Source organism: Gigantopelta aegis, unplaced genomic scaffold (genome assembly GCF_016097555.1).
Source record: "Gigantopelta aegis isolate Gae_Host unplaced genomic scaffold, Gae_host_genome ctg4160_pilon_pilon:::debris, whole genome shotgun sequence".
NCBI lineage: Eukaryota > Metazoa > Mollusca > Gastropoda > Neomphalida > Peltospiridae > Gigantopelta > Gigantopelta aegis.
The window spans coordinates 6162-78250 of NW_024533711.1; the positions used below are offsets into that span (position 1 = coordinate 6162).

Sequence of the window (72089 nt, forward strand, 5' to 3'; positions counted from 1 at the left end):
ACAATTCCATTTTTATCCAGATTCAAACATCGGGAATGACTGAGTGACTTATTAGAATGATGCTCTTATAGAACAAGTACACACAAGATTAGCCTACTTAAAGCACTTTGTGTATAATACACCTCTTGGAGGATTCTACTAAAGAACATGTGACATGGACTTTTTACAAAATCGACATAGACCTCTACCACACCAGGCCAACCTTCCATAGTTAGCAAACTCTACGAATAGTCGAGAGTTCCTTCTCCAGTTAATATGACTCGACACGTCAAGTTACTAGCCATTTACCCAACTGAGAGAACCTTACTGATGATGTGCAAAATTCAGACATTGCCTGAGTTGATCTTCTCTTCAACAGATTTGGCTTTGCTAGTCGGAACATTGTTATTACTTTCGTTGGGGACAGTTCCGGCAGAAAATGACCGTCGTTGGTTTCGGGTTTGACTTTTCTGGGCCCTATTAACACCGAGGCCATTTGACTACAGTAAACATATCTTTCAAATGCCGACTGCCTTGATCTTCTGCTCCTTTAGAATGAGGGTGGCACAAAGATGGGTCTATTCTTTACACGAGTTTACAGAGTATTAAAAAGGTGGCGTAACTCCGTGGGCAAGATACCAATAAGTCATCAGACTTCCCACCTGGCCTACTCAAGATAGGTCTCCAATTGCTTGGAACCTATCAGTGATATCATTTCATATGATTCGAGGTGTAACACCATGACATGTCCTCCTTCATTTCATTGAAAATACTGCTTCTTCAACAAGAACTGTTTACCAACGAAGTTTAACGTAAGTGTTCTTTTGTTGTTTGCATGTGGTCAGTGAGGGTATTGATTGCCATTATAAGGAAAATGTTTGTGCCTCTTCAAAATTTACTTGTGCTGGCATTCGCTACTTCAGAAGTACCTCTGACGTACTTCTAAAATCGTAGAGTCGTTCACATTAAACAAGTGGAGCATTGGGAAGGTCCACGTGTTGTGTGATTGCCTGGGAGGGGCTGGCTACGCGGACTATTGATTGCCCACTTTTCTTCGTCTCTAGCACGGTGCGACATCAGTGAATCCAGAAGTTGATAAACAGCAGTCATGTGAGTGTTTGTTCTGGTAGGGTAGTGGAGTTTCTGTTCCTTAATAAGCGATCTACTTGAAAGACTGGGCTCATAAGGTTTTCCCAATTGGAAGTACCAAACATAAAGATCACACAACATAAAGAAGAACAGGCATTATATAGCGTAAAGAATAGACAAAAAAGGTAGGCTTTAAAACTTAATACTCTAATAATATATTACACCTAAGTTTAATACATATACCGTCATCAACACATACAGATTAATTAATTACATAACTACCTAATTACATAAAAATATGATAGAGTATTGACAACACTATTTCATAGTGATAATGATGCAATTGCCATCCCTACTCCAATCTTACTTCATTCTTTTTATTGGACTAATATTACCATCAATAAATTAACTATTCATTTTTAGAAATTTTTAACTGTTGGTACTTTGTGATCCAAGATTCATAGTTAATAGGAAAGCTTAGCATGCTGAAGGTGCTAAAGGTCCATATTTAACCAAAAAAACAATTATGATATAAATGTAGAATAATAACTAAGGAAATGATCAATAACAAGAAGAAGTTGGAACTTGTATAACAGGTGCTTGCAATGCAATAAAGGAAATCTAGGCATAGTAGTGGGCATAAAGTTACGGGGTTAGCATCATACATAATGATCCTGGATCTTCTTTTTAGCTGAAATTATAGCAGAAGATACTCTAATACTTACTGGCAAAAGGTAGAAGACTGTGAGATACATAAATGGCAATCTCATTTATTTGTCAAATGTGCAATTCCAGACTATAAAGTGCACGGTAAACATTATGTTTCAACAACTAAATAAATCTATACCAGTAGCAAGAGAAGCTAACAGATTAAATATATATTCACTTAAACAAAAAAAAATAATGTTAAAAAGATTGAAGTCTTTTAAACATCTGTTGAATAAAATACAATTTATTTAACGCTCTATTAGAAAAGTCGAATCAAATTTGTGTATCAACAGATTAATAGATTAAATAGTTATAATTCATTATTGTTCAATTTATTATTGCTTGGTCAGTGTCCCCCCCCCCCCCCCTTTCCCCCCCCCCCCCCCCCCCCCCCCCCCCCCCCCCCCCCCCCCCCCCCCCCCCGGATGACACAAACTGCCTTATTAGCCATCACTGTGTTTAAAAAATAATTTTATGTACATGTTTGACTCAATTCAACTGTTATTAATTAGTTTAATGTTTGTAAGCCTACACAGAATGAAATTTTAAGTGATATTAATGAGGTATACAGGAAATGTATGTAATGATTATGGTCAAAAACAGGACTGTGTAGGGCAGGTCACTGGTTTTTAAGCCTGTTAACATGCAATGGTGTATGGTAGTACAGACTGAAACTATAAAGTGAAACATATATGTTCCTTATATCACTCTGTTATCAAAAACAACCTTCAAATTATGAGATCACCCTAGGTTCAACTAAGTAAACAACTCTGTACCATAACAAAATAAGCCTAACAAGTGAAAAGATATATTTACTTTACACCAAAAGCAAACACCTAAAAAACATTAAGCCATTGAAGGCAATAGTACTAATCAAACCATAAATAAAAAATTCTTAGAAAAGCATAGAAATGTTATTATAAAAAAGAGCTAATAGTTAGAATGTAGTTGCCATTTACTATGCTTGTGAAGAAGAAATAACTTCCACATATGCCATGTCTTCATATTATGGAAACATTTTTATGCTTGTTAATTCACTGTAACTATAAAGTGGTGATTACCAATCCAGTATAGTCACTTAAAATGCACAGATTTTAACTTAAAATAATAAAAGTCAACTCTCATCCGTACTCAAACATATACTATTGAACTATACATGTAACTTTTTGAGAATACACGCATGGCTGTGCAGTTTAATATTAATAATAGTTGAATGCAGTTAATTTATCACTTTAAGTATTTATAGACATGAATTGCAAACCAAAGTACAAGTGACAATGTATCAGACTAACAACAATCTACTCGACAACATGTGTTGTTCTAGCAAGGCATATGTCTGCACGTGTTTTAAACTCTGTGACTATTAATTTACAGACGTTATAGATGCAAAATAAAGTAGACAACTAATATACTCTTTAAGTACAATATCATCAAGTAATTAATTTCAACATAGAATTAATAGTTAAGACTGACATGTTCAGCTGATAAAAGCATAAAATAAAGAAGCTAATGTTTGACAGTAACATATTGTTGGTAGTTATTACATATCCATTGTAACTTTTTATTTTGTAAGGGAAGTTATAGAGGGAGGATATGCACAATGGAAAAGTATAAAATTAAACGTTTTTATATTTAGCATTATAATTATAATATTTGTGCAATTATATTTGTATTTGTTAATGCGATTGTGTTCAATCTGTTTATATAATTAATGTTAGTATCACCAAATTTATTTAGAGATTAGCCAAAAAGGGTGGCCTCAGTACGTAGGCAACAGCAAACTACGTACTATTACAAAATAAGATCAATGACACTAAGTGTATATTTAATGTAGAAATTCAGAAAAAAGAATACTACAAGTTCATAGCAAGTAACTAAATATTTGATTATAAAGTGGAACGTTGCCCAATGCTTGGTTCGTAATCTTTGATTTTGGTACCAATAGGTTATTCTCATCCCCGCTTTCCATGATATCAGATTAATTTGACTAATATGGAATATACGAGTTAAAATAAACTACTGATGGCCATGTAGTCGTTAGTAGCATACTGATAGTCATATGATATGAAGACAAAGAGCAGTAAACAATGTAGGGAAACGTAGCAATGGTATGGACACGCTAGTCTTGCAGGCAAGACCCTTGCTTAGAGAGACGGGTCTGTCTAGCAACAACGCAAGTACAGGGTCGAAAAAAGAATTTTATTAACTTGTAAACATCATTAACTGTGGTTTGTACATGTAAAAATTGACGTGTGTAATGTAAACATGGAACCCTTAATCAGTATATTGAAAAGTGACCACTAGGTGCCAAGAAGGTTGCCTAAGTTGGATACAAACAGATTAGTCAAGATCTAGGAAGATAAAGGTTATAGAAGCTGTACTGAGCGTAGTGAATGTATACATGTTATATGTTCAGAGCAAAGAGAAGAATATTTTGATATAGTAATGTATGTAATTTAGCAGGGAGGCAGTTTGTGATAAAAAAATTTTAAGATTATGTTTGGCAATATCAATATAATCTTCTGGCAATGACCTTCCAAGGTCTTTTTTTTATTGAGTAGTTATGAAACTCTTAGTTTCTGATATTGTATGTCAACCTGGAGTAAGAAAGCATTGACTATGATATAGAGATATTAATGTTTATCCACAACTAACAAATACAAACATAAAATTATACATAACTTCGTATAATAAAAAACAAAAAAAAAAAAAAAAAAAAAAACAACCCCCCCCCCCCCCCCCCATAAAAAAAGTAACAAAAAAAAAAAAAACAAAAAAAAAACAAAACAAAAAAAAAACCCCCCCCCCCCACCCCCCCCACCAAAAATACCCCAAAATAAAAAAAAAAAAAAAAAAAACTCCAGGGGTTGAACTATAAGGACAGGAGACGTTGCTAACATATATCATCTTCTCACGTAGAAAGCTTTTTCAACTTTTAATTTAATCCTAATCTTCTGAATCCAGTGGATTTGTTATTACTGGTAATGTGAAGCTAGTACGCCATTGGAAACATTGTCAACAAGAAACTGACGTAACTTCTAAACTGGGGGGGAATTGCTGACTTTTGACAAAAGTAGTGGTTCTGGATAGAATAGTGATATTTCAAGAAATTTTACCTGATTTTGAAAGATAATCTCACTTCATAAAAGTAGAATACAAGTTGATAATCACCTTTAAATATCTCCTACTCCTTTTCTAATACCAGTATGAACCCATGGACTAAATCATCATAGCAGCAAGCAGGAAAAAAATGGTAGGTCTGGGAGACTTATGTCACATAAAAGAGATACAAAGACCTAAACAACAACGAAGAGGACAACAGCCAGTTCCAGAATTCAAGTCCAGAAGAAAACGTGAAACTTTGTTAGTAGAATTAACACCTTACTTTCTCATAAACGCTAGTTGTTTTCAAGTACGTAACCAAAACTATGGGTTCCCCAGGAAGGCTTGGGAAGGAGGCAAAACTGTGGTGAAGATCAGACCTCCTTTCTAAGCAAAAGGTTTGGCCTTGCGAGACTAGGGACACGCTAGAAGAACAGTGGTGTTGACAAAATTAAAGCAAACTAAAGTAATGCAGATAAATTAGATCTTTGGATTTCACAGATTTAAATTAAAATTTGAATATTTGTTAGTACTATTACAAACAATGTTGAAATTAAATAGAGTGCAGACTAACTTACAACGTTACGGGGGGGGGAGAATAGGACCCACAAACCCACAGTTGGTACGCCTGGATTTAGTAGATAGTTTAAGTCTCAAAAATTTAATCAACGAGAATGAGGTAGTAAACTACTAAGTTGTGTTAACACATATAGTCGTAACTTGTATTACGACGCGGTGACGTCTGCGCGTGCGAACTTAGTTAATAAAACATGTAATTTAACAATATAATACAAATTAAACGTCGTTTTTTTGTAACAAAAGGAACAACAATTTTGCCATAAGCAAATGAGATCGAAACAATAAATGTTTAATTATTTTTCTTTTTCTTTTCACATTTACTAGTGAGTTTACTTTTATTGCTTTGCCCTCATTTGTTTGATGGTAGTATGTTCTTTTGTTAGTAAAAAAGAATAAACCATTTTAGTAATAACAAATTCATAAGTAAGCTATTTACTTTGCATAACTGCATTGGCGCCTTGATAAAAGTTGTTGCGATATACAAACCAGGTTATTATTAATAAATCAGTTATTACTTTATTGTTTTAAGAAAATATAAGAATGATTGTAATAAACTATAAATGCCGTACAAAACTTTAATATATCGTCACTAGATATTGATCATGATCAGCTGCATCTAGCCAGTCAGTAAACAGGTTAGGGTAATGAGCAAAAACTATAGAGACTACGGAATCCTCGACGGACATTCCATTACTATTCCCAATTTCAAATTAAACGGGGGTTATACGGAGTTTGAATGTCGTTCTCGCTTCCCTAATAATAGACCTACAATATACAACCAAAATCAGCGACCTAACCAACTGGAAACATCTCGCTGGCTCTCGATTCTAAAAGATGGCTCGTTGTAACCGCTCTCCGCGTTTTATTAGTAACAAGAAAGCCTAGAATACCAACATTGCCAAAAATTGAATAGAATTTAGAAATTGGAATTCATTAACTGGCGTAATTGGGATTTTAATGCGCCAACGTTCGACGGAAGAAATAAGAAATAGGATAGTGGATGTCCGTCGCGGCTTCCGTAAGAGGCAGACAGGTAATTTAGTTGCTTTATGTCGTAACTGAGGATCAGTTATGTAATTAACAGAGACTGTTTGCAGAATGACATGATAATTGGGTACATTTGAAAGTAATAGTGCATGGTGTCAGTAATTATGAACATGATTTTTGTGGGTTAATCATGAAGCATTGCTAATTGCAATCATTACATAAAATAGTAATTATAAACGTATTTTAACATTTTAATAACATTGACACATTTAATAAAAAAAGTAAGAAAAAACTCTGCTTACTGACTCTGATGCTGTTTTGTGTGGGTATAATACTAAAAAGTCAGCGAACATGTAAAATACAAACTATTAAGTGCATTTGTAACATTATAGAACAGATGCTAACCTACACTTTAGGAATGTTTAGTGAGGAAGCTAGGAAACTATTATTATAATATCATTATCTAAAGAAGTACTCATTGTACATGAGTACCAGTATTAAATGTTTACATGTAATAGTAAATTGCTACAAATATTTTCTAAAAATAAGGAAATATAGGGATCACTACATCATCAGATGCAAAAAACAAACAAAATAGTAGGAACTGTATTGCTTTATACCTACATAATATCACAGACACAGACAACACGATATGTGACTGATACATTATTTGTTGAGAGGTGGTAAATATCCTTCCTTAATTGCGCCACTTGTGGTAGACCAATTGTTGGCCAGATGTGCAATCTGTCACTGGTTTTTTTTTTTTTCGGCCAATAATTTTAATTGAATGATAGGAGTAAAATAGGATCACAACAGAGAGAACAGAAAGCATAGACATAGCTTAAAAAAAGGACAAAATGGTAAGCTTGAAAAGCAATATTCTAATTAATACTCATTAACTCCTAACTTAAAATACATATACGCAGTAATCAACAAGACATATGAACTTATTACAGAGCTGCCTAATTACACACATGTAGAGTTTATTAACAACAATTCCACTTAATTTGGCTGGTTGTGGCTCCATTCCTTTTGTTGACTACAGGTGTCTCAAACTCTTCCTCTTCTAGAGGCTTTTCAGTAGATAGCAGTCATTTCATTGTTTAACAATATTGTAGAGGAATTATTCCTTCCGTCTAGTTTCAAGAACATAGCGATAACTGATTTCAATGCCTTTGTTCTTAGGGTTCCAATTTCTTGAACATGTTGATTTGGAGTGATTGTTTCAAACTCTTTGAACATTTCGAAAAACTTCAGACTTATATCTCAAAAACTGTAACCTACCAATCGATTCTGTTGTACTGGACTACAAAAATTTGCTATGTACCAATATAGTTTTCCAGGTTGGAAAATATTTCTCCAGCTTTCAAACATCTTTTCGCAAAATGTCAGGGTTAGCTATTTCACACTAGTTGCATGTTCCTTTCTGAGTGATTTCTTTGAGTTCTACATTCAATCGTCTTAAACCGCTGATAACACAGATTTATGTCATTTTCCCCTTGTTCTAATGGTATTGATACATTGTTCAGTGATGACCGTTTCACACAGTTAAGTTGATGTACCTTGTGTATGTGTGACTCCATAACACAAACTTTCCATTTTTATCTCAGATTCAAAGCATCGTGAATGACTGAGTGACTTTATTAGCTGATGCTCTTACTGAGAACAAGTTACACACAAGCTTAGCTACTTAAAGCACTTTGTGTATAATACACCTCTTGGAGTTACTTAACTAAAGAACATGTTTTTGACATGGACATTTTTTGACAATAATGACATCGACCTTCCTACCATCACCAGGCCCAACAACCTTCCATAGTTTATCAACTCCTCGTAATATGTCGAGAGTTCCTTCTCCAGTGTAATATGACTCGACACTTCAGAGTTTACTAGCCATTTACCCAACTGAGAGAATCCTTACCTGACTGATGTTGCAAACATCAGACATGCCTGAGTCTGACTGCTTCTCTTCAACAGATTTGGCTCTGTGCTAGTCTTGAACATTGTTATTACTTTCGTTTGGGACAGTTTCGGCAAAAATGACCTTCGTTGAGTTTCCTGGTTTGACTTCTTCTGGTGTCCCTATTAACACCGAGGCCATTTGACTACCAGGTAACATATCTTTCAAATGCCGAACTGCCCTTTTATCTTCTGCTCCTTTAGAATGAGAGCTTCCTGCACAAAGATGGTCTATTTTTACACGAGCTTCCAGAGTATTAACAGGTGGAGTACTCCGTGGGCAAGCTACCCAATAAGTCATCAGACTTCCCACCTGGTCCTCCTCTAAGATAGGTCCTCCAATTGCTTGGAACCTATCAGTGATATCATTTCATATGCTTCAGAGGTGTAACACCATTGACATGTCCTCCTTCATTTCCATTTGAAAATACTGCTTCTTCAACAAGAACTTGTTTACCAACGAAGTTGTAACGTAAGTGTTCTTTTGTTTGGGTTTTGCATGTGGTCAGTTGAGGGTATTGATTGCCATTTTTCAATAAGGAAAATGTTTTTGTGACCTCTTTCAAAATTCTACTTGTGCCTGGCATTCGCTACTTCATAAGTACCTCTGACTGTACTTCTACAAATCTGTAGAGTCTATTCACATTAACAAGTGGCGCATTTGGAACGTCCACGTGTTTCGTGTTGGGATTGCCTGGGGAGGGGCTGGCTACGCGAGACTATTGATTGCCCACTTTTCATTCTCTCTAGCAACGGTGCGAATCATGAATCCAGAAGGGTTTGATCAAACAGCGCAGTCATGTGAGTGTTTGCTTCTGGTAGGGGTAGTGGAGTTTCTGTTCCTTAATAATGCCGATCTACTTGAAAGACTGGGCTCATAAGGTTTTCCCAATTGGAAGACACAAACATAAAGATCACAAACATAGAAGAATAACAGGCATTAATATAGCGTAAAGGAAAGACAAAAAAGGTAGGCTTTAAACTTAATACTCTAATTAATACTATTTTAAACACTCTAAGTTTAATTACATATACAGTATCAACACATACAGATTAACTTATTACATAACTACCTAATTAATAAAAATATGTTAGAGTTATTGACAACACCTATTTCATAGTGATAATGATGCAATTGCCATCCCTACTCTCAATCTTACTTTCATTCTTTTTATTGGACTACTATTATCCATCAATAAATAACTATATTTTTAGAAATTTTTAACTGTTTGGTTAATTTTTGTAGATCCAAGTATTTCATAGTTAATAGGAAGAGCTATAGCATGCTAGAAGGTGCTAAAGGTCCATATTTAACCAAAAAAACACATTATGATATAAATGTAGATATTAATAACTAATGAAATGATCAATAACAAGAAGAAGCTTGGAACTTGTATTAACAGTTCTTGCAATGCAATAAAGAAATTCTATGCATAGTAGCTGGGCATAAAGGTTACTGGGTTATCACTCATACAATAATGATCCTGGATCTTCTTTTTAGCTGAATATTATAGCAGAAGATACTCTATACTTACTGCCAAAAGTAGAAGACTGTTGAGATACAATTAAATGGCAATCTTCATTTATTTGTCCAATGTGCAATCCATACTATAAAGTGCAAGACTACATTTATGTTTAAACAACTAAATAAATCTATACCAATTAGCAAGATAAGCTTAACAGATTAAATATATATTCACTTTAAACAAAAAAAATAGTTTAAAAAGATTAAGTCATTGTAAACATCTAGTTTGATACTAAACTACTAATTTATTTAACGCTCTATTTAGAAAAGTCAGAATCAAATTTGTGTATCAACAGATCTAATAGATCTAATAGTTATAATATAATTATTGTTCAATTTATTATTGCTTGGTCAGGATGACACAACTGCCTTATTAGCCCTCACTTTGTTTTAAAAAATAATTTTATTTACATGTTGACTTCACTTTAACTGTTAATAATAATTATTTTAATGATTTGTAAGCATACACAGAATGAAATTTTAAGTGATATTAATGAGTTATACAGGAAATGTTGTAATGATTATGTGGTCAAAAAACAGACTGTGTAGGGCATGTCACTGGTTTTTAAGCCTGTTAACATGTCAATTGTTATGGTAGTACAGAATGAAAAATATAAAGGAAACTATCTATGTTCCTTTATATCACTCTGTTATCAAAAACAACCTTCAAATTATGAGGATTCACACTATGTTTCAATTAAGTAAACCAACTCTGTACCATTAACAAAATAGCCTAACAAGTTAAAAGATATATTTACTTTACACAAAAGCAAACACCTAAAAAACATTAAGCCATTGAAGGCATATAGTACTATATCTAAACCATTAAATTAAAAACATTCATTTAGAAAAGGCATATTCAAATTGTTTATTATAAAAAAAGAGAGCTAAATAGTTAGAATGTATTGTTGCAATTTACTACTGCTTGTGAAGAATGATATAACTTCCACATATGCCTTTCTTCATATTAGGGAAAACGTTTTATTGACTTGTTAAATTCACTGTAACTATAATTGGTTGATCTAACCAATCCATGTATAGTCACTTAAAATGCACATATTTTACTTTAAAATAATAAAAGTCATACTCTCATCCTTACTAACATCTACTTATTGACTATACATGTAGACTTTTTGAGAATACACTGCATGGCTGTGCAGTTTAATATTAATTAATAGTTTACTGCAGTTAATTTATCACTTTAAATGTATTTTATAGACATGAATTGCAACCAAATTACAAGTGACAATGTATCAGACTAACAACCAATCTACTTCGACAACAATGTGATTGTTCTAGCAAGGCATATGGTCCTGCCACTTGTTTTAACCTCCTGTTGACATATTAATTTACAGACGTATAGCATCATAATAAAGTAGACACTACTTATACTCTTTAAGTTACAATATCATCAAGTAATTTAATTTCAACATAGAATTTAATATTTTAAGACTGACATGTTCAGCTGATAAAAGATAAAATAAAGACAGCTAATGTTTGACAGTTAACATATTGTTCATGTAGTTATTACTATATCCATTGTAACTTTTTTATTTTGTTAAGGAAGTTATAGAGGGAGGATAGCAAAATGGAAAAGTGTATAAATTAACTTTTTTTATATTTAGCATTATAATTATAATTATTTGTGCAATTATATTTGTATTTGTTAATGCGATTGTGTTACAATCTGTTTATATAATAATGTTATTGATCACCAAATTTATTTAGAGATTAGCAAAAAGGGTGGCACTCAGTACGTAGGCAACAGCAAACTACGTACTATTACAAAAATAATGACTCAATTGACACTAATCGTGTATATTTTAATGCTAGAAATTCAGAAAAAAAGAATACTTACAAGTTCATAGCAAGTAACTAAATATTTGCATATAAAGTTAACCATGCCCAATGCTTGTTCTTAATCCTTTTTTATTTTGTTACCAATAGGTTATTCTCATCTCCAGATTTCCATCTATATCATTATTACCATTTTACTAATATGGAATATACGAGTTAAAATAAACTACTGATGGCCATGTAGTCTGTGTAGTATGCAACTGATAGTCATATTGATATGAAAAGACAAAATCAGTAAACAATGTAGGGAAACGTAGCAATTGTATGGACACGCTAGTCTTGCAAGGCCAGACCCCTTGCTTAGAGAAGAAGGGTCTGGTCTAGCAACCACGCATAGTACAGGTGTCGAAAAAGACTTTTATTAACTTTGTAACATCATTTAACTGTGGTTTGTACATGTAAAATTACGTGTGTTAATGTAAACATAGTGAACCTCGTTAATCAGTATATTGAAAAGATGACCACTAGGTTGTCCAAGAAGTGTTAGCTAAGTTGGAATACAACAGACTTAGTCCAGATCTAGGAAGATAAAGGTTATATAAGCTTTACTAGCTGTATTGAATGTATACATGTTATATGTTCAGAGCAAAGAGAAGATATTTTTGATTATAGTAATGTATGTAATTTAGCAGTGAGGCGTTTTGTGATAATAAGATTATTTTTGAGCAATATCAATCTACTTATTCTGGCAATGACCTTTCCAAGGTCTTTTTTTTATTTTGAGTAGCTTATGAAACTCTTAGTTTTCTGATATTGTATGTCAACCTGGAGGTAACGAAAGCATTGACTCATGATAATAGAGATATTATTGTTTATCACACACTAACAAACTACAAACATAAAATTATACATAACTCGTATAAACTCCAGGAGGTGAACTATAATGACAGAGACGTTTTGCTAATGGCATAGTATCATCTTTCTCACGTAGAAAGCTTTTTCAACTTTTAGATTTCTAATCCTATCATTCTGATCCATGTGGATTTGTTATTACTGGTAAATGTTGAAGCTAGTACTGCTCATTGGAAACATTGTCAACAAGAAACTGACGTAACTTCTTAAACTGAGGGGAATTGCTGCACTTTTGACAAAAGTAGTGGTTTCTGGATAGAATAGATGATATTTCAAGAAACTTTTTACCTGATTTTCTGAAGATAATCTCACTTCATAAAAGTAGAATACAAGTTGATAATCCACCTTTAAATATCCTCCTACTTCTCTTTTCTAATACCAGTATGAACCCAATGGACTAAATCATCATAGCAGCAAGCAGGAAAAAATGTTACTGTCTGGGAGATTATTTTCACATAAAATAGATACAAAGACCTAAAAACAACGAATAGGACAACAGCAGCTTCCAGAATTCAAGTCCAGAAGAAAACAGGTGAAACTTTGTTAGTAGTAATTAACACATTACTTTCTACATAAACGTATAGTTGTTTGCTCAAGTAACTGTTGACCAAACTATGGTTTCCCCAGGAATGCTTTGGGAAGGAGGCAACTGTGCGTGATAGATCAGACCCTTCCTTTCTAAGCAAAAGGTTTGGCCTTGCGAGACTATGGACACGCTAGATAACAGTGGTGTTACAAAATTTAAAGCAAACTTAAAGTAATGCAGATATAATTATATCTTTGTATTTCAAAGATTTAAAATTAAAATTTAAATATTTGTTATTACTATTACAAATCAATGGTTGAAATTAAATATAGTGCAGACTAACTTACAACTGTTACGGAGAATAGTGCACCCACAACCCACAGTTGGTACGCCTGGATAGTAGATAGTTTCAAGTCTTCAATTTAACAACGAAGAAGTAGGTAGTAAACTACTAAGTTGTGTTAACACATATAGTCGCAACTTTTATTACGACGCCGGTGACGTTCTGCGCGTGCGTAACTTTAGTTAATAAAACATTAATTTAACAATTATTAATACAAATTAACAGTCTGTTTTTTTTTGCTAACAAAAGGATACAACAATTTTGCATAAGCAAAATAGATCGAAACAATAAATGTTTAATTATTTTTCTTTTTTCTTTCACATTTACTTAGTGAGTTTACTTTTTATTTGCTTTGCTCATTTGTTTGATTGTCGTATGTTCTTTTTGTTAGTAAAAAAAAAAACCATTTTATTAATAAACAAATTCATTAAGTAAGCTTATTTACTTGCATAACGGCATTGGCGCCTGATAAAAGTTGTTTCGATATACAAACCAGGTATACTTATTAATAAATCAGTTTTATTACTTTATTTGTTTTTAATAAATATAAGAATGATTGTAATAACTATAATATGCCTTACAAAACTTTAATATATCTTCACTAGATATTGACTCATGATCAGCTGCATCTAGCACAGTCAGTAAACAGGTTAGGGTAATGAGCAAAAACTATAGAGACCTACGGAATCCTCAGACGGACATTCCAATTCCTATTTCCAATTTCAATTAAACGGGGTTATACGGAGTTTGAATGTCCGTTCTCGGCTTCCCTAATAATAGACCTACAATATACAACCAAAATCAGCGACCTAACCCAACTGGAAACATCTCGCTGGCTCTCGATTCTAAAAGATGGCTCGTTGTACTCGCTCTCCGCGTTTTATTAAGTAACAAGAAAAGCCTAGAATACCACACATGCCAAAAATTGAAATAAGAATTAGAAATTGGAATTCATTAACTGGTCGTTAATTGGGATTTTTAAATGCGCCAACGTTCGCGGAAGAAATAAGAAATAGGAATTGGAATGTCCGTCTGCGGCTTCCGTAAGAGGCAGATAATTCTTTATTTTTCTTTTTCATGATTTTTTTCACAAATCCTTGTAAAAAGTGTTGAATTCTCTGTGTTGTTGCAAATATAGATTAAATTAATATACCATGGATTGCAACTAATATTCAATGATAAACTACTGGCTTTCATTAATAAAACCCAGTAACTTCTCCTTGAATGTTCCATAAGAATTTTGCTGCTGTTGAACATTAGTCTAATAATAATGACAATTTATTTATTTTGAGTCCACAAAATTGTATCATAATATTAAAATTTTCATAAATTTAACTAACAAAGATGCAATTAAAATTGTATTTGCTAAGTCACGAAACTTGAGGTTTCTTTAAGTGTAATTGAAGTAACTTTAATTTAAAGGGAAAAATGGTACCTAAACTTGTAATTCATACAGAGGCTTTCCAAATGAATTTTCAAAGTTTAAAAACTGCTGAAAAGCACAAACGTCTTGCATAATAATCAAAGAAAGTTGACAGACAAAGGAAGAACAATAGACTTGATCAGTATTGCATTTAAATTAGATCTGGTCTATTTTATGTATAGGGAGTATCAAGACAGGTATAAAAATGTCGTTTGTTAATAAGGCAATTTTAAGTAATGTAATAAGTATGACTGAATAACTATTTCCTCAGGTCACACTAAATGATATGTATAATAGTAGCCTCATATACCCAAATGTTTTATCACTGAATGCCTAGGTATGAAGATAGTATAGAATGCAGATTGAAAGCAGTAATAATGACTTTATAAGTTTCATCATATATAATAGCATTTACTATAGTGATATATTATTTTAGTGTTAAGAAACTGAAGGAATTTTTTGGAATTCCAGATCAACATGACAACAAAATGCACGTGAATTGGACTCAACTCTGACCTCAAGTATACTGAGTCAGTATATTACAACTATAACCTGTAGTATACTGAGTCAGTATATTACAACAAACGCGAACATGTGCAGTTCGCCATTGAATAATATTTACAGTAGCAATGTCAATATTATATTGACATTGCTTCTGCAAAAATCAAAGAAGATTGAAGGTCTCTCGGTCGACCCTACAAGACTGTTATGTTTCAAGTTCACAGGAGTTAATGGAGTAGACTACATAGTCAGGTTTGTGTGCTAACACTTCAAAAAGACTGTACTATAATTAATGTTGTGTATTCTCTCTGTGTATCACAATCTATACTGAGTTTTGTACAATTGCTTAACCAAAACTTTACTTCTTCTATGCCAGTAGGAACAGACTGGGGTATATATATTTGCACTGGTCTATGGAATATTTGTAAGAGTCTAGTCTGTAAATTAAAAATGACGTACAACGTTCCATCAATATCTCAGGTTATAATCTTCTGTAGACTAGTGATAATAGGTCAATCATCTTTAATCATACTCCTAGGTTTATTTGTTTTTGTTCATGACACTACTCATGAACATTTCCTTCTATTTAATATATCTCACATTAGTATATCTGCTGGTGTAAAATACTACATATACATTGTGGGTTAATTTATACATTATATCTTTATGTATCATTATCAATGTATGCAGGCAGGTAAGAAAGTAAACAGTTTCTTACATAATATTGTTGAATTCTCTTTCTTTATAGAGATAGTCATATATTTCTGTTAAAAATGATCAACAAATAAACTATGCATATGCTAATATTTCAGTATATTTACAGTTATAATTCCTATAAGTGAAATGATGATAGCATGCAAAAGCAATTAAAGTTGTAACAACCAGTTCTCCATACATATAATAATAATTATAATAGCACACAAGGTCTTGAGTCATTTCACAGATATTGCATGTTACCAATTCATGATTACAATGCTATACTATATTTTTACTATGACATTACCAATTTAGAATACTAGGAAAATTATTAAACAGTACTAGTACCAGAGGCTATTGTACATACAGCTTAACAATCTAATTTCATGACCTAACATGTTAGTTTAACGGACTAAGATAAAGAGATATTATAGTTAAATAATTCTATAAAGTTAGTACTACATATATCTGCATTTTTTATACATTATAAGTTTAATAACTGGCTTTGTAGTGTTTCAGCAAATAAGTTATTTCACTTATAATTTCTAAATAATGGTGTTATATAAATACGCTATGATGTAGTTATGTAGGCTACTGTATGAGTGTTGTCATTCTTGGGACCATTAATATCAAATTAGATCATCTGCCCTCTCCTTTTCCCCGTTTTAAAATTAACAGAGTCACTTTTGTGTCTGAGTTTGCAACTGGTACCTGTAACTCTTATATCTAGATAGAATTTGGCAGTCAGAGAAAGTGACAAATCAAATTATCTAACGTTTTTGTCTGCTATCATGTTACAGATTACAAGCTAACTAAAATTATCTGTCTATTTGTTTTGGCAGTATTTATATATCAGATAACAATTTACAATGTGATAGTGAGGATACAGTACAAAGATTATCTGCTATATATTATTTCACAACATCACAACTATTGACTATATTGCAAAATTGGACAAGAGATACTTCAGAAATATTAGTTGATGGACAAATGCTAACAGTGATATCAATTTATTTTCTGTCAAATGATATAACTCCAGTATCTGGTAGTTATAATTTAAATCAAACTTTAAATAATAAAACTAACACAAAAAACAAAGTGATTTTATTCAGTACAATTGGTTCTGCTGGTGGCTTGTCATTGTTTCTTTGTGTTTGTCATATAATAATATCAGTTTGTATTTTTAAGAAATTAAAATGTCCATTAGGAAGTCACCATGAAAGTGTCTTCACTTCTAGAACATAATGTTGATGATATCCTGTCATTATACCAGATATAATATGTCATTATATTATACCACTTAGACTTTCAAATATGGTGTAGTAATAAAAATTTGTCTAATATTCTTTTAGTATTTAGAATTGCCTCACCAAAGTCACAATAACCTCGCTGTGCATGGGCGCATAGCGAGGGTTACTGTAGTCTGTCAGTGTGTGTGCATGTGTGTCTGTTACCCGGGTTTTGAACTACTTTAACTCTGCAAACAAGGCACTGGTAGCCACCAAACTATAGTGGACGGCAGCAAAACTTCTGTACTTTTTAAAAACACTGCCAAAAGGAGAGTGAAACGAACAAAAAGCTTTAAAGTCTGAAAACAGCACAGCTTTCAGTGAAGACTCGAAAATTCAATAAAAACCTCTTGCATACAGCTTAGGACATTTTCTAACTTTTCAAAGTGATTATTTTTGCCAAAATACTTCTTTGGAAAGTTATGACAGTTTTACTAACTTTTGGCAGTTATCTTTGTAGATCCATTGACCACGAACTAAAAATACTGGCACCATAACTGTCATCGCAGAATCACAAACTTTTACTAATAAGTTGGAAAGTATTGGACCTTTTGTCAATTGAAGTGCAAAGTACCAAGTAGACACACTAAAAAGCAAAGTGTTTGTCCCTTTGATTGAAGAGAAATGCTGGTGTCATCAATAATCATCTTGTGCATCACGTAGATTACGTCACTTGAGGAGGTCTCTGGATAAAAGGTTAAGCACTTTAGTGCATTTCATTTAATAGTGTAGTTATCCCAAGAAAATAATGGATGCATTAGATATGAATATGGTCATCCAGGGTAGAACAGTGATATCCTGAGTGGTACTTATGACACAAGAGATACTCAAATACAGTTGGCTCGTGTGTCCATGGTATGGTCATTCCAGGAGAGTGCCAGGATGTCTCAAGAAACTTAGGAGACATGGAAAACTAAGACACAATTGGGCTCATGCATCTACAGTGTGGTTATATAACATAAGAATGCCTAAGATATATTATGTGGTTATCTCATGCTAGTATCAGAATATCCAGAGATTCTTAAGACATCTGGAAATTTCAGACACATTTTATGAGCAAGAGAGGAGACTATTATATCTATCAATATTAAGAATAAAACCATCTTCATATTACATATTCTGTAATTCTACTGGATAATATTGCTACTACTATAGTTTATTAGCACTACTTTGACATTTAATATTAAAGTCCAGCATTATTGTCTTTTGCGAAAACTGCTATTTAGTCATGGAATATGCAGCATTTAAGAATTCTAGAAGCTATAATAAATTGAGAAGTCAATTTTAGTCAACTAACTTTTTTTGGGGGGGAGGGAGGGGGGAGGAGAGAACCTAAAGCATTCCTTGCTTTTGTGCAGATACTTCTTTGCCATAACTATAATAATAATATGGCGTTTCAAGCTGTTCTACATCTGAGGTTCCATTTTTACTATAGAATATATGCACAGTGTATGTAATCATTATATAAGATTAGTTTACCCTGATTTCTTAGGAGGAGGAGCAGGAGGGGTTGGGTTCTTTTGTGAAGGCATTTCGTTGCCATAACCATAATTGTATGCCATTTCAAAATTTTCTACATCTGAGGCTCCATGTTTACTATATGTACAATGAAGTCATCACTGAACATAACTGGTTTACCTTGTTTTCTTAGGAGGGGAACAAAAGGAGTTGGTTTCTTTGTTCAGGTATTCCTTTGCCATAACTAGAATTGTTTGCCATTTCAAAATGTTCTACATCTAAGGCTCCATGGTTACTATAGTATATTTGTAGAGTGATGTCATCTTTGAATATAATTTGTTTACCTCGGAATCTTAGGAGAGGGAACAGGAGGTGTTGGTATATATGTTCTTTTGTGGTTTCTTAAAAATGGAGGAAGAACAGGAGGTGTTGGTATTCCTTTGCCATAACTATAATTGTTTGCCATTTCAAAATGTTCTACATCTGAGGCTCCATGGTTACTATAGTATATATGTAGAGTGATGTCATTTGTTTACTTTTCTTAGGAGGATATTACTTTGCCAAACTTAATGTTTGCCATTTCAAATGTTCTACTCCATGGTTTCTTAGTTTACCTTGGTTTCTTAGGAGGGGAAACAGGAGGTGTTGGTTTCTTTTGTGCTGGCATTACTTTGCCATAACTATAATTGTTTGCCATTTCAAAATGTTCTACATCTGAGGCTCCATGGTTACTATAGTATATATATAGAGTGATGTCATCTTTGAATATAATTTGTTTACCTTGGTTTCTTAGGAGGGGGAACAGGAGGTGTTGGTTTCTTTTGTGTTGGCATTACTTTGCCATAACTATAATTGTTTGCCATTTCAAAATGTTCTACATCTGAGGCTCCATGGTTACTATAGTATATATGTAGAGTGATGTCATCTTTGAATATAATTTGTTTACCTTGGTTTCTTAGGAGGGGGAACAGGAGGTGTTGGTTTCTTTTGTGCTGGCATTACTTTGCCATAACTATAATTGTTTGCCATTTCAAAATGTTCTACATCTGAGGCTCCATGGTTACTATAGTATATTTGTATAATATAATTTGTTTACCTAGAGTGATTTGCCATCTATATCTTTTCTAAGGCTATAATTATATTAGAGTGACCTATAATTTGTTTACCTCTTAGGAGGGGGAACAGGAGGAGTTGGTTTCTTTTGTGCTGGCATTACTTTGACATAACTATAACTATAATTGTCCATGGTTACTGCCATTTGTAGAGTGATGTCAAAATGTTCTACAGGAGGTCTGAGGCTCCATGGTTACTATAGGCTATGGTTATTAGTATATATGTGATGATATATCTTTGAATATAATTTGTTTACCTTGGTTTCTTAGGAGGGGGAACAGGAGGTGTTGGTTTCTTTTGTGCTGGCATTACTTTGCCATAACTATAATTGTTTGCCATTTCAAAATGTTCTACATCTGAGGCTCCATGGTTACTATAGTATATAATGTAGAGTGATGTTCATCTTTGAATATAATTTGTTATAATTTGTTTACCTTGGTTTCTTAGGAGGGGGAACAGGAGGTGTTGGTTTCTTAGGAGGGAGGCCCAACAGGAGGAAGTTGGTTTCTTTTGTGCTGGCATTACTTTGCCATAACTATAATTGTTTGCCATTTCAAAAATGTTCTACATCTGAGGCTCCATGGTTACTATAGTATATTTTGTAGAGTGATGTCATCTTTGTGCTGGCATTATATAATTTGTTTACCATTTCAAAATTTCTTAGGAGGTTACTATAGTATATTTATAGAGGAATAATTTGTTTACCTCGGGAGGAGTTGGTTTCTTTTGTGCTGGCATTACTTTGCCATAACTATAATTGTTTGCCATTTCAAAATGTTCTACATCTGAGGCTCCATGGTTACTATAGTATATTTGTAGAGTGATGTCATCTTTGAATATAATTTGTTTACCTTGGTTTCTTAGGAGGGGAACAGGAGGAGTTGGTTTCTTTTGTGCTGGCATTACTTTGCCATAACTATAATTGTTTGCCATTTCAAAATGTTCTACATCTGAGGCTCCATGGTTACTATAGTATATATTGTAGAGTGATGTCACCTTTGAATATAATTTCTTTACCTTGGTTTCTTAGGAGGGGGAACAGGAGGTGTTGGTTTCTTTTGTTCTGGCATTACTTTGCCATAACTATAATTGTTTACCATTTCAAAATGTTCTACATCTGAGGCTCCATGGTTACTATAGTATATTTGTAGAGTGATGTCATCTTTGAATATAATTTGTTTACCTCGGTTTCTTAGGAGGAAGAACAGGAGGAGTTGGTTTCTTTTGTGCTGGCATTACTTTGCCATATATAATTGTTTGCCATTTCAAAGTGTTCTACGTCTGAGGCTCCATGGTTACTATAGTATATATGTAGAGTGATGTCATCTTTCAATATAATTTGTTTACCTCAGTTTCTTTGGAGGGGGAACAGGAGGAGTTGGTTTCTTTTGTGCTGGCATTACTTTGACATAACTATAATTGTTTGCCATTTCAAATGTTCTACATCTGAGGCTCCATGGTTAATAGTATACAGAGTGATGTCACCTTGAATAGTTTATATTTCTTAGGAGGGGAACAGGAGGTGTTGGTTTCTTGTTTTTTGTAACTAAATATCAATGTTCTATTACCTATTTATATGTAGAGAAATACATCTTTATATTTTGTTTACCTCAGTTTCTTGGAGGGACAGGAGGAGTTGGTTTCTTTTGTGCTGGCATTACTTTGCCATAACTAAATTGTTTGCCATTTCAAAGTGTTCTACGTCAGGCTCCATGGTTACTATAGTTATATGTTGATGTTATATAATTTGTTTACCTCGTTTTCTTTGGAGGGGAACAGGAGGATTGGTTTTTTGGGGATACTTCAAAATACACTACAACATGAGAATTTGCCTTGTTTTTGTACTCTGTACTTATACATTTGCTTTCCTTTACTTTTCCTTTACTTAATTTTATAGGGATCATTAGCCTAACAAATGACAATATGCAATGCAATTGTTAGTAATTTACTCAATATTACTCACATCAAGATTACATATATATCGTACATACTTTTTAATTTGTAATTTCTTTTTGATTTAAACTTTTTTAAAATACAAACTGATATTATTATGCAACAAACACACCAAAAAAATGACAAGCCACCAACAAAACCAATTGCACTGAATAGAACTACTTTGTTTTTTTGTATCATTATTTGATGTTGGAAGTATTGGAGTCATATCATTTGAAAAAAAAATAAACTGAAGTCACTGTTAACACTTACCCATCAACTATTATTTCGGAAGTATCTTTTATCCAATTTTGTAATATAGTCAATAGTTGTGATGTTGTGTAATTAGATATAGCAGATAATCTTGCTTTCATTTGTATTGTATGTTCACTGTCACATTGTAAAGTGTTATCTGATATGTAGTCTGAAGTTATTGAACAATAACAGACTTTATTCAACACTGTAACTATTACTTGAGTAATCTGATTGAATTTACTTTTAGTGTTATTTAGCTATCGTAACAGGAATTGTATTATAAAATTTGTCATTGTTATATGACTTACTATCCACAGATAACAGTTGTCCAATCCATTGATATACATAACAATCTGTTTGCTGTCATACACTTTAAGGCTATGATGTAAAATTTTTAGTTATACTTATAACTAAACTAACCAGGAATTAATATATTTTGAGATTCCAAACCATGTCCTTCTTTAGTTTGTGCTGAGACTGACAAACAATATTTTGAGAGTGGATCCAGATTTCCTACTTTAATTGAAGTATTAAGAGTATGTATTAACAATTTGTTCATGTCAACCACAACACAATGATCTATTGATTTGGTCAGATTAAAGGAATATCCTGTCACAATTCCTCTCCCCTCTTCAAGTGTTAGAGCCTTTATTTTAATGATTATTTCAGTTAAAGAATCTCTCTGTGCTACTTTAATCTTTGGAGCCACTCTGGGGACTACAGAGAAGTACAAACATTGGAAGATATAGATATTCATTTTAAAATACATTTAATAAATATACTTGTGTCTTTAAGATTTACCTGTTTCCTTAGTAAAAAATATTTTAAGCAAAGGTTCTCCTATACCAGCAATAGTAACTGCAGAGACATTAACTTCATATGGAGTATAAGGAGCTATAAATAGTATATGAATTATAAAAAATACAATTAAATATGTAACCAACTCAGGCTGTTTATTATGTATATGTTTTCTTCAAGACTAAGTACAACAGATTGATTTTCTGTCAAACTCCTAAAACTGATGTAGTAGTACAAAATAATTCCATTTGATATCAATGGTCGCTCCCACGAAATGTTGACAGATGAGTTAGATAGCACATTGATAGTCAAGTGATGTATTGTTCCTGGCTCTATAGTTTACCATATGAAAAAGATATCACAATGTTTACAAACCCTTTTTATCTATCTATTCCTTTTGTGTGTATAGTTATCCAATAATCAATCTAACCTGTCTGTTCAGTTGTATTATACACATAGTCTGACTGAGGTCCTTCTCCTCCACTAGTTGCAGCTGATAGACTTACTCCTACTAGTTGATAGGGTGTCAGTCCCTCCAGATGATATAGTATCAACTGACTATCTACAGTTCTAATAGATATCTCACTACCATTAGTATAGTTGATGTACATAGTATAGTGAGTAATGATACCATTAGGTATCAATGGAGGCTCCCATTGAACTTGAAGAGATGAAGAATTAACAACACTAACTGTAACATTAACTGGAGAGTCATTAGGAGCTAAATTGGAAGTTTCCAACCAAATTAATAGATGCTAGTCTGTTACTTACCATCTTGTAATGTAGTAAAATTAATACATTGTGTTTTTCCTTTTCCATTAGTTGTCCATTGAGGTGTGACACAGCAAATGTATGAAGTAAACGGTTTTAGAAATATTACAGAGACATTCAATTTCTGAGTGGTAGTTGATTCTATTACAGAGTTAGTAATTGATATATTACACATCACTATGTAACCATGAAAACTTCCATATTGTATGTACTGAAATGGAGGATTCCATGTTAATATGCAGTGGGTACTGGTAAGTTGTGAAATGGTCATGACTTGAATTCCTCCTATGCAGAAAAAAGGGTGTTTATTACTACAATATATTTAATTACCCGGTATGTACTTTATTGTAGAACATTCTTTACATCCCTTAAATAAATGTGGTCATTACAAAACCTTTTTATGGATATGTAAAAATGTTATTAGAAGACTAATGTGCTTAATACAATCCAAGTTATTGAGAGTAATCTCTATCATAGACACTTTGTTATCTACCTAGGCAATGAATCCATCAGAAGCAAGGATTGTTGATGCATCACAGGAGCAGTAGTATGATCCATTAGTATTAATACAATGAACTGACATGAGTTTAATGAACATTCATTGATATCTATTGTCAATAATACAATAACAGTATATTAATGTTATAGTCTTGTTGATTATCGCAAATTACTAATTCTTCAATAATCATATTATCTCAATATAAACATTACAAATTATGTGTTGCTATTAAACTATATAATGAGTTCCATTGGATATATAACCATACCTGTTAAACAGTCATTTCATATCAACATCAACAATACCTGTTAAGCAGTTACTGCCAGTCCATCCACTGACACATGTACATGTGTCAGGAGCTGTACATTGTTTATTAGTGCCACATGATGAAGTGCAAATTGCTGTGTTGAGAGAAAACAATACTTGCAATGTATCCACACGAAAATGTAACCATACATGTTAAGCAGTCAATCCCTATCCACCCACTGAGACATGTACAAGTGTCAGGAGCTGTACATTGCTTGTTAGTGCCACATGTTGAACTGCAAATTGCTGTGTTGTGAGTGTAATTAATAATTATAATGTATCCACAATAAAATGTAACAATACGTGTTAAGCAGTTACTGCCTTTCCACCCACTGATACACGTGCAAGTGTCAGGAGCTGTACATTGTTTGTTAGTGCCACATGTTGAAGTACAAATTGCTATGTTGAGAGTAATTATATGTCCACAAAAAATATGTAACCATACGTGTTAAGCAGTCACTGCCTTTCCATCCACTGATACACGTGCAAGTGTTAGGAGCTGTACATTGTTTGTTAGTGCCACATGTTGAACTGCAATTTGCTGTGTTGAGTGTAATTAATAATTATATGTATCCACAATAAAATGTAACCATACGTGTTAAGCAGTCACTGCCTTTCCACCCACTGATACACGTGCAAGTGTCAGGAGCTGTACATTGTTTGTTAGTGCCACATGTTGAACTGCAATTTGCTGTGTTGAGTGTAATTAATAATTATAATGTATCCACAATAAAATGTAACCATACGTCTTAAGCAGTCACTGCCTTTCCACCCACTGATACACGTGCAAGTGTCAGGAGCTGTACATTGCTTGTTAGTGCCACATGTTGAACTGCAATTTGCTGTGTTGAGAGTAATTATATGTCCACCAGAAAATGTAACCATACGTGTTAAGCAGTCACTGCCTTTCCACCCACTGATACACGTGCAAGTGTCAGGAGCTGTACATTGTTTGTTAGTGCCACATGTTGAACTGCAATTTGCTGTGTTGAGTGTAATTAATAATTATAATGTATCCACAATAAAATGTAACCATACGTCTTAAGCAGTCACTGCCTTTCCACCCACTGATACACGTGCAAGTGTCAGGAGCTGTACATTGCTTGTTAGTGCCACATGTTGAACTGCAATTTGCTGTGTTGAGAGTAATTATATGTCCACAAGAAAATGTAACCATACGTGTTAAGCAGTCACTGCCTTTCCATCCACTGATACACGTGCAAGTGTTAGGAGCTGTACATTGTTTGTTAGTGCCACATGTTGAACTGCAATTTGCTGTGTTGAGTGTAATTAATAATTATAATGTATCCACAATAAAATGTAACCATACGTGTTAAGCAGTCACTGCCTTTCCACCCACTGATACACGTGCAAGTGTCAGGAGCTGTACATTGTTTGTTAGTGCCACATGTTGAACTGCAATTTGCTGTGTTGAGTGTAATTAATAATTATAATGTATCCACAATAAAATGTAACCATACGTCTTAAGCAGTCACTGCCTTTCCACCCACTGATACACGTGCAAGTGTCAGGAGCTGTACATTGCTTGTTAGTGCCACATGTTGAACTGCAATTTGCTGTGTTGAGAGTAATTATATGTCCACAAGAAAATGTAACCATAGGTGTTAAGCAGTCACTGCCTTTCCACCCACTGATACACGTGCAAGTGTCAGGAGCTGTACATTGCTTGTAAGTGCCACATGTTGAACTGCAACTTGCTGTGTTGAGAGTAATTATATTTCCACAAGAAAATGTAACCATACGTGTTAAGCAGTCACTGCCTTTCCATCCACTGATACAAGTGCAAGTGTCAGGAGCTGTACATTGCTTGTTAGTGCTACATGTTGAATTGCAATTTGCTGTGTTGAGTGTAACTAATAATTATAATGTATCCATAATAAAATGTAACCATACATGTTAAGCAGTCACTGCCTTTCCATCCACTGATACACGTGCAAGTGTCAGGAGCTGTACATTGCTTGTTAGTGCCACATGTTGAACTGCAATTTGCTGTGTTAAGAGTAATTATATTTCCACAAGAAAATGTAACCATACGTGTTAAGCAGTCACTGCCTTTCCATCCACTGATACAAGTGCAAGTGTCAGGAGCTGTACATTGCTTGTTAGTGCCACATGTTGAACTGCAATTTGCTGTGTTGAGTGTAACTAATAATTATAATGTATCCATAATAAAATGTAACCATACGTGTTAAGCAGTCACTGCCTTTCCATCCACTGATACACGTGCAAGTGTCAGGAGCTGTACATTGTTTGTTAGTGCCACATGTTGAACTGCAAATTGCTATGTTAAGAGTAATTATATGTCCACAAAAATATGTAACCATAGGTGTTAAGCAGTCACTGCCTTTCCACCCACTGATACACGTGCAAGTGTCAGGAGCTGTACATTGCTTGTTAGTGCCACATGTTGATCTGCAATTTGCTGTGTTGAGAGTAATTATATGTCCACAAGAAAATGTAACCATAGGTGTTAAGCAGTCACTGCCTTTCCACCCACTGATACACGTGCAAGTGTCAGGAGCTGTACATTGCTTGTTAGTGCCACATGTTGAACTGCAATTTGCTGTGTTGAGAGTAATTATATGTCCACAAGAAAATGTAACCATACGTGTTATGCAGTCACTGCCTTTCCATCCACTGATACACGTGCAAGTGTCAGGAGCTGTACATTGTTTGTTAGTGCCACATGTTGAACTGCAATTTGCTGTGTTGAGAGTAATTATATTTCCACAAGAAAATGTAACCATACGTGTTAAGCAGTCACTGCCTTTCCATCCACTGATACACGTGCAAGTGTCAGGAACTGTACATTGCTTGTTAGTGCTACATGTTGAACTGCAATTTGCTGTGTTGAGTGTAACTAATAATTATAATGTATCCATAATAAAATGTAACCATACGTGTTAAGCAGTCACTGCCTTTCCACCCACTGATACACGTGCAAGTGTCAGGAGCTGTACATTGCTTGTTAGTGCCACATGTTGAACTGCAATTTGCTGTGTTGAGAGTAATTATATGTCCACAAGAAAATGTAACCATACGTGTTATGCAGTCACTGCCTTTCCATCCACTGATACACGTGCAAGTGTCAGGAGCTGTACATTGTTTGTTAGTGCCACATGTTGAACTGCAATTTGCTGTGTTGAGAGTAATTATATTTCCACAAGAAAATGTAACCATACGTGTTAAGCAGTCACTGCCTTTCCATCCACTGATACACGTGCAAGTGTCAGGAGCTGTACAGTTTTTGTTAGTGCCACATGTTGAACTGCAAATTGCTGTGTTGAGAGGAAATAATAATTATATTTCCACCAGAAAGTGTAACTTCACGTGTTAAGCAGTCCAGGCTGCCTTTCCATCCACTGACACATGTACAATTGTCTGGAGCTGTACATTGTTTGTTGGTGCCACATATTGAACTGCAAATTGCTGTGTTGATAAAGAATAATACCTATGTGTGCACAAAAATATGTAACTATACGTGTTAAGCAGTTGCTGCCTTTCCAACCACTGATACATGTACAAGTGTCAGGAGCTGTACATTTTTTGTTATTGACACATGTTGAACTGCAAATTGCTGGTGCAGAGAGGAAACTATAATTATGACACCATAAAAAAAAGATAACCTCACGTGTTAAGCAGTCACTGCCTTTCCAACCACTTTGACATGTACAAATACTTTTTGTATTCCAAACATATCCAGTAGTTGTATGTGAACTGTGTTCTTTTGTTGTAAACACATGTTACATTTACTCTATCTTTCTTCCTTCATCTGATAGTCTGCATTACTTGGTAACGAACGTAAGGGACTGAAAAGGATGGCCATGAGACTGACAGCTATTTTACTTACCAACAAGTTATGACACTGTGTCTTAGGAAAGACTTTGCATTTCTTTCTGAAGGTACATATTATGACATAATGTACCCATTTACAATAACAACATCTACTAAATGTTTATAACATACTGAAACACATCGTGATTTCTTAAAGACAGTAGTCTTAAAAGCACATGGAAATATTCTTTTATCTCTCCTTTTGTCTTAACCCTTTACGTGCTAATTTTTTGCGTGGGCGTATTCGGTAATTACTAAATTCTTTTGCCTTAAGGTATCAAGCATGCTTTTGTTTTTGCTTTCTGTTTCATTCCTGTTTTTTGGATGTTTGAGATGATGTAAGATAAAGTATTGAGGACATATTGTCTGCAAGCAATAGCAAAGAGAAGTAGCAACTACTTCAGTCCTTCTACATTACAATCTAGCTGTTTGCTGTATGTGTGGGTGGAAAATTAAATTCCGCTATTCTCAAAATTAGTTTTTGGCAGTAGCCACTGCATTTCTGTTATATCTTGTTTCTTTAGCAACACTACATTTATCCAAGGTATCAAACAATTCAACATTATCTATACTAAGTATAGATAATGTTGGATAAAGTAGGAAAATGTGAAAATGACGAAATGACTCAAATGGTCCTTTTTGCTTATCTGGTCACAAATAGTATAGTTTAATCCAACTATTATCATGTAAGTACTATTTACTGCAGTAATACTAATAACATTGAAACGTTTTACCATCAAGCCAAAAAAGTGACTTGGCTTAAGTCTTCTGATGTAAGTTTATATTAAGATTGTGGTATACCCTTAAAACAATGTTCTTTGTTTTATTAAATAAACTTTCTATTGAAACTGTTGCTGAGATGTGGCAACAACATATTTAATGTGCACTGTACTACACTACAGCCTAGTAACTGTCGAAAGATTACTAATTTTAACCCCTTGTATTGCATAAATTTGCTTAAAGTTTTTAAAATTTAAGCATCAAAAATATGCCCAATGGAAACAATTTTTTAACTTCTTGGAATAATGTATACAAGTGTCCATAACTCAACAATACTGAGTGCTCAATTCTGTTGAGGTAGAGCTTGTATTAAAGTGAAGTTCCAGTTCACAATGTTTTAAACTAACTCTCTACTCTACTTGGAATGCAGCAAACTTATGTTTATGCTATATCATATTCCAGACTTGTTTTCCCTGTCAATTGGGCATTGAACCTTAGTTATCTTTAACTTTTCAATTACATCATTTCCTAAAAATTAACAAACTATCTTCAATAGAGCAAAAGTAATGATAACTATGTCCAATTAACTGTAACTAGCTAAAGCTATAGAGGAGAGTAAATCATAAACTATTAGCAGCAAAACTTTAAATAAAAGTAACTAGTACTAAAATTTAGTGTTGAAAATGGATAGACAAAGTCAATATTGGAATAATTGTTTCTTGAAGAAACAGATATTCCCAGAAACAATCTCTGAAGGTATCTTAGAACAGTTACAGAAGGATTACACAGCTTACATTTAACACTCTCTTCACCAACTAATTCAAAAAACTCCCAAACTGCACTTTGAAAACGTTTAGCCATTGCTTTGTCTGTGAGTATGTGTTACACGTTAAGGTGTGGCTTGGAACTGAATATTGGAATACCTCAGAATTATTGAAATAATTAGTGTAACAATCAATTATTTGAATATTTGCACTATCATTTCAACACTACTAAAGTTTAATTGTAAATATCACACATGTATATACAACTGATTGTTAGTTAGTACAAATTAATCAAATACAATGAAACGCTCTCCGTCAATCAAAACCGTGACTAATTAGTCTTTAATGTCAGCCATAAAGTCACTAACTTGAAACTTGAGAATAATAGAAATAAAATTCACCTTCACACCTTGAATTAATTAACTTAATTTAATTAATGTTGAAAACGGTGGGGCGTTGCCAAGTAAGGCAGTCCTACTGTTGTATGTAATTACCTTTAATATTAGAGATAATAGTCTGTTTTGGTACTAAATTAAAAAGGAAGTGACATGCTGTATGACTTATATGTTTTAAGCTCACTTTTTATGGTAATGTTTTTGCTGCTGATCTGGGCCTTTTTTCGTGGAGAATCTAGAAGAACATTATTGCATGCTATATTATATATACTTCCCAAGATCAGCAGCGTGTTGATCAACTCCCTATGCTGTTTGTGCCTCTGCACAAAGTGAAAGGGGGCGTTAGTCTGCCTAATCCCGTCCTCCACCTCCTCCCATCATATCAAAATGGAAATATTATGCAACAGTGACAAATATTGTAATTGCGCTTACTGAAAATTTCATCGAAGTGTTTGTGAGCACAACAATATCTATGTTGAAGAAGAAATGAAACAATCATGACACAATGGTTACAAAGTTACAGTCTTTTCATCCCACTCCTCCTTCTACCATTATGGGTCCATGTGTGTTTGCTCACGTTGTAGGCATTAATCATTGCAGAAATGCATGCAATGGACTATGGTTGGAGTGTAGTGTAGTCATTTTCAAGCATCTATTTTCTTGTTTGGCTTATCGTCAGGTTACAAAGTAACAAACAATTCCATCCCCCAATGGAACTATCCATTGAAGTAGATCATCATATATCTGTAAGTGACATCAATAAAATTTTAATTAATTTTTATATACTTTTAAGAAGCTCTATTTCAAAACTCAACAACTTGACTGTAAATGTGTAAAGCAGTATAATGTTACATGTGTGCACATGCGTAATACCTAGGCCTCGATGTTGCTATGATGACCATAGGCAAAAAGCTACAACAAACACAGGACATACAAATAGTTTAGTTTATCAGGAGATTGATGGACAGGTGTGTCTGTCATATATCACTTCTCTTTCATCCCATTAATCTCATATGTCCCATTGTATTGTCCTACTAGTCCTGTAGTACAGTGAGATAAGATTGACGATGGGAGTATGTTGATTTGTGTGAATAGTAGTCCCATTGACTATCTCATTTGTCCCATGCTATTGGGATGGGTTAGACAGTAGGATCCTTATAAAGTCATCCCACAGGGAAACAGTCTCTACTAGTTAGGAATAACAATATGATATGGAAGTGGTAATAAGCCCTCAGGAGGCAGTCATAGATCTGGAATATCTGTATCCCTTCATTTGCGGATTTGTGTGAATTAGTCCCATTGACTATCTCATTTGTCCCATGGCTATTGGGATGGGTTAGACAGTAGGATCCTTATAAGGTCATCCCACAAGGAACAGTCTACTAGTTAGGGATAAACCTAGCTACATAAATCTATAATAGTAGGGATATCAAAGCTACTTAATCTGTAATTAGTTAAGTAACATCTTTTTGGGCAATCGTTCTTCTTTATTATACCTCTCTCTTGTTTGTTCTCTTTTATGACTTCTATTTCTGGCTAGGTTTTTCATAGGTTTACTTTTTCTTTGTTGTTGTTCTTCACTGAAGATTCAATCAGAATCAACCCATGCAGGTGTGAAAGACATAAAATGCAAGGGCAGGTGTGAGGAGGAGGATGACATAAGTTTAATCTATGATGACTAGCAATCATATGATATGGAAGTGGTAATAAGCCCTCAGGGATGCAGTCAGATCTGGATATATCTGTTAACCCTTCATTTGCGGAAGGCTCCATACGGAGCCCCACCCAAATTTCATAGCAAAATGCGGAAGGCTCTTTTAGGCACCAAAACATTCGCTTTTTGGATCAATTTTTCTTTTGAAATGGCTCGTTTTCTAAGCTTGAATGATCCCGAGACATTTGTTACTATTGCTACTCTGGCATCTCTGTGTCTTCATCTGTCGATGATGATAGTGATTCTTCCATTTCTTTGCTTTTTGGACGATTCCTTAGCCACTGTTCAATCGACATTTTGTACATGTGCTCGAGGTTCCACCCCACATAATAATTAGTTATCAATAAAAATTATTATTATATTATTAAAAGATGGACACATTGACATTTTATTTGTGCGTCTTTAAACATTTTTATAGTCATTTGACGCATAAAACGCATTCTAGCTCAAACACAGTATATTACACAATTCATATAGCTCACCGTCCTTTCTTCAGATTTCCTTTAACTGCCCTGGCGCTTTTCGCTTCATCATTCGAAGGAATAGCTTTCTTTTTTGATGCTTTAAAAGGAATACACATTTTTTTTTCTTACTTCTGTCTAACGCTACTATAACGATATATTTAAACACGAATAGATTCTTCATCAAAATCTCAACCTGATCCAAAGTTAACGGTTTCCAGTTGCCTATCATCACAGCTTACCTCACATTGGCTATGGCCCTCTTTCTTTTTCTTTTTTTTCACACTGTCAAAATGATGGCAGGATGATCCCAGTTCTTGTACCTACATGTCCCGGCAATGAAATCTGTTGGGCTAGTCCCAGTCCATCTTGCTACCCTACTATACCTGGTTGTACGTCGCATGAATTGCCGTCGTCTGAAGAAGAAGAAGGCGCAGATGACTCTCCTGTTTTTTTAACAGATAAAGAACTATGGCAAGCTTTCTACCAAGCTGGCACTGAGATGATTGTAAATAAAAATGGAAGGCGTTTATTCCCAATCATTAAAGTCACATTACAGGTCTGATTCCTTCAGTTATGTACAATGTCAAAGCTAAATTTGTATGTGCTGACAAATACCGCTAACAAGTTTGTTTGTGGAAAATGGAAGGTCACAGGAGAATCAAGTTCTTACTTCTTCACTGCTACTGACTTGGTTTCCTCATCTTCTTCCTCTTGTACAGGCTTAATGTTACTTATGTTAAGCATTTCAGTACATATATTTTTATTTCTTCAATGTCAGCCTATGTTATAATGTCAGTCTATGTTATATAAAGTTTTAATGTAATAAGATGGATAATTATAAAAATTTGCTGTCTTACCTCCTCTCTACTGGTTTCAGGTATGTGTCTGTTGTATAGACGAACAGTGTTAAATGTAACTGCATTTTATACCAGAATTATGTTTTAACTCACTTTTTCTTCCATTACAATCAAAAATTTGAAAGGTGTGAAGTTTGGAGGAATTTCCTGTTATGAATACTATTATCATCTCCCTTATTGTTAATCTCACATGATCACTGACAGGAGGTCTTGGTACAACTACAAAAAGGTAAAGGTAACTTTCAACTGTACTAGATGTTGTTAAATGTTAAGTTAATTAATGAAATCATATTAATTTTCTTCCAGCGGAGTTATGAAAGTAAGCGAGTCCCATTTGCTCAACATGTACTGGTCCCTCCTGTTAACTATTGACTATTGTGTAAATTTACTGTTTCAAATTAAATTATGACTATGGACTCTCTGTCCACATCATATCTGGGATAGTGTTTTTGCGCTTCCTGTTTTTGCTGCAATTTTGGCACTATCAAGTTGGCCAGCCAGTGTTTTTCCAATTCCTGCATCACTTGTTTAAGTGTAATACTGTCCTTTCTTGGCCCATTTTGCAGGGCCAGGCTTCTTGACTTCTTCCAGTAGCTTCCTACGCATGGTCACATCCAAGATTTTGTGGAGTCTATTAGGGGGTTTGATAGTTTTTTTAAAGCTTTACCACTTGAACACCCAGGTACAGGACAAAAGTAAGCCCTCCTGTACTTCTAACGTGGTTGATTTAGGTTTGGAATAAACTACCTCACATGTTTCCACATCCTCCTCTTCTGGGTCTTCTTTGACACCTGAAGACACATTCCAAATGAAAAGGTTGTTGACTCATAGTATGTTGATAAGGTTGTGAACACAATGAATATTAAGGATTTGCAAAAAAGCCAATTCTGTGTTTCCCCCTAAAAAAGACTGGTGTAAATGGCTTATTGTTTGGGTTGTTGAATAGTTTATCTATATGCCAATTGATTGTATCTTCTTGTTCCATCAAAATGCATTGTTTTGCTGTTAAATTTTGCTTTACACAGAAGCACAGATTTCCTCTTCCTGTTTGTACTCCAACTCCCACAACTTGTATTGTTGAGTTGAGTACACACCTGTTGTCTTGTACTCACAAATGAAGGAACCTTCGGGGATATCTGAAGAGCAAAACTCCCCTTCTTTTACCTAAGACACCATTGTCATGAAAAGTGGGAATTTTATCTATGCCTACCTTTGCCTTGCATATTCTAATTTCCAGTGGTGCCTTTAGAGCATCTATTTCTATCTCCTTCAGTGTAACTACATCTCTATTATTATGACTAATATAGTGACAGCTTATGAGTAAGAGTTATTTACCTGACATGTGAAAAACACCTTAAGAGATGGCTTTGAATCTTTTTTTGTCACTAGAAACTTGAGTAAGAAAAATCAAAGTTTATAGAAATTGACAAGAAGTTGCTTACATTCATCTTCACGCAATGATTATTGTTCACTTCCTGCAAAATGGAACATAATGGCATAAACTCTAAGCACATCCATAACCTCATTATATCCCATCATTTACATTAACATTAAGTGCAAATGTAACAAACATGATCCTTCTTTACTGTCCACTTCTACTCTTTCCTCAATTTCCCTAAACATGTTTTCATGATCACTTTCACTCCTCTCTAAATCATCACTTTTTCCTTCATCATCTTCTGGTCTAATGTTGATATAAAGATCTTACTTCATTTTTTTAAACGTATTTCCCAACATTCCTAAATTAAAAAAAATATATGGCTAAACCTAAAACCTGATATATAGAACCTCTGTGCTCTTGTCTATTTATGCAGGATGATGATGTAGTCCTGGGATCTCCAAGCAATCATTCAACTTGAAGGTACAGAAGGATTTGAAACTACACACATAAAAGTTGAATGAGTTTTCTGTTTGTGATGTAAATTCAAAGAATCTGATTCTAAGTCAATGTCACTGTCATCACTTTGAGTACATACACTCTCCTCCAAATATGTGTGATCCATGCTTTTACATTGTTCCTTGTCTCTTGATTTACTGAAAACATTTAATGAAAAGTAAAATAATTACATGTAATTGAAAAGTTAAAGGTAACTAAGGTTCGATGCCCAAGGGAAAACTAGTGTAACAGTGTTCTGTTACAATATAGATTCTCTGAGAGTGTTTTTTGCAGGAGGATAATATCATTATATCAATAACAAAATACAGAACTTAAATAGAGAATACAGAACAAAGAACAATACAACAAAAGTAAGGCCACTAGACAACAAAGAAGTTTAAAACTCAATATGATCAGGTCTACTTAACACTCTTACACCAATTATCAGGTCAGTCTATATTAGACAATAAACAAAGGTTAAGATACATGCATTAATACAAACTACTATATACTATTTACTAGAGGTCTGTTACATGACTCCCTCCTTTGTGAGAATATGTCCTGTATTCTTACTAATGAGAAATGTATGTAGATAATCTATCAGGAGCTGCCGTTCTCGTAGAGGGTATTCCCTTTGATGAGGTGGTGGTCCTCGGCTATAAGTGCATTAGGTTGGTCGATAATTTCGATATTTGCACCAACTTGACGATTGTCTTTCATTGGAGGGGATGGGTGGTGTCCGTCGGCGGCTGGGGAGGAATCTTGTATCTGAGTTACCGTGCTTGAGCCTGTCAAAATGAACAACCTGCTTTTTGGAGTTATGTGTATTTTCTATTCAATAGTTTCGGTCTGGTATCTTTTCTAGTACTCAATAAGGTCCATTCCATGGCTTATGAAACTTTTTATTAGTCCCTCGAGGCACTTTAGCATTATGTAACCAGACTAAATCTCCTGTGAGTGGGGTTGACCATGTATACGTTTGTCATAAACTTCTTTCTGCCTGTTCTGCTTCATTCTAACTCTTTCTCTAACCATCTGGTATGCTTCGTTTAAAGAAGTGCATAGTTGAGCAGCATATTCTGTGGTACTTGTTGACTGGGCTGGCTGACTGAAGGTGAGATTGATCGGAAGTCTGGCTTCACGACCAAACATCAGAAAGTAGGGGGTAAAACTTGTGGTAAGTTGGACGCTAGTGTTATATGCCATACACACCTTTTGTACGTGGTCTTCCCATTTAAAAGGGTGTTCTGTGGCACAGGTTGAGAGCATACTAATTAGCGTTCTTGAAGTTGCTCTGGAAGACCAAAACGGCAGAAGAATTTGTCCACCAGTGCTCGAGCTACTGTAATAGCTTCTTGGTTTGGAATAGGGAATGCCTCCATCCAACGAGTGAAATAATCTCCTATGACCAACAGATAGGAGTTCCCAGCATCACTCTCTGGCAATGGTCTTAGTATATCCACCGCTACTAATTGCATTGGGTAGCCTGTTTTAACCGGCTTTAGTGCTGCTTTCCGTTTTGGAGGAGGAGTTTTGCTAGCAGCACACACCTAGCAGGTTTGACACCATTGTCCTAACATCGTTCCAGTGGCCAGGCCAGTAAAATCTTTGCTTCAATCGACTTAGTGTCTTTTCTTCACCTAGGTGACCTGCAACAGCTCTACTGTGTAGTTGCTCTAGAATTTCAGGATGTAATTGTCTAGGAGCATCAATTTATTTGCTTTCGATGAAATAAATTATAATTAAATATTATAATACCTAAGTCTTCATCAAAAATGTCACTAAAATCACTCTCTTCTTCGTCATCGCTAAACAGCGTTACAATAACATCCTCTGTGGTTAATTTATCAGTCATTGTGTAATGTTTTCACACCTGCTAACTAAGGTGTTTTACGGTATAAGGGAGTGATTTATTAAAGTAAAATTGGAAAAAAGGTCATGTTTGTGAAATACTGAAGTTTCTGGGTAAAATCGATCAACGTACAAGATGTTATATACACGAAACTCTTAAATGTGTCAGCGCTGGTGAACAATCAGCCAATGATGCATAACATAATTGTTAAGTTCTATTTCAAGGCTATTCATAATATTTATTGTTTTTAACATACTATTTGTTTCCTTTCAACTCATTAATTGCTGATCGGACTCTTTCCTTAGCTAAATTTTGTCTATAATGACATACTGTCCATTCTCCAGATGATATGTTTGGTATAGCTTCTCTACTTCCTCGGAGTTCACTATATCCTCCTGGATCTTTTTATTTTTTAGTGATTTCTCTTTTGATGTACCTGAGCATTTACCCAATCCCCCACTGCCATAAAACTATGTAGTGAGGGTAATATATGCGTAATATTGTGTCTATTACTTATAATGTATCTATCTCTACGTGTTATATTATATATAATATGAATAGCTTTATGGATTTAAAAACTTACCTTAGTGCTCATTACTTTTATTCGTATCATCTCATTTAGTAGATTTCCAATTTTTGACTGCTAAGTCAGCAGTGGGGGAGAGGTGTCTCATCTTACACGCCTCATGCTTTGTTAAGGCATTCTTTCTTCCTACTATAAACATGTATAATGTGTACTGATAATATATACTATAGAATGCAATAGATGTTTTATTGTTATAATATCATACTATAATATAATACCCATAATGATATTTTATACGCATTGCATATAAATCTGAGAATACTTATCAGGCATACAGTTTTTAAGTTACATAATTTCATTTGGTTAAGGACTCTAATCATTCCAAAGTAAAAGTATAGCAATAATTCCATGGAAAGCAATGCATGTTAAAAGTAATTTGTGAAAGTCTAAGTAACTGTTAAACCCAACAAGTAACTAAGAAAATAAGTTTTCTGCGTGCATTAACCCAACAGGTGGCAATATTTGTAGTCTAAATTCTATTATACTATATTTGTAGTCACCTGACTTGTGTGAGTCAAGTTAGGCTGACTCCTTGTATTTAGAATATTCGTTATATTACAACAACGAAGCGCATGGTGACTGCTTGAAAGATAAACACAAGAATTTTGCTAGAAGATAATGTACATATGTCGAGGCAAATATGTAGTTTATATATACACTGTATCAGAAATTGCCAATTTCGCAGTACGTTGTTCACAGAGCATGATGACGCGCATAATTGTTGCTAAATCATATATAAATGTTACATAACCTACACATATTCACCTGGGTTAGCTGTGACACCAGCAGCCACTATATTATCACTGTTTGCTTTAGATACGTATACTTTGCTGGTTATAGATTCCCACTCTCTAAGAGGTTTGACGATTTTTCCATCGGTAACCAGTAGGGCTATAAATAAATATATTTATACAAAATAATTTTCTAAAATGCACTCCCTAATCATTCTTCTTTTTCATGTAATATGGCCAACAATATTATCTGATCACCTGAAAAATTGCTGTATTGCAAAGGAGTCACCCATTTCTGTTGTGTGAATTGTCCAGTTCTCTTTCGTTCTACTCTTGTTTGGTCTATTAACATGAATGCAATCACCAATTGATCTAATAAGAAATAAGTTAATATCAATTAAATAGATACGTCACTTTGGATCAGTTAGCAGTTATACAGATATCATATGTTGGCACTGTTTTCACTTATAATACTTTAAATCAAAACTTACAGCATAAGAACTTGAATCATAAAAAGGGAAATGATAATGTTGGTAGTTTAGTTTCTTAAGGATGAATTTGTTACAATCCAGTATGGAGCCAGGTTTGGTTCATAGGCACAAGTACACACTAAAGAAATGTGGAAATGGTGGACAGTCTTATTGGAGATGCATCAATGGAAGGTGTTATTGCAGAGCACTCTACATGATCAGGATATAGTCATTTCTAATACCTTAATCTGTTCACCAGTATACGTTTTTAACGTAGCGTGAGAGAACTTTAACAACGGAGCCAGCTAGTTTGTGGGCCATAGCCTCTCGTATGTCTTTTTGCTGATAATAGATAGAGTGGCTCCTGTGTCAACTTCCATCTGTAAGTCAGCATTATTTATCTTCACTTTCACTGTAAGTGGGTGGTTTTTGCCTGTAGTGAGAGCATTCAAGGGATACTCCACTTCATCTGGTTCAGCAACAGTGTTTGTACCATGTGGAGTCGCCGTATGTTTACCTTGTTGATTCCCTGTCTTCTTACGGCAAACTTTGGATATGTCTCCTTCTTGTGACAAAGGTGACATTCTAAGTCCTTAAATTGGCACTCCTTGGGCTCGTGCTTTCCGCCACAATGAAAACATCGTAAAATCTGTGGAAGTGTGTCTTGTCTCTTGGATCTCTGCGATTGCCAAGGCTTGCGGACTTGGTATATCTTTGTAGCACCTTGAAGTTCTTTCACCTGGCTGTCTGCTGATTCTAGTGCTAGAACGATTTTCATAGCACTCTTGTATGTGAGATCCTTCTCACCGATTAAACAACGCTGCCAGCATTCGTTGCCTATTCCGCAAACAATACGATTGCGGAGCATCGGTTCGAGCGTATCTCCAAAATTACAGAACTCAGCCAGCTTTTTCAGCTCAGCTACGTAGAAAACATTAAGTATGAGAAACAATAATGCTCATTAATTTCCTTCATATGTCAATCTCACTTCAATGTTCACTCTTTCTCTCTCCTCATTGCATGTAGGTGTGCACTGGGTGTCGATTTGTCTATGCATAGGTTTTCTATTAATTTTTTACTACTTAGACAAATTGCCAACTATCAAACAAGAACGTAATTCTAAAATATCCTTTTAAAGCATTTCATGTAGGATTGGAAGCATAATAGAATTGGGCTGTGTGAAGGATTAGATAGATACTTATTGAGGGCAGACTTCCTCGTGAGATCAGAGAGTACCGATGAGACAGTAGCATATCCTGGATAAATTTTCGATAGTATCCCGTAAGGTCTAGGAAGGCTCTTACATCTGTCAGTTCGAATGGTGAGAACCCAGTTGATGCTTGTGGGACTTCTCGATAGGCAAATAAAATGTAGAGGATCAATTTGTCCAAATCTCTCCCTTCCTTTGTAGCCAGTTTACGTAGCTTTGTCTTCAGTGTTTGGTTAAAACACTCCACTAGGCCATCAGTTTGTGGATGGTATGGAGTGGTGCTGTATTGGGTGGATGTGAGTAGTTGGTACAATTCAGCCAGCAATTGTGAGGTAAAATAACTACCTCGATCCGTTAGGATCTCCTGAGGCACCCCAACTCTGGCAAATACTTGGGACTAATTTTTCCGCTATGTGTTCCGTATCAATACGCTTCAGTGTGTATAGCCTCCGTGTAGCAATTAGTGTATCGCAGATGACTGATATAAATCGATAACGCCTCCTGTTCTTGGGTTGTGGTCCAATAATATCCATTGCAATTCTCTTAAAGGTTCTCCCACAAATGGAAGAGGTATCAGTGGTGCACATTGTACTCCTTGTTATTTGACTTGTGACATTGCAGACAACACTTACAATATTCTTCCAAATCCTTGTAGAGAGTAGGCCAATAGAATCTTTGTAGGATTCTATGTCTCATTTTCTCCTTACCCATATGACCAGCAAGAGAAATCACATGGGCTAACTCCATTACTTTCCTCCTACATGCCTTTGGATAAACCAACTGCTCGACATCCATCTTTCCATCATCTCTACCTGGTGGTGTCCACCTTCTATAAAGGAGTCTGTCACGATGATAGAATTTAGACGTCGTGAGACTGGGTGATCTATCGGCATATTTATGAATATTGAGTAACAATTCGTCTTGCTCTTGCAACTCCTTTAATGTTGCTGCAGACAATTCCAGTACATGTTTATCTGATTTCTCTTCATCTTGTTTCCAATATCGTTGATGGAGCTTTCTTTTATCTCCTCTCGTCAGCTTAACTTTCTCCTTTCCTGGAACGAAAAAATATCATTATCAGACTGTTACCTAGGTTCATCATTTCTTCTTGTCGATTTCGTTTGAGCCCCTCTAACAATCCGCACTAACGATTCCATTGCTCCTTCATCATGTCCATCTGTGTTTGGACTTCCTTTTCTCTCTGAGCATGCTAGGCAACAATTTCTTCCTCACGTTACGCCGATCGTCATTAAAAGTCTGTAAAAAAATCTTCTCAAAGCTTTCAGATGACTTTTCTTTATGTTGCTTGTCGCTATATCCCGAGCGAGTTTTGAATTAGCAGAGGCAGGATTTGAAAGGACCTTATCAGCATTGTTGAGATAACTTGAAAAAGCTTAGAGCTGATTATAAAAAGATCAAGGATGAGAGAGGCAAAACAGGGGAAGGAAGGTATCCTGAGTGGGATTATTTTGATCCAATAGATGCTGTCTTAGGCCACAAGCCAACAACAAAGCCTACAGTCACAATAGACACCCTTCAAGAAGATTCACCTGGAATTGATGAAGTCGCTGCTGGCATCGTTTACACCAGAATCTGAAACTGGCACTAGTAGTGGAATGTCTCATAGCACTGAAGCCCCGTGAAGAAAGTGGACATGATGAAGGGTCTACTCCTGTAGTACAATCAAAAAGGAAACAGAAACGGTCAAGGACAGAAACAATTGCTACTGATATTGCTGATAAACTATTGGCCGTGCAAAACAAAAGCGATCGACTCATGATTGAATGGGAAGAAATGTGATTAAAATTGAGGAAAAGCAATTACAACAACAACCTCAGGCCAGACGTGAAGAAAGAGAAGTTCAGTTACAGCTTATGCAGATGATTATGGGTCAACATAATAATGAGTGGACCACCTTATTCATTTAGGAGACACTTTACACCACCTACATGGGAAGATGGTAACAGTCATAGCCAATAGCATGATAATTGGCTCCATCTCTGTGAATCACTGTGGATTGTTGATCATAGTTGGATTCTTCTGGCGTTCCATCACTAATCCAAGCATCATTGAAGTGCTTGCCATGTACTTAGCAAACATTATGCAACACACAAGCAGCAGAGATAATAGTAGGAATGTGATCTATATGCATATCGTTCCTTTAAGCCTGCCATAACTATTTTCAACAACTATTCTTGCTGATGTGATCATAAAATTGTAATGCTGTTGCTCTTGTTTTAATGTACTCGTATGAGGAAAAGGCTTCATGAGCCATGATTGAAGAGGATATGCTGAGTCACCGATCATAAAGAGTGGTACATCAACAACATCAATCTTTTCAATTTTGTTAGGTAATAATTTCCATTTGTCATTTTGTCATACAGTGAAGAGTGAGCGAATGTCCGGGCATCATGGACACTCCCTGGCCATCCAATATATATATTTTATAAACCCATAATTTGCATCAACTAACTTGAAGAACTATAGAATACCAACCTTTTCGGTTGTAAAAGTCAGTGTAATTACCAACAGGTGCACATATTGGAATGTGACAACCATCGATTGCACCAAAACATTGAGAAACACCAAATTTTCTTTTAAATATAGCACAACATGATTGAGCTCATGACCTTGAGGAAATTTGATGTACGTTTTTATTTTTTAATAGCTGTTTGACAATTTCATTGCAAGTCTCGTGAACAATTTCACACACAGTGGAGCAGCCAACACTAAATAGATGGCCCGTAGTACGATATTCAGTGGGTGTAGCTAAGCACCATAATGTAATTCCCAGTTGTTTTTCCACAGATATTGATAACTGTATCCTGCTGCTGTAAGGTGGTTGACAAAGCTGCACATAAATATTTGAATGTTTGTTTGCTCATCCCGATATTTTCGACCCAGTCTTGATGTGTAGGACAATATCATTCCACCACATACCAGACCTATACATGTAAAATTAATATTTCATACTGAATTCACAAATGCATACACAAGCTCTTACTCACAAAAGCTCTATATTACCTGTTGGTACACCATAACCTCCTATCAACATGTCTCATGGAAAGTAATGAAAAAAACAGTGAGCATTATTTTACGCAGAGATTGCTGCTTTCTAATATACTTGAATATACAGTGGTTTCTTTTCCTCTTCCTATATTTTAACTCAGCTAGCTTCTTCTGTGACATGAGCAAAACATCAGCCTCAATAGTAGACAAATATGCATTTTTTTTTAGTAGGCGTGGTGGTTAAAACGTGCTTTTAGATGGGCGTGAGAGTTAATATTGGCACTAAGCACGCTACTAAACAGTCTCATGTGAATTTGTACAAAAACTGTACCATACTGTTCCGTACTGTGCTACCGTGCTCGTGTGAACGTGGTATAAGTTTAAAAGGAGGTACTATCAGTAGTTTTAGTTCCAGTACCAAAGCACTGGCACAACACTAGCTAATGTATGTCCTTAACACCTGAACAAATAAACAACAATTCATTATTTGTGAACAAATAATGAATATAATTAAAATGTGCTTCAGCGCTAATTGTGTATAATAGGGAAGGAAATTCCTCACCTTACATGCCATGCATAAAACATTTTTTTTTAATGAAGGGCTCTTCTCAGTGTTTCCAGTACTAACACCATCAGCATCATCACTGATCAGCACTACTGCTTGACATATCACTATTGCCACCAATGCTGGCACTACTGCTGGGGGTTCCACAGCTAGCTATGTCATGTCTTGGCCACTTGCATCCCCCTAATTGAACTACCATCGTTGGTTGGTGGTCTTTTCGATCCTTGTCTACTTGATGAGAGTTTAGCAGAATGTCCACTACTACCTGATCCAGTGTGACAGGAGGAAACACACGCTAGATAGGGTAGCACTCAATGAGTGCGCCACCATATTTAAGGACTCACCAAGAATCCATTGAGTTGCTTCTAATATCTCCTTCAGTCTGGGAAGTATCCTAATAGCAACATTGCTTGAGCAACCTGTTAAAAGAAATGCATTAACACCACCTTTCAGTTAAGACCAACAGACATGGTTTATTTAATAGACAGCATAACATAGTATATTGCCTATCATGACACAATTGCTTACAGAACTTACACTTCTCTTTATCCCCCTCCTCCTCCTCCAATATTCGAACATTCCCCCACCATACATCACTGCAGAATTAAACGAACACAATAATATAATAATGTACATGTTTGTGTATCCATTTGTGTTTGCTCACGTTGTAGGCATTACTTGTTGCAGAAAGCATGCAATGGACTATGGCTGACTTACGGGGGGAGGAACAGGAGAAGGAGGAAGAATAGGAGGATCAACGGATGAGGAATGGGAGCATCATAACTTTCTAATACAACATCCATCAAAATGTTCTAAATTGCCAGAAAGATGACAATAATTGTGTGCCATTTTAATCAAATCTCACTCACATCATCAAGAAGATTCTCGTTTTCGTTGATGTTGCTCATCTGCAGTAAAAAACAGTCAAACAGTAACACAGTGACGCAAACACTTGTAGAAACTTACAATTTCAGCTACTCAATCAATAATAGGCCAAGCTCTTTTATGCACTATACCATGTCCAAGTTGAGAGGGCCCACACAGACATGTGAATAACTTCGTCGTTTTACGTGCTATCGACATGAAACTTGCACAATCGATTTATCTTGCAAATGCGCATGGCTCTCTAGCGCTACGGGAAAGTACCAAACTAGAAAACTCCATACAGTTTCAATGGCATACCTTTCACATACTTCGAATTGCACACCTTCGAGTGTTTAATAAAAAACAATTTTTGCCTTGAGAAGTCAGCCATCTGTCACGTGGCAATTCAAAATTACAATTCTAATTATATGAACAAATGGTATATTATAACAATTATTATTAAAATAATAACCAGGTATCGTCTTTTGTGATTTGAGGCAGCTATAAAGCCACCATGGTTTTGAAAAAAAAACTTTCAACAAAGAAGGAAGATTGAGATATGTGCTAAGTTTCTCCTTCTGTAACCTCTTGATGCTGGTACGTGAAAGTTTGTAGCATCAGAGGTTCGTTTCAGAAATCCTTCAGTCCGTTTACACCTGCTAAGTTCCTCAAAATATTCATAGACATTCACAACAACTCTCTTTGTTTGCGCTCTCAATCTCTTACAGTGGCATGTTCACAAACACGAGAGAAAACGTGGTGTGTTCACATGACATTCACGTGAACAAATAATGAATATAATTAAAATGTGCTTCAGCGTTAATTGTGTATAATAGGGAAGGAGATTCCTCACCTTACATGCCATGCATAAAACACCTTTTTTAATAAAGGGCTCTTCTCAACTTGGACATGGTATAGCTGTTTTGCTCTATTCGTGGGTGGAAAATGAAATTTTACTATTCTCAAAATTAGTTTTTGGCAGTAACCACTGTATTTCCGTTTATATCTTGTTTCTTTATCAACACTTCCATTTATCCAAGGTATCAAACAATTCAACATTATCTATACTTTAAAATGGTATGAAAATATGAAAATGACAGAAATGACTCAAGTGGTCCCTTTTTGCTTATCTAGTCACAAATAGTATAGTGTAATCCAACTGTTATCATGTAAGCACCATTTACTGCAGTAATACTAATTAACATTGAAACATTTTCCCATCAAGCCAAAAAAGTGACTTGGCTTGAGTCTTCTGATGTAAGTTTATATTAAGATTGTGGTATACCCTTAAAAACAATGTTCTTTTTTTTATTAAATAAACTTTCTACTGAACTGTTGCTGAGATGTGGCAACAACATATTTACAGCCTAGTAACAGTCGAAAGATTATTAATTTTTAACCTCTTGTATTGCATAAATTTGCTAAAGGTTTTTTAGAATTTAAGCTTCAAAAATATGCCCAATAGAAACAATTTTAACCTCTTGGAATAATGTATACAAGTGTCCATAAACTCCACAAATACTGAGTGCTCAATTCTGTGGATGTAGACCTTGTATTAAAATGAAGCTCCAATTCACAATGTTTTAAACTAACTCTCTACTCTACTTGGAATGCAGCAAAGAGCAAAAAGTAATGATAACTATGTTCAATTAACTGTAACTAGCTAAAGCTATAGTGGAGAGTAAATCATAAACTATTAGCAGCAAAACTTTAAATAAAAGTAACTAGTACTAAAATTTAATGTTTGAAATGGATAGACAAAGTTAAATTGGAATAATTGTTTCTTGAAGAAACAGATATTCCCAGAAACAATCTCTGAAGGTATCTTAGAACAGTTATAGGAGGATCACACAGCTTGCATTTAACACTCTCTTCACCAACTAATTCAAAAACTCCCAAACTACACTTTGAAAACGTTTAGTCATTGCCTTGTCTGTTGAGCACGTGTTATCACGTTGAGGCGTGGCTTTGAAACCAAATATTTGAATACCTCAGAATTATTGAAATAATTAGTGTAACAATCAATTATTTGAATATTTGCACTATTCATTTCAACACTACTAAAGTTTTAATTGTAAATATCACACATGTATATACAACTAATTGTTAGTTAGTACACTTATCTATAATACAATGAAACACTCTCGTCAATCAAAGACTTGACAATTTCTTTAATGTCAGCCATAATTCACTAAAACTTGAGTTGAAATAACAGAAACACCTTCACACCTTGAAGTAATTAATTAATTTAATTAATGTTGAAACTTGGGTGGGGCTTGCCAATGTGCAGCAACACAACTTTGAACATGTCATTGATTCTGCTTCTCTTGTTCTCTTTGGAACTATTTTCATAACTTTTTTATTGTAATGTTGAAGAAGAAATGAAACAATCATGACACAATTGCTTACAGAACTTACACTTCTCTTTATCTCCCTCCTCCTCCTCCCAATATTCGAACATTCCCCACCATACATCGCTGCAGAATTAAACGAACACAATAATATAATAATGTACATGTTTGTGCATCCATTTGTGTTTGCTCACGTTGTAGGCATTACTTGTTGCAGAAATGCACGCAATGGACTATGGCTGACTTACAGGGGAAGGAACAGGAGGAGGAGGAAGAATAGGAGGATCAACGGATGGAGGGAATGGGAGGATCAGAACTTTCTGGTACAACATCCATCAAAAATGTTCTAAATTGCCAGAAAGATGACAATAATTGTGTGCCATTTTAATCAAATCTCACTCACATCATCAAGAAGATTTCTCGTTTTCGTTGATGTTGCTCATCTGAAGTAAAAAAAACAGTCAAACAGTAACACAGTGACGCAAACACTTGTAGAAACTTCCGTAACCTCTTGATGCTGGTACGTGAAAGTTTTGTAGCATCAGAGGTTCGTTTCAGAGATCCTTCAGTCTGTTTACGCCTGCCAAGTTCCTCAAAATATTCATAGACATTCACAACAACCTCCTTTGTTTGCGTTCTCAATCTCTTTACAGTTGGCATGTTCACAAACACGAGAGAAAACGTGGTGTGTTCACATGACATTCACGTGAACAAATAATGAATATAATTAAAATGTGCTTCAGTGCTAATTGTGTATAATAAGGAAGGAGATTTCTCACCTTACATTCCATGCATAAAACACCTTTTTTTTTTAATGAAGGGCTCTTCTCAACTTGGACATGGTATAGCTGTTTTGCTCTATTCGTGAGTGGAAAAATTAGTTTTTGGCAGTAACCACTGTATTTCCGTTTATATCTTGTTTCTTTATCAACACTTAAATTTATCCAATGTATCAAACAATTCAACATTATCTATACTTTAAAATGGTATGAAAATATGAAAATGACAGAAATGACTCAAGTGGTCCCTTTTTGCTTATCTAGTCACAAATAGTATAGTTTAATCCAACTATTATCATGTAAGCACCATTTACTGCAGTAATACTAATTAACATTGAAACATTTTCCCATCAAGCCAAAAAAAATTGACTTGGCTTGAGTCTTCTGATGTAAGTTTATATTAAGATTGTGGTATACCCTTAAAACAATGTTCTATCTGTTTATTAAATAAACTTTGTATTTTAATTCTCATTAACTGATCACGTCGATTAGTTGTAAGTCTGTTGCGAAGCTGGTTTTCTCCCCAAGACTTTAAATACCATTTTGTGCTAGTGGTTGACGATGTACTGTGTTGAGTGTCACTTACACTACTGATAACTATATGCATTTCTGACTCTGGCATCTCTGTGTCTGCATCTGCTCCACCCACAATAATAATTAGTTATCAATAAAAATTATTATTATTATTATTAAAAGATGGACGCATTGACATTTTATTTATGCGTCTTAAAACATTTTTATGCGTCATTTGACGCATAAAACGCATTCTAGCTCAAACACAGTATATTACACAATTCATATAGCTCACCTCCTTCTTCAGATTTCCTTTAAACTGCCCTGGCGCCTTTAGATTCATCATTCGAAGGAATAGCTTTCTTTTTTTGATGCTTTAAAGGAATACACAATTTTTTTTCTTACTTCTGTCTAATGCTACTATAACGATATATTTAAACACGAATGGATTCTTCATCAAAATCTCAACCTGATCCAAAGTTAACGGTTCCAGTTGCCTATCATCACAGCTTACCTCACATTGGCTATGGCCTCCTTTCTATTCTTTTTTTTCACACTGTGAAAGTGATGCCAGGATGATCCCAGTTCTTGTACCTACATGTCTCGGCAATGAAATCTGTTGGGCTAGTCCCAGTCCATCTTGCTACCCTACTATACCTGGTTGTATGCCGCATGAATTGCCATCGTCTGAAGAAGAAGAAGGCGCAGATGACTCTCCTGTTTTTTTAACAGATAAGAGAACTATGGCAAGCTTTATACCAAGCTGGCACTGAGATGATTGTAAATAAAAATGGAAGGCGTTTATTCCCAATCAATGATGTCACCATTACAGGTCTGATTCCTTCAGTTATGTACAAGTCAAAGCTAAATTTGTATGTGCTGACAAATACCGCTACAAGTTTGTTTGTGGAAAATTGAAGAGAATCAAAAATTATTCATGATGAGTCACGTATGGAATTTGTTCATCCCTCGTCACCAGCTAATGGTGAAATATGGATAAAAGAATCTGTCAGTTTTGAATCTATTAGATTAACTCATAAAGAAGACAGCAAGGGTGGTAATATTCTCCTTCATACAATGCACAAATACAATATAAACATAATAATACAACCTCTTGATTCTTCTATGGAAGAAATGGTTTACCCACTTGCTAACTCCACTTTCATTGCAGTTTCAAGTTATTATAGCAGTAAGATCACTGACCTGACAATGGAACATAACCCTTTTTCTAGAAGAGCAGTAATAATCATAAAAGGTTTATAGTGCCCAGCAATCCTGTCTGTCCTCCCATGTTATCAGCTTTCCCTGTTCCAGATTTAACTACTCCTTTTCCAGTTATCCAACCTATCATTACATGGTTTGTACCACCAGATCAAAGTCCATCACAACCTGAAATTAGCGAACCTGACACTCCTTTTCCAACTATCCAACCTATCATTACATGGTTTGTACTACCAGATCAAAAGTCCATCACAACCTGAAATTAGCGAACCTGACACTCCTTTTCCAACTATCCAACCTATCATTACAGGGTTTGTACTACCAGATCAAAGACCATCACAACCTGAAATTGAAGACTCCGACAGGACTGTCTACAATGATGTTTCCATCTGCTCAACATCTCCCCACTGGAATGGTTCTGAAAGCTCTTCAAATAGTTCATACTAATTAAGTAAATTAAGTTAATTAAGTTAGAATTGCTGTGGCAGATACTGTCAGTGTGCACAGGGAAAATTTTCACTTTACAATCGTTGTTTTTATGGAAGTAGATCAATCATAATGTCTGTTAGTGACATCAATAACATTTTAATTAATTTTTATATACCTGTGCATGAAATGAAAGGGCAGTTAGTCTCCCTATATCTCTCTCTCCATTTTTTCCAACTGTCAGAAGTCTTTGCAAATGGGAATACATATGCAACAGTGACAAATACCTGTAATTGTGTTTACTGAAAAAATTAACAGGAAGTGACATTGCTGTATGACTTATATATAATGTTTCACCTTACTATTTTATCATAATGCCTTTGGCTTCTGACCTTGGGCTTTCTCCTGTGGAAAATTTAGAAGAAGAGGCATAAAGAGAAAGGGCAATTGGTCTGCCTAAACCTTTCCCGCCACCTCTTCCCCCTCCCCTCAGATGTCTATGCAATTGGAAATACATATGCAACAGTGACAAATAGCTGTAATCGTGCTTACTGACAATTCCTCAAAGTGCCATGAGCATAATAATATCTGTGTTGAAGAAGAAATGAAACAATCATGACACAATTGCTTACAGAACTTACACTTCTCTTTATCCCCTCCTCCTCCTCCCAATATTCGAACATTCCCCCACCATACATCGCTGCAGAATTAAACGAACACAATAATATAATAATGTACATGTTTGTGCATCCATTTGTGTTTGCTCACGTTGTAGGCATTACTTGTTGCAGAAATGCACGCAATGGACTATGGCTGACTTACAGGGGAAGGAACAGGAGGAGGAGGAAGAAGAATAGGAGGATCAACGGATGGAGGAATGGGAGGATCAGAACTTTCTGGTACAACATCCATCAAAATGTTCTAAATTGCCAGAAAGATGACAATAATTGTGTGCCATTTTAATCAAATCTCACTCACATCATCAAGAAGATTCTCGTTTTCGTTGATGTTGCTCATCTGCAGTAAAAAACAGTCAAACAGTAACACAGTGACGCAAACACTTGTAGAAACTTACAATTTCAGCTGCTCAATCAATAATAGAGGTGCAAAAGGCCAAGCTCTTTTATGCACTATACCATGTCCAAGTTGAGAGGGCCCACACAGACATGTGAATAACTTCGTCGTTTTACGTGCTATCGACATGAAACTTGCACAATCGATTTATCTTGCAAATGCGAATGGCTCTCTAGCGCTACGGGAAAGTACCAAACCAGAAAACTCCATACAGTTTTAATGGCATACGTTTCACATACTTCGAATTGCACACCTTCGAGGGTTTAATAAAAAACAATTTTTGCCTTGAGAAGTCAGCCATCTGTCACGTGGCAATTCAAAATTACAATTCTAATTATATGAACAAATGGTATATTATAACAATTATTATTAAAATAATAACCAGGTATCGTCTTAACTTTTCAATTACATCATTTCCTAAAATTGCAAAGTTTTTCCAATAGAGCAAAAGTAATGATAACTATGTTCAATTAACTGTAACTAGCTAAAGCTATAGTGGAGAGTAAATCATAAACTATTAGCAGCAAAACTTTAAATAAAAGTAACTAGTACTAAAATTTAATGTTTGAAATGGATAGACAAAGTCAATATTGGAATAATTGTTTCTTGAAGAAACAGATATTCCCAGTAACAATCTCTGAAGGTATCTTAGAACAGTTATAGGAGGATCACACAGCTTACATTTAACACTCTCTTCACCAACTAATTCAAAAACTCCCAAACTACACTTTGAAAACGTTTAGTCATTGCCTTGTCTGTTAAGCACGTGTTATCACGTTAAGGGCGTGGCTTTGAACCGAATATTCGAATACCTCAGAATTATTGAAATAATTAGTGTAACAATCAATTATTTGAATATTTGCACTATTCATTTCAACACTACTAAAGTTTAATTGTTAATATCACATATATATATACAACTAATTGTTAGTTAGTACACTTATCTATAATACAATGAAACACTCTTCGTCAATCAAAATAACCAGGTATCGTCTTTTGTGATTTGAGGCAGCTATAAAGCCACCATAGTTTTGAAAAAAACCTTTCAACAAAGAAGGAAGATTGAGATATGTGCTAAGTTTCTCCTTTCGTAACCTCTTAATGCTGGTACTTGAAAGTTTTGTAGCATCAGAGGTTAGTTTCAGAGATCCTTCAGTCCGTTTACGCCTGCCAAGTTCCTCAAAATATTCATAGACATTCACAACAACCTCCTTTGTTTGCGCTCTCAATCTCTTTTCAGTTGGCATGTTCACAAACACGAGAGAAAACGTGGTGTGTTCACATGACATTCACATGAACAAATAATGAATATAATTAAAATGTGCTTCAGCACTAATTGTGTATAATAGGGAAGGAGATTCCTCACCTTACATTCCATGCATAAAACACCTTTCTTTTAATAAAGGGCTCTTCTGAACTTGGACATGGTATAGCTGTTTTGCTCTATTCATGGGTGGAAAATTAAATTTTACTATTCTCAAAATTAGTTTTTGGTAGTAGCCACTGTATTTCCGTTTATATCTTGTTTCTTTAGCAACACTTACATTTATCCAAGGTATCAAACAATTCATCATTATCTATATTTTAAAATGGTATGAAAATATGAAAATGACAGAAATGACTCAAGTGGTCCTTTTTTGCTTATCTAGTCACAAATAGTATAGTTTAATCCAACTATTATCATGTAAGCACTATTTACTGCAGTAATACTAATTAACATTGAAACATTTTCCCATCAAGCCAAAAAAAAGTGACTAGGCTTGAGTCTTCTGATGTAAGTTTATATTAAGATTGTGGTATACCCTTAAAACAATGTTCTTTGTTTTATTAAATAAACTTTCTATTGAACTGTTGTTGAGATGTGGCAACAACATATTTTAATGTGCACTGTACTCCACTACAGCCTAGTAACAATCGAAAGATTATTAAATTTTAACCTCTTGTATTGCATAAATTTGCTTAAAGTTTTTAAAATTTAAGCATCCAAAATATGCCCAATGGAAACAATTTTAACCTCTTGGAATATTGTATACAAGTGTCCAGAAACAGTCTCTGTAGGTATCTTAGAACAGTTATAGGAGGATCACACAGCTTAGATTTAACACTCTCTTCACCAACTAATTCCAAAAACTCCCAAACTACACTTTGAAAATTTTTAGCCATTGCTTTGTCTGTTGAGCACGTGTTATCACGTTAAGGGCGTGGCTTCGAACCGAATATTCCAATACCTCAAAATTATTGAAATAATTAGTGTAACAATCAATTATTTGAATATTTGCACTATTCATTTCAACACTACTAAAGTTTAATTGTTAATATCACACATGTATATACAACTGATTGTTAGTTAGTACACTTATATATAATACAATGAAACACTCTCTTTCAATCAAAGACTTGACAATTTCTTTAATGTCAGCCATAATTCACTAAACTTGATTTGAGAATAACAGAAATAAAATTCACCTTCACACCTTGAATTAATTAATTAATTTAATTAATGTTGAAACTCGGGTGTACCAGTCTAAAGTTTGCAAAATTTTAACCCCTTGTATTGCATAACTTTCCTTCGATTTTCTAAGTTTTTAAGCACTAAAATACACACCAAAGAAGTTAATTTTTAATCTCTTGTCTACCATAACTTTACCTCTAAAAGTATACCTAAAATAATTTCTTTAGCTGTTAAACTTTTGTTTTTTAAATCAATGGTTGCTTCTCCTTTTGGCCTTTTTTTTAATGCAGAAGCTAGAATAAACACAGATATTATGACACTTATCGTTTCCTATATTATATATATACATATCCCTTGAGCGGCAGCATGATATCAACAGAGTAGCTACCCTACACTCTTTGTGCCTGTGCACAAAGCGAAATTGCAGTTAGTCTGTCTATAGCTCTCCCTCCACTTTTTTCCTCTGTCAGAAGTCTATGCAAGTGTGAATACATATGCAACAGTGACAACTAGCTGTAATTGTGCTTACTGATAGTTTGTTGTAGTGTTGTGAGCACAACAATATCTGTGTTGAAGAAGAAATGAAACAATCTTGACACAATTGCTTACAGAACTTACAGTTCTTTTTACCCCCCTCCTTAGTAAAAAATGCCTAAATAAAATTGTATGTAAAATGTCCTAATGTTGTACGTTTTTATTTCCTTTAACGTTATATATAATTGTCTGTTTTGGTATCTAAATAAAAGGAAGTGACGATTGCTGTATGACTTATATATAATGTTTCAGCTTACTCTTTTATCGTAATGCCGGCTGCTGACCTTGGGCTTTCTCCTGTGGAGAATCTAGAAGAACACTTATGACATGCTATATTATATATACTCACCCCAAGGTCAGCAGCATGCTGACGGCAGACCAAACTGCCCTATGTTCTTTGTCCCTCTGCACAAAGAGAAAGGGCAATTGGTCTGCCTAAACCTTTCCCGCCACCTCTTCCCCCCCCCTCAGATGTCTATGCAAATGGAAATACATATGCAACAGTGACAAATAGCTGTAATTGTATATTTTGCTGGTTATAGATTCCCACCCCCTAAGAGGTTTTACGATTTTTCCGTCGGTAACCAGTAGGGCTATAAATAAATATATTTATACAAAGAATAGAATTATGTATGTGCTTACATTTTTCTTCTTCTTCAGTAAAAAAATGAAGCCCAGTGGCTTGTTTTCCATAGTTCACCTGAAGGCTAGAAATAGGTATACATTGAGTCTCGTCAAGCGCAAGTTCTACTTCCTCGTCTCTTTCAAAGGTAGGTAGGTACTCCATCGCACAATTGACAGTTCAATAATGAAGTTGCTTGATGAAGTTCGAGATTTTAATATTTTCAAAATGCGTGGGAATTAGGAATGAATGAGATAATTAGAGCTCTTGTAGTAACGCCCAGTATCTTAAAGGAATTAGCAAGTGGGCGTCTTACTCAACAAAGGCCAAATCGAAAAAAGCAACATATATGGGTTGGTAAAGTGTTATAAGTAACATCTAATGATTAGTTCACAAATATCATACAACTTTTATAATTATATGCAGGCTCTGGGCCAAATCTTGTGCGTACATTTTACTAACCTTCATGTATAGCTTAATAGTGTATATTTATTAAGGTTGCCAAAATTATAGACATCTATTAAGTAAACTATTCGGAGAATAAAGTCATTATTTAAAATAATTGTAATTTGTATTAAAAAGTGTGTTGTTATTTAGTTGGCATATGATAATTCTATTACTAATATTAATTTGAGGCCACACTCCCATCTTTGTTCATTATCTTTAGCCTACTATTTATTGCATCTATTAAAGTTCGTAATTTAAAACATTTGGATTTAATTTTAGTGATTATTTTGAGTCACGATTGTTTAACTTAACTTCAACTGTGTAATTTCTCTGCGGCCCCACAAACTACTGCCAGTAGCAAAAAGTGGCAAAAGCGGTGTCACCCGCTAAATGCAGATGAGTTGGAAGGTTTGTAATTCCCATGTATATAATATATGATACCAAAACATATCAGCTTTCATTCTCCTATCCTTTCCATGGATTAATAACAAACCAATGTTTCAACCATCCCAACTGCAAAAAGACTATTATTTGCTTCACAATCTACCATCACCTCCACGTAATCCCATTTGTAATACTATGTATCAGTGACTCCTTTAAAATTGTTGTTTGCTCCCCCAGGGGATAAAATTGCCAATGGTCAATCCTGGATTGGGACCCTTTCTCAAAGACCAAGTGTTTAAACTTCAGTTTTCAGACTCATAAATGAAAATGGTGGAAATGGTACAAATACAGATCACTGGTCCATTTTATTAACTAGAATACAAATATTATCACACTTATTGCACGCTATATTATACACACACCTAAAGCGTCATTATGATACCGGCAGATTAACTGCCCTATCCCTTTCATGTTTCTGCATAATTTGAAAGCTAGTCTGCCGGTTTCTCTGTCTCCAATTCATTCCTCCTTCTGAACTCTTTGAAAAAGGGAATATATATACAAAAAATGACAAATAGCTATAATTGTGCTTACAGACAGCTCGTAGAAATGGTCATAACATAAAATTATCTGTGTTGAAGAAGAAATAAAAACAGTGACAATGCTAGCTGAACTTACATTTTTCCGCATCCCCTCCGTGATTCACCACTATTTCCACATTCTTTAATCATATAGATGCTGGTTTTCTGCAGAATTAAACACAATAATAATGTACATCAACATGAAACTTGCACTATCAATTCAGCTTGCAAATGCGCATTTTATATATGAAATTTGGCTCTCTAGCACTACGAGAAAGTACCAAACTAGAAAACTCCATACATTTTCAATGGCATACCTTTCACATACTTCAAATTGAACACCTCGAGGGTTTAATAAAAAACAATTTTTGCCTTGAGAAGTCAGCCATCTGTCACATGGTAATTCAAAATTACAATTCTAATTATATGAACAAATGGTATATTATAACAATTATTATTAAAATAATAACCAGGTGTTGTCTTTTTTGTAATTTGATGCATCTATAAAGCCACCATGTTTTGAAAAAAAAGACCTTTCGACAAAGAAGGAGACAGTTGGTATGTTCACAAACGCGAGAGAAAAAACATGTTGTGTTTGCATGACATTCACGTGAACAGAAAATGAATATAGTTAAAATGTGCTTCAGCACTAATTGTGTATAATAGAGAAGGAAATTCTCACCTTACATCCATGCATAAAACACCTTTTTTAATGAAGGGCTCTTCTCAACTTGGACATAGTATAGTTAGCTTGCATATAGCTCTACCTCCACTTTTTCCACGTCAGAAGTCTATGCAAGTGGGAATACATATGCAACAGTGAAACTGGCTGTAATTGTGCTTACCGATAGTTTGTCATAGTGTTTACTCTTGGATATTAGATGCAAAAACTATGTAAGAATTACTAGTTTTGTTACAAGTTGATAACAGAGTGCACAGATATGATAATTGGTCAAAGTTCATCTACATCACATGTCATTTTGGATGTAATATATAGAAACTCTGTTGAGCATGTGTTATCGTGTTAAGGACGTGGCTTCAAACTGAATAGTCGATCAATTATTTGAATATTTGCACTACTCGTTTCAACACTACTAAAATTTAATTGTAAATATTACATACTTATATACAACTAATTGTTAGTTAGTACACTTATGTATGCAATCAAAACACTCGCCATCAATCAAAGATTTTACATTTCTTAAACGTCAGCCATGAAGAAAATAACCCGAATTCACTAAAGTTGAGTTGAGAATTGCAGGTGCAAAAAAAAAATTCACACTGACACCCTTGAATTAATTAATTAATTTAATTAATGTTGAAACTTGGGTGGGGCTCACCAATGTAGAGCAAGATAACATGTCACTGATTGTGTTTCTCTTGTTCTCTTTGGAACTCACAAGTATTAACGAAGAAACTTTTTCATTATTTTTTGTATTATTATTATCATCATGAAACGTCACCCATTGTATTTAAATAAAATGAAATGTAAAGAAAAATACGAAATAAAATTGTATGTAAAAAAGTCCTAATGTTGTATGTAATTACCTTTAATATTATATATAATAGTCTGTTTTGGTACCTAAATTAAAAGGAAGTGACATTGCTGTATGACTTATATGTTTCAGCTTACTTTTTTATGGTAATGTTTTGTCTGCTGATCTTGGTCTTTTTCCTGTGGAGAATCTAGAAGAACACTTATCACATGCTATATTATATATACTTACCCCAAGATCAGCAGCGTGTGTGATCAACTGCCCTATGCTGTTTGTGCCTCTGCACAAAGTGAAAGGGCAGTTAGTCTGCCTAAACCTGTCCCTCCACCTCCTCCCATCATATCAAAATGGAAATACATATGCAACAGTGCAAATAGTTGTAATTGTGCTTACTGAAATTTCATCGAAGTGCTGTGAGCACAACAATATCTATGTTGAAGAAGAAATGAAACAGTCATGACACAATTGGTTACAGAACTTACAGTTCTTTTCATCCCCCTCCTCCTTCTACCATTATGGGTCCATGTGTGTTTGCTCATGTTGTAGGCATTACTCGTTGCAGAAATGCATGCAATGGACTATGGTTCGAGTGTTAGTGTAGTCAATTTTCAAGCATCTATTTTCTTGTTTGGCTTATCGTCAGGTTACAAAGTAAGAAACAATTCCATCCCCCAATGGAAACTATCCATTGAAGTAGATCAATCATAATATCTGTAAGTGGACATCAATAACATTTTAATTAATTTTTATATACTTTTAAGAAGCTCTATTTTCAAAACTCAACAACTTGACTGTAAATGTGTAAAGTAGTACAATGTTACATGTGTGCGCATGCGTAATACCTAGGCCTCGATGTTGCTAGTAATATTAAGTATTATGATTAATAAACATACAGAACAATCCAAGTACTCAGTCTGATCACCAGAGACCATATCTTCTGAAGATAAATGCTGAAGGGTAGCAGCAAATTCACAATGTCTCTTAGTTCTTAATGCTGCTCCAATTTAGATTTAAATGGGAAAGTTATCTTACAGATGTCACATTCATATCCAAATATATAAAGATGAATGAATCAGTGACAAGAGATATTCAGTTGTGATCCGGCTTGTCATTTTCATTAAAAAAATATAATATAATACACATACATGAGTGTAATGTATGCATAGATTTGTTATGGGGTACAAGTACAAATCATTTGGTAGCTTAATATACACAATCATTCTCTCATTAACCTTGGTGTTGTCAGCATAGTAAAGATATTTGAAACATCCTCTGCTATCTGTTTGGCCTCCCCAATATTCTTCGTCCCCCGTCAGGTGTTGTTAGATATTCACGGAAGTCTGCTAATAGTTTGTTGCCAACTGTACAAAACCATATGTAATGGTGGGTCTTACCTAGGCATCACTTGTACGTGGGATGTATCACCTTCGCTTTCTCTGTTGTTTCCGCCTTGTTGCCAGTTGAATGCTTGTCGATGGTTAAAGTTGTAACTACGGATGTTTTTCTGTCAGTGGGTGTGGCAATCTTAGCCTTTTTGAGATACACCGCCTCTCTTCAGTGGTGACATGGGGATGGGCACAAATGATGTGATTTGAGAGTTTCTTTTGAGGTTTGGACAGACAACTTGGTACTGGACACCATTTTTCTGTAGCACTCAAAGTCTCTTTTCACCAGTATTGGCTCTACATCCTCCAAAAGCACTACATTGTCGGAATCAGATATCACTTCAATGGCTTGTGGGTCTGAATCTGATTCAAGGATAACAGAGTTGAGTCAGAATCATACCCCTTAACCTCAATCACTTCATTACCTGATTCTGAATCAGAAGAAAGGATGGGACTAACCCTCCTCTTCCTCTGCAGGTAGTGTAGTTGTGTCCTCCTCCTGGTGCTTGTCCTCCTCCTCATCAGAATCTGATGGCACACTGGAGTACTTTAGCCAGTTCAAACCAACATTTTCTTTCAGATTCTGATAAGTACGGTCTTATAATAAAAAGAGCCATTTGCATCCATGCTTTAAAATCACGACCTACAAAAGACTTATAATAATAACATATATTAGCAGTAATACGAGTGGTAAACCACAGTAAGGAAATGACTTAATCCTAGCAAGAATTTCCTTCTTCTCCTGACGAGATCTCTTATCCATAAATTCACGCAACATATATTTGCAACAACCAAGAGAATTGTGTGTAGAGCTTCCACTGGTGTTGATCTGTGTATAGTGTCACATGTGTAATAATACCAAATGTAATTAATTACTTGAAGAAATCCACTGAGAGGTTAAACATAGGATTATCACCTTCTCTTATACCATAATTTTTTCGTAAAGACTTTCTTGATGCCTCTGTTCTCTGTGTAGATATGTGTGCAATCTGGCTTATAGTCAGTTGCTTCGAGCGAGGCTGCCCAAGCACAGTTGCATCAGATGTCTAGTAGCAAGATGTCACAGAGTAAACATATGACAGGAGCAATTACAAGAACATCAGCCTCTAAAAATGAATCATACACACAAACACCTTTTTCTAGCAAACAAAGGTCATTAACAATGGGACCACTCATTTCTTTGGCAGATATGCAATTTTAACAGGCAACAAAGTGTATGTTGGTAAATGCTTGAGCTTCGTGTTTTGGAAGGTTAGCCAGAGATAGACACCACAAATCAAATTTGTTCCACTTTTTTGATCTGTTTCCACTTGTATTATCAGAGTACAAAAACAATGGAACTATAACAATCTGTCTACCAGCAGCAAAGGATTTAAGATGATGCGGTTCAGTGTAGCACAAGTATTCCTAAAAGGAACAACTATTTAAGATATTAGTAAGTACATTTTGACTGTAGGTACTGTGACCTAATTTGAAAATTATTGACCTCTCAGACCAAACACGTTGGCACCTCTGACAGCCACAATGATTGAGAATGTCCAGCATTTCTTCCTTTCTTTGGTTATTGAGGTGGCAAGCCAACATTTAAAAAATAACAGAATCGCTAGGTTGTAAAATGGACTGGTTAGTCAGAATATACAAAAGACTTACCCTCGCCAGCAGTTCCTCCAAAACGTTCCTGGGAGCATGAATGAGAGCACTCATCTCCATATTGGCTTGTGCCTCATCTTAGCTTGTGCTATTCACTCCCACAGCTGCCGGAATGGATGCACTGGCTCACACCTGCAAGATGTGAGCAAGGTAATTGTAAAACATGCAGTGCTCTCTTTGAGCATGATTTATACAGTTTGTTAAGCTGTCCTCTTTTGTTGTGCCTTGGCATACACTGAATCCCCCACTTCCTTTTCACTGTAGAGTTTGTTAAGAAGTACTAAATTCAAAAAATAAGCATGGAAAGTCGAATGTTTGTTCAATGAGTGAAATCCCACAATTGCCACCAAATGTGAAAAATTAGATAAAAAGAGATCTGGTGCTACACAAGCACAACTAGTCACCAAGTGGACAGGGTAATTTTAATATCACAAGAAGCCTATTTTATTACAGTAAGAACAGAGTTTAAATAGTACACAGGACAAAGAAACAAGTGCAAATGAAAAAGTAACACTAGTGAAAACTAGCACTAAGAAATATATATCAACACACTTAACATAAATTACAAGAACAATAGAGGTGCAAGTAACATCTATTAACAATAATCCAAATAAGTGATAACTCAAATAATATACTAAAACACTTATCACACACAATAATAACTAACACATCAATGAGTCCATCACAGGCTTAGCATAACAGAGCTTCTTCCTGTGAATTGCAGCCTAACATATTAGAGCATTTTTGGAGCATAATCTCCCAAACCCTACCCTATGACCAGTACTGGGTGTAGATTCAATAGGAACGAAGTCATCCAACCTCTGAGGCCTCCTTTATAATGGCAATCACAACCTGGGCAAGCATAGGGAGATCAGGATTTAGACACGACAAATACTTTTTTCGCATCTCACTTTCATGCGAAAAAGTGCCCGATACAAGTAATATCGGCCCCAATACGATACGATATTGAAGAATACTCTCTGGATCAGAGCTTAGGTATCTCTTACTGCCCTCGCTATAGCTTCTTGCTCTCTTTATCATTCAGAAAATATAATAGTAAACAACTGCTGTTGCTAAGCAGTTGCAAATGCAATTTGCATTACCGCGCAAATAATTAATACACCAGCAAATGCAATTTTGCATTACTGCGCGTCAAAGGCATTAACAGCAATAATGATTATTACAATTTTTATATAATGGAGGGCGTGTCCATACCTAGGACAGCACGTGTTCTGTATAGTAAGAGCTGTATACGTTATGGTATTAGCAGAGGTTAGTGCAGATAAGTGTGCTACTGTTGCACACAATTGACTTAAGAATGATTTCATTTGAATATTTTTTCCCAATTAAACTGGTAAGATAAAAATGAAAAAGATACACATTTTCTTTGAATGCAATATATATATATATATGTGAAATATATGTAAATATTATGTCTGAATAATACATGTATGACTTTACAATAGTCCTATAATATAGGTAAGCAAATTACTAAAAAGAGAACATAGTTATGAATACGAGTTCAGAGCTCTTGACTTGCAATTTGGGATGAGGCAGAAATATGATTTCCGATAGTTCTCAAACAGTGTCACTGAAGATGTGGCATTATATTATTTTTTCATTATATAACAATCCAACTAGCCATTTCGCTTTGCACTTTTTTGGGGTTTAGGGTTACCTTTTTCCAGACTCGTATCATCTTCATGCTCTTCCTTTATCCTTAAGGAATTTTCATGTTGTGGCATTGTATTTGGTTCTGCTGGACCAGATAACACCCATCCAAACTTATTTTGAATAGCTGTTGGACCACTTCTCCCTCTTAATATCCTGCCTGTGACAAACCAGAGGTCAGACCCGATAAAAATGTCAACCTCCAAGTTGTCACTGTCACAGGAGGAGTCTGCCAGCTCTAAACCAGAAAGGTTTTCATATCTCTTCTTAAACAAACTGTGGGCTGATTGAACAATAGACTACAAATTAGTGGCACAACCAATATTGGTATCTCTAGACCTGGCCCACACTTGGTAGCCACCCCTAGATTTACCACATCATATGTTTGTCTTCCCTCCTCAGTGGCACCAAATGTCTTAATTGACAATGTCTCTACACTCACACTGTAATCCTAGACCTCCCCTTACTTTGTTACTTACATATGACCTTTGGCTACCATTATCTAATATAAGCCTCACCTCCACAGGTTATGTGATTCCTGAGGATTGTAGACTAATGTCTTGGCCTTTTGAAGTAACACTGGTATCCTAGAGTTAATACACATCAATACAGTATGACTCGTTGGGAGGAAGGTGTATCTTGGTGAGTGGTAGTGCTCGGAGTGGTGATAACTGGCAAGCATCAGTAGATGCATTTTCTTTAGCTTTTACAGCCAGTTTGCTGAAGCCACCTATGACAACACACCGATTCTTTAAATTTGGGTCTCCTAACTCACATAGGACTTGATGACAATGATAGGTCGTCAGAGCTTTCAGAAAGTGCCCTGTCATAATATTCCTGTAAATTTTATTAATATTATATTCAACAGTATATAGTATGGTTTCACCTTTTTTTTCTTTAGATCTTTCACTTCCTTGTTAATGACGACACCTGAGAAATGAGTGTATGCATCATTGTTGTTAGTCCTGTTTGAGAAATGAGTGTATGCATCATTGTTGTTAGTCCTATTTGGTACTAATAACAATAAAATGAACACATGTAATCTCATTAGAACCAAACCCACTTGAAGAGGGTGAAACAAGACTTCGCTCCCAGCTTGATGCTTGAAATATCAATAAATCAAAAGTATATTTTAAAGATACTTTACTTGTGCAAACAAAAATGGATGGGGTAAGACTGAGGTACTATTACCTGGAGAAATCACCTTGTCCTATATAGTGATAAATTACACAATATTATAAAATATATTACTTGAGGAATTTTGAATTGGCAGGGACTAGTAAATTCACCGCCATGATACTAGATTAAAATATTGTATTAATAAATTGTGGTTATAAACATTGTATTTATAAAATGTACCTGAGGACTGAAAGGACCAAATGGCAACAGAAAGGAAGATTGTGGTGATGATACTAGTGAAGGTGCATCTGGAGATGGTGAACGGTCGTTTGGTGGGATGGATGTCATCTGAATGTCCTCTGATCCGAATATCTCTTGATGTTTTAACATTTAGTGTTTGCCTAGCTTTTCCTTCACTCTGTTAGTAGAATTCACTTTAGACTTATTTCTCTGCATGAGGAGGGAAAAGACAAACAATAAATTGTCAGTGAGAGGTTAAGAACATCTCTTTGACATTATAGCAATCCTTTAGACTCTTTTCAATACATTCCAAGTCTAAACATTAGCTTTAAAGTGGTTGCCTTGTTAAAGTTTCTCACCCCGCCTAGTCAGGAAGTGGGATTTTATACTATGCTACATGAATAAACTACATTAAGTAACATATAACCTTAGCTTCTGAGGTGATATCAAGCTCATGAAGTACTGAATCAGAATCAGATTCCGAGTTGTATGGATATTCTGATCTTGAACGCTTAGCCATCTAAATAAAGTACATGTTACTGTAAGGCATATACATACTTATATCATTCATATACCTTTGCCAGAGAAGCCTGATTCTTGTCACAGCTAGTATCAGTATAAATGTTCTTCTCCATGATTAAATTCCTTTACAAGTGAATATACAATACTTTTTATTTTGTTCACTTACATTTAAAGTATTTCATATATGCTTGATTTGTATATTTTTGTGAAGATCTTACAAGTCTGAGGATCTTATATTTATTTTATTATTTTTGAATGAATTTTAAGCAATATCACATATATGATATTGTCATCAGCTGTCAGGAACCACTCTCAATCAGTTGTTCCTTGAACTCCCTTTTCTCTACTGTAGTAGAAAATATTAGTCAGCCAATTTGTTGCTTCCCTTGTTTGACATGATTGCGGCTATATATAAACACGTTTCAATCGTGTTAAACGTATTTCATCTCCAGCTAGGAGTATTTGTTGTTACAATGCGTTAGCGCACAATTTCATGCGATTAAGCAGCGCTATCGTGCAAAATACAAATAAAACATGTTCACTTTTCTACCTGGGGTATTATGCACAAAATGTGATGAACTTTTCACCTTATGTGCAAAATGCAATAAACCTTTTGCCTTATTAGCAAATATCAATATGTTTAAACATCGTTCAAATAAAAAAAAAACTAGAGAAGATTTTACAAACAGTTTAGTCCCTGAATTTACAATAAACTTTTGTCTTATGCGCAAAATGTGGAACTTTACGACTTATGTGCAAAATGCAATAAACCTTTTGCCTTATGTGAAAAATGCAATAAAACTTTTGCCTCATGCGCAAAATCAAAAAAAACCTTTTGCTTTATGGGCAAATTGTAATTGTTGTTCAAATAATAAGAGAAGTTAGAGAATATTTTGCAATCACTTCAGTCACTGAATTTGCAAAACCTTTTGCCTTATGCACAAAATGCAATGAACGTTTGGCCTTATATGCAAAATGTGATAAACGTTTGCCTTATGGGCAACTGCAATATGTGTAAACATTGTTCAAATAGTAAGAGAAAGTTAGAGAAGATTTCACAAACATATTTTATGGTGTTGGACACTTTCTCCTGAACCTGTTTTACATTGTCTGTAATCCCCTTTGTGAAGTTGTAGGTGTAGCATTGCCAGACCAGGAAACTAGTTTGTTGTAATAGCTCCAGTAGTGATTCGCTTTGACAAGAATGAGTGTTGTAGTCTGTAGGTGTGTGTGTACCGTCATCATAAGATGTTGTGTGTGCATGTGTTTTGTGAAAAACGGGTTGTAGTTGCATCATTGTCTTCCAAGTTGTCATCTTCTGTAACGTACCCCTCAAATTCTGACCCAGAGTCCTCATCACTTGTAATCTCGTCTAACTATTGAAGAATACTCTCTGGATCAGAGCTTAGGTATCTCTTACTGCCCTCACTATAGCTTCTTGCTATCTTAATCATTCAGAAAATACAATAGTAAACAACTGCTGTTGCATAAGCAGTTGCAAATGCAATTTTGCATTACCGCGCATTAAAGTAATTAACAGCAATAATGATTATTACAATTTTCATTATAATGGAGGGCGTTGTCCATACTTAGACAGCACATGTTCTGATAGTAAACAGCTGTATACGTTATGGTCTTAGCAGAGGTTAGCTGCAGATAAGTGTGCTACTGTTGCACACAATTGACTTAAGAATGATTTCATTTGAATAATTTTTCCAATTAAACTGGTAAGATAAAAATGAAAAAGATGCACATTTTCTTTGAATGCAATATATATATATATATGTAAAATATATGTAAATATTATGTCTGAATAATACATGTATGACTTTACAATAGTCCTATTATATAGGTAAGCGAATTACTAAAAAGAGAACATACTTATGAATATGACTTCAGAACTCTTAACTTGCAATTTGGGATGGGGCAGAAATATGATTTCCGATAGTTCTCAAACAATGTCACTGAAGATGTGGCATTATATTATTTTTTCATTATATAACAATCCAAACTACCCATTTCGATTTGTCACTTTTTTGGGTTTAGGGTTACCTTTTTCCAGACTTATATCATCTTCATGCTCTTCCTTTATCCTTAAGGAATTTTCATGTTGTGGCACTGAAATTTGGTTAGCTGGACCAGATAACACCCATCCAAATTTACTTTGAATAGCTGTTGGACCACTTCTCCCTCTTAATATTCTGCCCGTGACAAACCTCCAATAGAGGTCAGACCCGATAAGAATGTCAAACCTCCAAGTTGTCACCGTCACAGGAGGAGTCTACCAGCTCTAAACCAGAAAGGTGTTCATATCTCTCTAAACAAGTGGGCTGTGAACAATGGACCACAAATTAGTGGCACAACCAATATTGGTATCTCTAGACCTGGCCCACACTTGGTAGCCATAGATTTACAACATCATATATATTATATTACAAGGCCATATACACTGTATTAAAGCTTACACTAAAGAGGATGATGTGGATGACACTAAGGAGACTTTCCCAATTTCTATGACTACTATAGTCTCGATCTTTGCTAACTTGTCTTCTGTATTTGTCAATTAACTCCTTCTCCTTTCGTTGTTCAGTTCAATTTTCTCTTTTTTAAAGAATGTAAAAACTTTATCTCGAAAGGTATTCTCCTCGTGGTCAGTGAATTCATCACTACTTTACATACTGGCACTATATACCTTTACTTGATCTCTTTAAATGAAGTCATGTGTATAAGTATGCCTTACGATATAACCACCTCATATATAATACTATTAAGATAATCAAGGAAGACTAATGAAAAATCTAATAACACATAAAAAAACGTCTGTGGAAGTAAGACTTATCTGCCAAAATTATTTTAATAGATCCTTGCCATCTCATACCCAAGCCTTTCAGACCAACACTTATTGTGAAGACTATTTAGACTGCTGAAACATTTTGTTTTTTTCATCAGCATTTGGACAAATACGCTACGTGTCTTTGACAGAAAATCGACCTGTCACCCAAAACAATTACACCACACATCCAATCGCTGATTATGCAAGACAGACTATAGTACGACTGTGCAATAGGACGATATTGCATAGGATGAGTGTGCAATAGACCACATAACCATAGGATGATTGTGCATATACTACATGGCGATAGGACAATTTTTGCAATAGACTACTGGCTATAGGATGAGGATATCTTAAGATAGGCCCAAAACGTGACCTACCGGGCCACTGCAATGAAGTCGTCAAGGCGGTCAGCTTGCAATCCTTGTCTCGATTTTCTCAGACTTTGTTGCCACTTTTCAAACGCATTCATGTACGTTTTGCTGTTGTAATGTCAAGGGTTTAGTCTAGTGTTAAGAAGTTGATGAATAAGGTCATCCTCTCAAGTTTTGTCATGATTCCTTCAATGCACACCCCCTCATCACGTACTTGCTTGTGTAATCATTTAATAGCTTAATATCCACAATCATTCTCTCATTAACCTTGGTGTTGTCAGCATAGTAAAGATATTTTGAAACATCCTCGCTATCTGTTTGGCCTCCCAATATTCTTCATCCCCCGTCAGGTGTTGTTAGATATTCACCGAAGTCTGCTAATAATTTGTTGCCAACTGTACAAAACCATGGTAATGGTGGTCTTACCTAGGCATGACTTGTACGTGGGATGTATCACCTTCGCTTTCTCTGTTGTTTCCGCCTTCGCTACCAGTTTGAATGCTTTGTCGATGGTTAAAGTTGTAACTACGTATGGTTTTCTGTCAGTGGGTGTGGCAATCTTAGCCTTTTTGAGATACACCGCCCTCTCTTCAGCGTGGTGACATGGGGATGGGCACAATGATGTGATTTGAGAGTTTCTTTTGAGGTTTGGACAGACACCTTGGTACCGGACATCATTTTTCTGTAGCAGTCAAAGTCTCTTTTCACCGGTATTGGCTCTACATCCTCCAAAAGCACTCATTGTCGGAATCAGATATCACTTTAATGGCTCGTGGGTCTGAATCTGATTCAAGGATAACAGAGTTGAGTCAGAATCATACCCTTAACTTCAATCACTTCATTACTGCTTCTGAATCAGAAGAAAGGATGGACAAACCCTCCTCTTCCTCTACATACGTGGTAATGTAGTTGTGTCCTCCTCCTGGTGCTTGTCCTCCTCCTCATCAGAATCTGATGGCACACTGAGTATGTTGGCAATTGAGAGCCTCCAGAATGAACCCTATCCAGAAGGTCCAGGTTGAGTTTCTGTAAAGTGGAATGTTAAGAGCCGACTCTCTCTTATCCATCACAGCCATACCTTCCCACATCTCAATGTCCTCATGGAGGAACTTCTCCTTTGATGAACTATCAGCTAAGTTGGTGGATGTCAAAGCATAATTTTTAAATTTTGACCGTGTAGTTAATTTTCTTGTTTACCTTGTTTTGGAGTGCTTAGTTGTGAGAAATTGTTTGGTAGGATATCCTGTAATGTTTGTATATAATGAAAATTATGGATTAAAAATTATTGTCTAAACATCAGCCTTACATGGTCCTGGGTTGGATCACACCTGAGTAGAATATTGTATCTCCTCCTCCTGTACATGATGGGGCTGCTGTCAGCCATGGTGGGTGTTGGCAATACAGTTTGCCATGTTTGCAATGTTGGCATCTAGTGGGAGATAAGCGGGGAAGTCGTAGCTTTATGTTGGTTTGGAGCTTCTTACAAGAAGTGCCCATTGATGCTGGTGCTGGATAGATAGAACTGGTAGTAATGATTGCCAGCAAAATTAGGCAAATCACAAGATGCCTGCTATGTCGCATGTCTATTACCCTCCTTTTTCTCCACCTGTATGCATACAACCCAATCCTCACCCTCCACTCTTCCAGAGACATCATACTGTGACTGAAAATGTTAGTTATGAGTCCGAAAGATACAAGAAATAACCTCTGGCTTAGTATAAGAAAGTGTTGTGCATTAATTAGAATCTTGTTTTCATTTCACATCTTAGTGTAGGTGCTTGCATGATGTATGTTGAGAAAAAATACAGTGAAGATGTTTGGTGAGCCTAGAGACCAATCATTGTATTTTTTATAGTACGCTAGCGTAGAAAATAAGCACATGGTTACAGAAAAAAATGGCTGCCCAAATATAACTCACATAATTGTGTATAAAACATTACTGTGAACATTACTGTATACTGTGTTCGACTTACAGCAAGAACAGTAGCTGGAGGTGGAAATTTCTGAGCAAGGAACCTTGAAAAATGCTTGAAAGGCAAGAAAAAACAGGAGCTACAACAGCTGAAAATGGCTACCTGAGTAAAATGGCAGTTAGGAATGGTCATGAAATTATTATTGAAACATCAATGCTGCAATGTACAGTGTTTTTATGTATTGTAAAAATAAAAAGTGTTTTCAGAAATATTTCATAAATGATTTGGAATGGGGAGTGGTAGTTGATCATTATTTGTAAAAAGGCCATATAGGGCAATATGGCCCTTTTGTGAAAGTGAAACCTCAAGTCGAGGTTTTAGTAGTTTATGTGACTTAAATGATGTGTTGATTGATGTTTGGCATTGGAATGTAGGTGGTGTGAGGTCACTGCATAGAAAAGGGCCATATATATGGTATATGGCCCTTTTTTCAACCAAACCTCAATTTGAAGTTACAGTTCCTATTTAGTTGATAGGAGGTATTTGTTACTGTTTGGCACCAATTTTTAATGGTTTGAGGTTCAATCCTGAAAGGGCCATATATGGTCCTTTTACAATGTGTCAGGGGCAGGTGTTTTGAGCACCCTGGCATGGTCCTTTATGGACTTGGCCCATTTGAAGGAGGTCTGCCACTCCTTCAACTGAGAGATGGTACTTTGAGGGTGTGTTATGTACTTTAGTCGAGAGAGATAGTTGAGGCCCATGACAATACGGTCAATTTTAGTAGACACTCCGTCGGGCCCGATGTCATTGCTAAGCAGAGTCTACATATGCCTTGATATGGTCGATGTCAGTAAGCAGGGACCACTGGAGTGGTCCTGCTGGCGAAATGCTATACTTTGGATATATCTGCAACAATTTGCTTTACTTCTTTGGTGGGCCTGGACCCCCCATCAAAACAGACAAGATTGGAGTACAACTTTGGGAGTTCTGGATGGGTTTCACTATATTTAGCATTGGTACTGATTACTGCATCAATACTGTATTAATATGGCAATACAGCAGCAATACTGCATCGTACTGTATTAATATGGCAATACGGCATCAATACTGCATTACTGCCCATCGATACTGTATTAATATGGCACTACAGCAGCAATACTGCATCAATACTGCATTACTGCATATCCCATTTTTAACAGCCTTAGATCAATTTTTACAATACGGGGCCTCACAATTTATAGTTTTGTTTATTGTTTCTTTTTAAAGTTTGGTTAGAGTTAGAACTGTAATTTTTAATATAATTGTTTGGCTTGATGTGATGACACTCTAGAATACAATTAATGATTATGTATTTGGATAAATGACTACTGTTTATTATATAGTTATTGATGATAACTAAATGTTAATTTCTTTTGTAGGTTATATACCTTGTCCTGTATTTGTTTAGGAGTCCTTGTTGATGACAATTGGTTACTCACAAGAATTGCCTGCAGATACCCAATGGTGGCTTGGTTTCTGATTTTTGCATGTAATTTTTGAAAGAAGTTCAATGACAAACAGATGAGAGCCCACCATATCTTTTGTCTAAGATGCCGGATGAACATGGTGGTATAGCATCACAATGCACTGTAAAATTGGAGGTGTTATCGCAACACCATGGTGTCAAACTGTATGGTCCTACATTAGCACCTGCATGCTACTGTAGCACTTTGGTGCTATGTCAGCACCAGATATCTTATTACAGCACTGCTTTTGTGTGTCAAAATTCAGTAAATGCTATGCAATGTAATGTTCATTGCCTTACAGCTAGATGTCAAGAATTGTCTTTAAAAAGTATAATAATAACTAAACTATATTATATTTAGCACAATATAAAAAGAAGTTTTGTATGTGTCAGAATTAGTTAATGAATCCAGTCCGTAAAACACGAAAACTCTTCACCATTAAAACATGGTGTTACATAAACACCATGGTGTATGTATCTTAAACCATATTGGTGTGTTCACACTGCACCATGTGTTATCCATACACCAACCAAGTGGTAATTGGTGAAATATATGGTTCTTATACAACTATTTTATATAATATTTTTAATACAAGGGCAATATTTGATGAAATATAGTTCTGATTGAAGGAAATATATGTAGATAAAGAATCATTAGGAATTAAGTGAAAGTCTTCTGTTTCTGAAATTATATAAAAATTAATGTGTCTATTATACTCAATGGTCTTGAAAAGTTGTACATGAAATGTTATTCCATTTTGAAAATAATGTCTTGAACTTGGCCAAAAGTTAAATCTTCTCCACCCTCTCTTGAAGGACAATGAAAGTTGTGGAGGTATTGTAGTAGGTACCATATATTCGAACCCATTTCAAGATGTATATAATGAGATATAAACAGTATTGCCATTATAAACAAACAAACAAATTTGTATATATAATAATAGTGATTGGTCAATTGAACATGCATGATTAACTTTGAATAAGCTATACTATACTTTACTTTGAATATTGTACTTTTTATTGTATGTTATACATATATAATACAAGTATTGTACACCCTAAAATGGTAGCTGAAAAAAATATACACCAATGAATACCATTCCACATTCCACACAATGAGATTGTTACTTAGTGAATTTGGACAAACAATAACGTGATCATGATAGTTAGAATTTCAATGACTTACAAAGAAGATTCTGGAAGACATTGTTGGTATTGTAAATAAGAACTGCTTGGATGAGATTCTAAAATTAAAAGAAAGATATAGTTTAAAGTGATTTTTATTATATTGAAGTCCAGTATATGTATTATGTTATATCCTGTACAGTTGAGAAAACATCTATTTTTACCTGGTCACCACTCAATAGCTTTCAATAAGGATCATTCTCCTTCAACAGATAACATTGGTAAACTTTGATGTCTACTAGCTAAAGATAGAGCTAAGTTTTTGAAGTTGCCCATTCTACTAGCTAATACTAGCTAACTGTTTTTAACAATCGATGTTTTTAGCCTCCAA

The 72089-nt window shown here is 35.1% G+C and overlaps 1 protein-coding gene across 1 annotated transcript; it reads left to right on the top strand.

Annotated features, from left to right (window-relative positions):
- The first annotated feature begins 32760 nt into the window (after positions 1–32760).
- LOC121392599 (T-box transcription factor TBX3-like) lies at positions 32761–50626 on the top strand. Its single transcript, XM_041523744.1, has 3 exons — positions 32761–33015; positions 49068–49361; positions 50561–50626. Exons 1-3 carry the CDS (start codon positions 32761–32763, stop codon positions 50624–50626), a joined length of 615 nt encoding a protein of 204 aa, XP_041379678.1.
- Positions 50627–72089: the final 21463 nt, after the last annotated feature.

What these genes read in the sequence shown, in the direction of transcription:
- LOC121392599 (XM_041523744.1), top strand. Translation starts at nt 32,761, where the DNA reads ATGATCCCAGTTCTTGTACCTACATGTCCCGGCAATGAAATCTGTTGG. An exon ending in TCATTAAAGTCACATTACAG is followed by an intron (nt 33,016 to 49,067) that starts GTCTGATTCCTT and finishes ATTCATGATGAG; the next exon opens with TCACGTATGGAATTTGTTCA. An exon ending in ACCCTTTTTCTAGAAGAGCA is followed by an intron (nt 49,362 to 50,560) that starts GTAATAATCATA and finishes TACTTGTTGCAG; the next exon opens with AAATGCACGCAATGGACTAT.